At 43.5% G+C, this 72,089-nt stretch overlaps 1 protein-coding gene across 1 annotated transcript; it reads left to right on the top strand.

Moving 5' to 3' along the window:
* Positions 1–43,375: 43,375 nt before the first annotated feature.
* Positions 43,376–68,019, top strand: LOC118565366 (fibroblast growth factor 4-like). Its single transcript, XM_036145656.1, has 3 exons — positions 43,376–43,662; positions 52,792–52,895; positions 67,358–68,019. Exons 1-3 carry the CDS (start codon positions 43,617–43,619, stop codon positions 67,532–67,534), a joined length of 327 nt encoding a protein of 108 aa, XP_036001549.1. The 5' UTR covers positions 43,376–43,616; the 3' UTR covers positions 67,535–68,019.
* Positions 68,020–72,089: the final 4,070 nt, after the last annotated feature.

Raw genomic sequence — 72,089 nt, 5'->3', positions numbered from 1 at the left:
CTGCCGCTGCCACCATAAGTGCCACTACAAGCTGCCGCTGCCACCATAAGTGCCACTACTAACTGCCGCTGCCACCATAAGTGTACTCTAACAATTGTTAGTTTGCGCTACAAATTCATTTTTAAGCAATAAATCTCTGTAAATACACCTTATTGTGTGATGGCATAAAGCTTCTACACTCCAACCTATGCTGATTGTTCTCTGCTTCTATACTATTATTTATCATTGCTGTGTAGCCCCTGCATTGTTGGACCTGTTTACATATTTATTTACTCAATTATTTTATATTAGCATATTTTATGTGTGTTTGCAATTCTAGTATTATATTATATATTCTAACAATATTCTATTTATACTGTTTGTGCTATGTTCTTACCTGTGCTGTCAGACATGGATTTGCCATTAGAAAACATAAACAAAACTAATAGATCAGGATCAAAATATGGTAAATAATGATGGGACTCACTGAAATAAACCAAACAATTTGGATATTTAACATAAATTTAATGAACTGAAATTTCTGAATGAAATTTTTTCCAGAATAAACCTATTTATCAAATCTTTAATGCTGATTTGCACAATTCAACCCAGACATAATGTCTGTCAAGATGTCTTATAAAAACTTGACATTTTAAATTGCATCTCCTACATTTTATGGGGTACGGAATTCTGGGAATATCCTCAGTTACTGCCATCAACTGGTATGTTTTTTTTCCTTCAAACTGTCAACTTTGATGTGCTCAGTTGAGTTTAGTTAGTTAGTCTGAAAAAGGCTGTAGTCAAGATCCATCAGCAGCCGCAATTAAGTGTGATGTAGAGTGGGTTTCACATTAATGGTTGTAACTTTGCTTTTGAGTTAGCGAGAGCTGGCAGTCGACGCATACGTCAGCAAACCTGCTACTCCCATAACTTGCTGCAGAGGGTAGTGACAACACACAATTACACCACCACACAAAATAGTTTGACACATGGGGCTTAGAGCCTGCGTCAGTGAACGCACTTACCAATTTAGGTCAGAATTCTGTCACACACTGTAGCTGGCAGCTGTTTTGGCCACTGAGCAAATGTTCACCTCACTGAAGAACCCCCCTCACCCTACCCCCCCCCTTCCCCTATCCCCCGTAGACACACACACCAAATAAAAAAGCAACTGTAAGAAGAAATTGCTTCTAACTTAAAATGGAACAGGTCTACGCTACTAATAAGAAAAGGAAAGGATAAAAAGATTACATTTTTGCAATCACAAATCTGTTTGACCAGCTGCTGTTTGGAAATTGGGACCTATATAGAAAGATCTTGAAACTGGACGAAGTATGGTGGCTTTATTGTTCTGAACAAAAAACAACTGTCAGCAACTCACTGGGGAATGAGCACCCCTGCAAGGTCAGATTCTTTACACTGACACACACACGCCCGTGCACACACACCATCTCTTTATCCCTACATGCATACAGCATGTTTCCACATTCTAAAAATCTTATAGCAAATTAAGACAAATTTTAGAAAGCACAGAGACATACATAGAAATATTCATCTAATATCTACTTAGTTCACAGTTCCATTGTTGATATCATGTGTCACGTGGTGCGTCACCAAGCAGGTCATGCAGTTCATCGTAGGGCTCGGAAACAGAAGGCAATAAAGAGGCTTTGACAAACCACTGAGGATTAGTCACACTCTCAACACTATCAGACTACACACTAGCTTTCTCCAGTTGTACCATTATCTACAATACTTGATGAGAAGTTAGCATTTTACCAATAGATATTTATTTTCACATAGAATACTCAAAGATTTCAGCTGTTTTCTTGGCTTTCAATTAGCCTTTTGCACACTCTTTTCCTAATGTGTTCACTGAGATCATTTAATGAAATACAAATACTTAATTCCCTTACTTAAGTAGAAATTGTGATTGTCTATGCTTTACTAGAGCAATTATTTTTTAGCCAACATTTCAATTCAACTCCTTCTACTCCTCACATGTTAAAAAATACCCTTGTTACTTCTATTTAATTTCAGCTTGCTTTCGTTCGAGCTTGTCATTGACTAAAAAAGAACAACTTTGCAGTAAGGATCCTCTTATAGATGGCTAATAGTTTATGGATATGCGATTAATTCATTTGTAAACCCTTTATGCCTCATTCATAGGTGTTTATGCTGCATTAATTAAGGGCGAGCAAGAGACAAAACTGACCAGTTTGTGCTTACAAGGTAGTAACTTAGCCTGAAATGTTTAATATGACCAGTTTCTTGCCAAATAGTAAGCATAATCTGTTTGACTATATGTTTCGACAAGAGTGGCTTATTATCACACACTATCATAAATCTTACACAGTCCTGAATGACAGTTGTTGTTTGAAATGTTAACCTATTTTAAAACACATTAAAACTGAACTCAGCATGGTAGCCCTATATATTGTTCTGCACAAGAACTACATTTAGCAGCTTATTGAGGCTTTACACACCTAAAAGGTCGGCTTCTAAAATCTCCTCCAATAATAATAATACATTTTTTTTAAACAAATTAAGACACTCTTTAAACAACACTGAGTCATTCTTAGAACATTTCTACCTAATGTTTACATAGTTCACAGTTCATTTGTTGATATCATGTGACACCCGGTGCGTCACCAAGCTGTTCATGCACTTTATTGCAAGGTTCAGTAACACAAGACAACAGAGAGGTTTTGACAAACAACTGTGGATAAGTCACATTTAGGATATTATCAGCTGTTATTTACTGTAAATCCACCAAACACTGCATTTTTTTACAGGAATAAATCCCTACTGTCTGGTTGTTCTCTTTGTTTGTATGAAAGATCATAACCAAACTAAGCTCTTTTATTGTAATTGCAGTACCATGTTTTTTGGACTATAAATCACACTTTTGTTCATAGTTTGGCCAATCCTGTGACTTATCCTGGATTTATAGGTTCGGTGTTAGGGTCTGGGCGTTGGGGTTCATATATGGAACAGGTTTACCCAGGTTAAGGCAGCGCTCGGCTTTTGGCTCAGGTCAAGGCTGTGTGTAGAGCGAACATTATTGCGTATTATTAGATTGAGTGAGTGTATGGTTATGAGTGTTTTTATGTGTGGGCATTAAGGTGGGAAAGTGTGATTGTGACTGTGTGCTTGTTTCTTTGTCAGGTTGGGTTTTGGGCTGCCCCTTTTCCCAGGTTATCTCAGATCTCCACAAATTTTGGTGCCATCCCCCTCATCAGGCTCTCTGACGGTGGCTGGTGTCTTGACCCACTGGTGCTTTGGTGGTTACCGTGCCCGGGGCTAGGTGCTCGTGTGTGTGTCCTTGCCCATCCTGAAGGCTGGTTCGCTGGGCATGAGCCCCTTAGCTTTGTTGGGGCTGGAACCGCTGTGGGGTAGGTGGCTGCTGGCGCAGCCTACAGGTTTGTCACTGCAGCCTCTGGGGGCTTCTGCACTGTGGCTGCTGGGGAATTTCCTGGGGCTCTCCTCTGCTCCTCACTGGGATGGGAGATGGTCCACATTGGGCTCCCACGCTCTGGGGCCTTTTCAGATGTCTGGGGCCCTTTTCTTCCCGGTGTCTGCCTCGGCGCCCTGGTGGAGTGGGTCTTTGACTCCTCAAAACCACTAGTGAGCATTTTACTTATGGAGAAACCTTACATATGAAAGCAAACTCTCACAAACACCAGGTGAGTGGATCCAGTTGCTTGCAGGCACACTTATATACACATAAACCCTATAATTAGCTTTGGCTGTCACTAAATACATCTTGAATTAAATAATACTGTGTGGTGCACATTTAAAATAATATTTCACACCAGAATGTATATAACCTTACTGTGAAGGTTCTTGTATTTGTTCTGAGCTCAAAGTTCATTCTGAATCAAGTGAGACCTGTTACTTGTCTTCCACATGTTCAAATGAACATTTGGACATGTTTTCTAATGTTTTTCAAATGTGAAGAGTATTTTGGGACCTGAATCAGCTCCAGTTGACTCAGAGGTAGCTTTCCTCCTTCGGACAGGACAGTAACAGCATGAAACTCAAACAATTGTTTTTCTTGGTGTTACAGTCTTAATAGATTGGTGTTGCTATGTTGATTCAATTTAATGTAATGCTACAGTTGTGGCATGTGGGTTGCTGGAGTTTGACCAGCAATGGGCCAGGCAATACTAGCATTAGTAGGTGGTTGGCCAGCCTCCTGGCCTCCGTCTCAGGAGGGGGAAGCAGTGCAGTACCAACACTGTTTACAGTGGGGGTGGTGTGCTGCTGACCTCGACTCGGGACGTCGTGCGTCGGTGGGGTGAATACTTCGAAGACCTCCTTAATCCCACCAACACGTCTTCCATTGAGGAAGCAGAGCCTGAGGACTTTGGGTCGGGTTCTCCCATCTCTGGTGATGAGGTTGCCGAGGTTGTTAAAAAGCTCCTCGGTGGCAAGGCCCCGGGGGTGGATGAGATTCGCCCTGAGTACCTTAAGGCTCTGGATGTTGTGGGGCTGTGTTGGTTAATGTGGCTCTGCAACATTGCGTGGACATCGGGGGCAGTTCCCCTGGATTGGCAGACTGGGGTGGTGGTCCCCCTATTTAAAAAGGGGGACCGGAGGGTGTGTTCCAACTACAGAGGAATCACACTCTTAAGCCTCCCTGGTAAGGTCTATTCAGGGGTTCTGGAAAGGAGGGTCCGTCGGATAGTCGAATCTCGGATTCAGGAAGAGCAGTGTGGTTTTCGTCCTGGCCGTGGAACACTGGACCAGTTCTATACCCTCAGCAGGATTCTTGAGGGGGCATGGGAGTTTGCCCAACCAGTCTACATGTGCTTTGTGGATCTGGAGAAGGTATTCGACCATGTCCCCCGGGGGATCCTGTGGGGGGTACTCCGGGAGTATGGAGTACCGGACCCTTTAATAAGGGCTGTCAGGTCTCTGTACGACCGGTGTCAGAGTCTGGTCCGCATTCCTACCCTCATCTATGGTCACGAGCTTTGGGTCGTGACCGAAAGAACGAGATCCCGGATACAAGCGGCTGAAATGAGTTTTCTCCGTAGTGTCTGGGCTCTCCCTTAGAGATAGGGTGAGGAGCTCAGTCATCCGGGAGGACTCAGAGTAGAGCCGCTGCTCCTCCTCCTCCTCGTCGAGAGGAGCCAGTTGAGGTGGCTCGGGCATCTGGTCAGGATGCCTCCTGGACGCCTCCCTGGAGAAGTGTTCTGGGCATGTCCCACCGGGAGGAGGCCCAGGGGAAGACCCAGGACACGCTGGAGGGACTATGTCTCCCGGCTGGCCTGGGAACGCCTTGGGATTCCTCCTGAAGAGCTGGCCCAAGTGGCTGGGGAGAGGGACGTCTGGGTCTCCCTACTGAAGCTGCTACCCCCGCAACCCGACCCCGGATAAGCGGGAGAAGACGGACGGATGGACGGATGGCCAGCTAACACAGTTAGCATTGTTTAATGCAGCTTGGTGGGCTCGTGAGCTGCCCACCATGATCCTTGTTGATTCCAGGCATTCTGTTTTGACAAAAAAATACATTTGAAATGGATAATTGGTCTGGTGCTTAGATTTTGGGGGCAGAGAGAGGCAAGATTTGCTACACATCTTATTTTGGTCAACAGCGCACCATGTGGTGAAATTTCACTTATTTTTCCTTGAAGGAAGTTATAGTTCATTTATTATTTTGACACTAAAAAGTAGATTCTCGTCAAACTGCTTCAAGGCCAGTTGTCCAAGCTGTTCACAAAGTAAACAAGTCTGAATATCTAAATCTCCGGCTAGAAGTTACATTACAATGCATTACAATGACAAAACATCTCAGTGATACGCAAGGCTGAACCAGGGTTCAACTAAGTGATATCTTTTGAGTCAAGAATGGAACAATTACCTTTTCTTGAGCTTTCAATGAATTTTCGTTGTGAAAAAAATAATTTTTACTATTGAATTTGGTTTGAAAGTTTTATTTCTGCTTATGTATTTTGCTTTCTGTGTTGTGCATGTACGTGGGGAGTTAAAGTGTGTTTACACCGAACGCGAATCTGGGAGCCCGAGAGACAGATTTACATCTTGTCCCTATGTACTGGTGCAACACAAGAGCGATGCAACACAGGAGCGATGAAACGCAAAGCGACGCTTAGTGAGGCAACTGATGCAATTCTAGTGATGCAAAATGCGCGATTTTGCCAATTAAAGTGAAGCCAGAGCAACATGACACCTACCGTGGAGTTACCATCGCATTGCGACAAGACACAATCAGGAACTGGGTGTGGCTGTGACTTGGGGTGAAGGACTGTAGTGGAGACAAAGCTGTTTTCATTCAACATGGAAGACAAGCTGATAGTTTTGGTCTGCGGTCGGCCTCAGTTGTATGACCAATTATTACTACCAAGTCCAGAAAGCACCAAGCATCCAAAAACGGGAGTGAGGAGATTGGAGCGGCAGTTAAGTGAAAGTGTCACTAGATAATGCCATTGTACTGCTGTATTTCTGGCTTATTGCTCACTGTGCAATTGCTGTTACCTGCAGTGAGAACTGCCAGCAATATGTCAGGCGAGCGACACCACGCAAAATGCGAGACTTTTGGTGTGAATGCATCATCAGAGTCATGACTCCTGTGTATCAAACTCAAAGGCCACTATCAAGTGAGACTGCAATAAGATGGACTTTAAAGAATTACGTAAAAGGTGGTGTTATTGATCTATAGCCATTTCCATATTTTATCCGTCCGTTTTCTTCCGCTTATCCGGGGTCGGGTCGCGGGGGTAGCAGCTTCAGTAGGGAGGCCCAGACGTCCCTCTCCCCGGCCACTTGGACCAGCTCCTCTGGGGGAATCCCAAGGCGTTCCCAGGCCAGCCGGGAGACATAGTCCCTCCAGCGTGTCCTGGGTCTTCCCCTGGGCCTCCTTCCGGTGGGACGTGCCCGGAACACCTCACCAGTGAGGCGTCCAGGAGGCATCCTAACCAGATGCCCGAGCCACCTCAACTGGCTCCTCTCGACATGGAGGAGCAGCGGCTCTACTCTGAGTCCTCCTGGATGACTGAGCTCCTCACCCTATCTCTAAGATAGAGCTCAGACACACTACGGAGAAAACTCATTTCAGCTGCTTGTATCCAGGATCTTGTTCTTTCAGTCACGACCCAAAGTTCGTGACCATAGATGAGGGTAGGAACGTAGATCAACCAGTAAATCGAGAGCTTCCCCTTTTGGCTCAGCTCTCTCTTCACCACAACGGTACAGCGCGCGCTTCACAGCAGACGCCGCACCAACCCGCCTGTCGATCTCCCGCTCCATATTCCCCTAATTCGTGAACAAGACCCCAAGATACTTGAACTCCTCCACTAGGGGCAGCACATCCTCCCCAACCCGGAGGAGGCACTCTTTTCCGGTTCAAGACCATGGTCTCGGATTTGGAGGCACCGATTTTCATCCCGGCCGCTTCGCACTTGGCTGCGAACCGCTCTAGTGAGAGCTGTAGATCACACCCTGATGAAGCCAATAGGATCATGTCATCCGCGAATAGCAGAGACGCAATCCTAAGGCCACCAAAACGGATCCCCTAAACACCTTGCCTGCGCCTAGAAATTCTGTCCATAAAAGTTATGAACAGAATCGGTGACAAAGGGCAACCTTGGTGGAGTCCAACTCTCACTGGAAACGAGTCCGACTTACTGCCGGCAATGCGGACCCGACTCTGACGCCGGTCATACAGAGACCTGACAGCCCTTATTAAAGGGCCCAGTACTCCATACTCCCGGAGTACCCCCCACAGGATCCCTCGGGGAACACGGTCGAATGGCTGGTTGGGCAAACTCCCATCCACCCTCAGATCCCGCTGAGGGTGTAGAGCTGGTCCAGTGTTCCACGGCCAGGATGAAAACCACGCTGCTCTTCCTGAATCCGAGATTCGACTATCCGACGGACCCTTCTTTCCAGAACCCCCTAATAGACCTTACCAGGGAGGCTTAAGAGTGTGATTCCTCTGTAGTTGGAACACACCCTCCGGTCCCCCTTTTTAAATAGGGGGACCACCACCCCAGCCTGCCAATCCAGGGGAACTGCCCCCGATGTCCACGCAATGCTACAGAGCCACGTTAACCAACACAGCCCCACAACATCCAGAGCTTTAAGGTACTCAGGGTGAATCTCATCCACCCCTGGAGCCTTGCCACCAAGGAGCTTTTTAACAACCTCGGCAACCTGAGCACCAGAGATGGGAGAACCCGACCCAGAGTCCTCAGGCTCTGCTTCCTCAATGGAAGACGTGTTGGTGGGATTAAGGAGGTCTTCGAAGTATTGCGCCCACCGACGCACAACATCCCGAGTTGAGGTCAGCAGCACATCACCCCCACTATAAACAGTGTTGGTACCGCACTGCTTCCCCCTCCTGAGACGCCGGATAGTGGACCAGAATCGCTTCAAAGCCGTACGGAAGTCTTTCTCCATGGCCTCTCCGAACTCTTCCCACGCCTGAGTTTTTGCCTCGGCGACCAGCCGAGCCGCCTACCGCTTCGACTGCCAGTACACATCAGCTGCTTTCGGAGTCCCACAGGCCAATAAAGCCCGATAGGACTCCTTTTTCAGCTTGACGGTATGCGTCACCGCTGGTGTTCACCAGTGTGTTCGGGGATTGTCGCCGCGACATGCACCGACAACCTTGTGGCCACAGCTCCAACTAGCAGCCTCAACAATAGAGGCACGGAACATGGTCCATTCAGACTCAATGTCCCCCGCCTCCCTCTGGACTTGTTCAAACTTCTCCCGGAGGTGGGAGTTAAAGCTCCGTCTCACAGGGGACTCTGCCAGATGTTCCCGGCAAACCCTCACAATACGTTTGGGCCTGCCAGGTCTGACCGGCTTCCTTCCCCACCATCAGAGCCAACTCACCACCAGGTAGTGGTCGGTGGAGAGCTCCGCCCCTCTCTTCACCCAAGTGTCCATAACATGCCGCCGCAGATCAGATGAAAAAACAACAAAGTCAATCATTGAACTACGGCCTAGGATGTCCTGGTGCCAAGAGCACATGTGGACACCCTTAAGCCTTGTGATGGACAATCCATGATGAGCACAGAAGTCCAACAACAGCACACCACTCGACTTCAGATCAGGTGGGCCATTCCTCCCAACCACACCCCTCCAGGTCCCACTGTCATTGCCCACGTAAGCGTTGAAGTCCCCCAGCAAAACGAGGGAGTCCCCAGGAGGGGATTCTCCAGTACCCCTTCCAAGGACTCCAAAAAAGGGTGGGTAATCTAAACTGCCGTTTGGTGCATAAGCACAAACCACAGTCAGAACCCGTCCCCCCACCTGAATGCGGAGGGAGGCCACCCTCTCGTTCACCGGGGATAACCCCAACGTGCAGGCACCGAGATGAGGGGCAACAAGTATGCCCACCCCAGCCCCGCACCTCTCACCAAGGGCAACTCCAGAATGGAAGAATGTCCAGCCCCTCTTGCTTCCCAACAGCCAGCTTCTGCAGCCGAGGATTGGAACGCCAAGGTCCCCGCCCTCTACTGCCACCCATTGCACAATGCACCTGACCCCTTTGGCCCCTCCGACAGGTGGTGAGCCAATCGGAAGGGGGACCCATGTCACCTCTTCGGGTTGAGCCCGGCCGGGCTTCATGGGTAAAAGTCTGGCCACCAGACGCTCGCCAACGTGCCCCACCTCCAGGCCTGGCTCCAGAGTGGGGCCCAGGTGACCCGCGTCCGGGCGAGGGAACACGAGATCCATTAATCTTACTCATCAAAAGGGGGTTTTGGGCTGCTCTTTGTCTGGTCCCTTGCCTAGGATCTGTCTGCCTTGGGTGACCCTACTAGGGTCTTAAAGCCCCTGACAGCATAGCTCCTAGGATCATTAGGACACTCAAACCCCTCCACCACTGTAAGGTGGCAGCCCAGGGAGCTCCATATTTTATTTCTGTTAAATTCATGATCCAAAGTGCCCACATGCTTTTTTGTAATGTTCTGTTAGAGCAACAGTTCAACTGAGATACAACAAATTTTAAACCAGTTTGCTTTTGTTTATGAATGTATTTTGGTTTACGTTTTTTCCATAATAGAACCATATATGGAGATTGAAATATGACAAATAATGGTGAGTCTATCAGATCTAGACTAAAATGCCAAGATAAAGGGGAAATAATTATACAACGGTTATGTGTTTTGTTTTTTCATTTTGTTGTATTTTTAGTTTACTTTGGACTCATTGAAGCCACAATGATGTTGTGATTGACAATCCTTAATTAGAACATGCAACACCATTGTCATGGTTGGCTTTATGTATTTTGCCCACATGCAGAAGCACACTCAGGAGAGACAGGTAAAGTTTAAAGGTTTTATTTAAGACCCAGGAAACGGGAGGACTCTGCCTCAGTGGAGGCAACGTCATGCGACGGTCAGGGATCAGGAAACCGGATCGATCACTGGGAGGGAACAAGACAGTGGTTAACTCGGTAAACGTGAGGAGGTGCTGATCTGACTGAGCTGGACGTACTGCTGGACGCAAGCTTACCACTTAGCGGATGGAGAGCCAACAGGGGAGGAAGCAGTGGGGAGGAAGCAGTGGGGAGGAAGCAGTGGGGAGGAAGCAGTGGGGAGGAAGCAGTGGGGACTCAGCGCCAGCCGTGTGATGGTAGCCACAGGTGTCCGGGAGACCAGCGGGTCGAAGGTGGGGCCGTGTCCGAGCAGCACCGGGGAATCCAGATGTCCAGGACAGCGAGAGGAACTAGATGACTATCCGGAGACGGCAGGGGTCCAGGGGAAGGGAATCGACTCAGGAGGAACCAGGAGGTTAGCAGGAGAGACTAACACCAGACGAAGGATGACGATGCGTGGAACTTCTGCCACAAGAGACTTCACGGGGTCACGAGAGGAGGACTGACACGAGGAGGTACCTGGGAGACACAGAGGTGAGTGGTTAGTTCTTCTGGTAGACACAGAGAATGAGAGGCCACCCGATGCTGCTCAACTGCCCGCAGGTGTGTGGGCTCTGCCCACCAGTCAACCCCAAACACCTGTGGAAAGAGTCTGGGGCAGCAGAGCCAGCAGCAAGCTGCACGGCCCTGCTGGCTGAGTCCTGACAACCATAAGTTTTCACAAGATATTTGTCAGTATTTTCTGCTTTCTCAGGATGACACCAACAACAACAACAACAAAAAAAACTCACACACAGTGGTTATTCCACAGAACACCAATAGGACACCAAGAGCTCACTTCTCACGTTGTTAAGCATGTCTGCACATCAAAGCATTTTTCTGAGAGAGTCAGCAATGTTTTATGTTAAATGGCATTTTGTGTGTTTTAAATGCTGTAAAACCAAAAGTATTTGTGAACAAACATTGGGGACTAGTTTTATAAACATTAAAGCCTCTTCCATGGAGGTATTTAGGAAAGAAAATAAACGTGACCGTTTCTGACCTACCTTTGAAGCCTGATAAAATAGGCGTGGCTCTGGTTGAACTGAGATCTGGCCAGATGGTTTTAAAAGATTAATCATGTCTAAAATGGGGCATTGACAAAATGGACTACTTCCTTAAATAACTTAATTGGGATTGGGTCTAACATACAACTTGAAGGTTTAGAATTTTAAATTTTAGATAGCTCAGAAAGCTCTACTGCATCTTAACAGTCCAAACACGATCCGGTTCTAAAGATGCCTCCAACACTACCTCACTTAGTGAGGACAAAGTAATCATGTTGGGGAGGATGGCAATGATCAATTTTATTTATGAACAATCCCATAAAGTCATTACTGCTGACAGCTAAGGGAATGGGTGGATCAACAGAGCTCAGACTCTAAAGAGAAACCCAGGAATATTTTTGTTCTCCTCTATTAATGATGAAACATATGCTACTCTCACTCTGCAAAGGGTCTTTTTATAAAAAACTAGACTGTTTTTCCAGATTAGGTCGGATTTCTCTAGATGTGTAGCGCCCCATTTTCGCACAAATTCCCTGACGCTGTTGTTATGCCAGAAGCTGTATAAATATGCTTATTATTATTATTAGTTATAATTTGGTATTATAATTTAAGTAATAAGTCATTCAACTCAAAATTCTGCTATAACAAAATATAGTTCAAATGATGGTGATGTTAGCTAGAAGATTGTAATGATTTATACTACTAATGCATTAATTAATTAGCTGTTATGAACTAATTTATGCTGGAATAAATGATCTGGTCGGATTTTAACCGACGAGGTTTATCCGGCAGACTGTGAGAACCCCAATATAACTGCAATTAGAGCTTAAATCCTTATTCCTTATCACCAATCCAATGATAATGTCTCTCTATTAATATCAGATGTTAACTTCCAAAAAGAGGTAGCTCTGAATTCTGAATAACTTGCAACTGTGAATTGGATTGAACACAAAACAATTTCTATTCCGCAGTTGTTGTTTTTATTGAACCAAAAGCAATTCCCTGTTACAGTAATTCTCTGAGTCAACAACCTTGGAAATCTTACTCACTACTAAAACTAAACATGCAAAATATATAGGGAAATAAAAGAACAAAACAAAAAAAAACCAAATTGATTAAAATGAGCGGTTAGCGAATCTTAGTTCAACTCACAGTTGTTTAAAAACTACATTCAAAACGTCGGCACTGACGCAGCAGCATTAAAAGGCAAACAGCTTTCAGAGTTCAGCCAGACGCTTTAATGTTTTCCAATAAACTAGTTCAGCTTAGCCAAACTACACCGCACCTTCCCAAGATGGCAGCTATGACGTCACGTCACCTACGACCTTACGTGATGCGTGAGGGTAGGTCCTGATGATGCAGTCAGCGCTTACACTAACGTGGGGCGGTGCTTCGGCTCAGAGAGGGAGCGTATTGGCTAAGGAGTTTGAACAAACCGCAAACTGAGTTTCAACACAAAGGGATTGAACCCGCTGATAAGAAAAGCAAAAAGGGAACAAAGAGAGAGGAAAAGGATGAAAAAGTTGAAGAAGCGACTCACGGTGGGGTCACTTATGAACCACAAAATCAACACAGCCCAAAATACCTTCACAAATGCATGCACATACAAAGAAAAATATTCAACAATTAAAAACAAACTCCGCCTTGGAGTAACAAGCATTAACCTAAAGTCCCTAGCACCTGCCCAGGCACGCTACGGTCACCCAGTGTGTAAAAAGAAATAAAAAGAAGGAAAATCTTTCTTTATTCTGACGTTGATTCAGGAGTGAAGTCCCAGCTCCGGGTGTGCAGGAGTGTTTCGAGTCCGCGGATCTAGTTCCGCTCGGCGGTTGGTCCTTCAGTCCGCGAGGAAACAGAAGGAAAGTCCCTTCGTCCTTCTTCTGGGCTATCAGACGCTTTGTTCGGCCAAAAACAAAAGCGGGGTCCTCGTTCGATCACCTGGAGATGACGGCTCTCAGTTTTGATCCGAGGGAATTGAAAAGTACTTTTAGAGTCGACCTCCTGCTATAATTAATGCAGGGATAAGTTTGCTTCAACAACCTTCGGTCCAGCGACGTTATCGGGCACGTGGCGTGGGATTACCCCAACGAAGTGAAACAGCTGTGTGTGTCTTCTCAGGTTGGCGGTGTGCCAGAAAAGAAGACCGATTGCGAGGCGCAAATGAGTTTTATCAACTTTGCCTAGCAACATTATCGGTTGCTAGGGCGGCGGCCATGTTGGGCCGCGTTGCATGATGGGAGTTGGTGGCCATTTTGACCACATTGCATCATGGGAAACACAGTCCGTCATGTCCCGAATTACTGCAAGTCGTCACGTCTGAACGGGCATTACACTGTGCTTCAATGAATTCAGCTGGTGGGTTGCCGGTTTGATCCCCTGCTCCGACCATCTCAGTTGTTGTTTCCTTGGCTACGACACTTCACCCGCATTCCCTCCTGGCAGTTGTCAGAGAGCCCGGTGGCACCAATGTATGGCAGCCTTGCTTATGTCAGTCTTCCCCAGGGCAGCTGTGGCTACTAATATAGCCGACCACTGTCAGGTTGTGAATGTGTGGGTGAATGACTGACTGTAGTGCAAAACGCTTTAGGGTCGTCGGACTTGATAAAGCACTATACAAGTACAAGCAATTTACCATTTTAACAGTGTGTGTGTGTGTGTGTGTGTGTGTGTGTGTGTGTGTGTGTGTATTCTTGTACTTGCAGCTGAGTGAGAAAATATTTTGTTAATTTTACTAGTAAAATAAGGACTTTGATGTAAAGACCATTTTTGGTGTGAAATTTAATGTCATTTATTATGAATATTAATAATTATAATTGGATATTATGGTTGATAATATGTAATAATATTACATATTAATAAAATAATAAATAATAATAAAAAACAAAACCTTTAATTATATTATAACTAAGAATTGGGTTTATTACTTAACAACTATTAATGGTATTTACCATGAAACATAAATGTCTGGTCACTGAAGTAAACTTCCCACCAGTAAATGTCAATAATTAAGTACAGCAATATCAATCAGTCAATCATTCGATCTTTGTCAACTGAAATTTGCACTGTAATCGAAATTACAGTTTCAGTACAACCGTCCATCGTTAACGATTGACTGAGGCCTTGTGTGCCAAAAGAATGCAGCCATTAGGCGCATTCCTTCGACTGCCAAGGACCCCGCCGTGATGCGGATTTCTTAGGGCGCTGCCTTTAAATCAATAAATCTGTTCAATACTAATACTACGTGAACACGCCACCTACTATATTAGAACAACATGAGAGAAAAATAGTAAAGTAAAACAGCAAATTGATGAAATTGGGATGTAGAAACCTTTAATTTTCTAAATTAATATAAGCCTCACTTAATTGAGCATTGAATAATCATCATTAAAAACAGTATCAAGTGGATCTGGGGTGATGTGATGGTGCCCAAGACCTGCTACTAGCGTAGTAGCTACAATGAGCTAGCTTTAGCTGTTAAGCTACCAGCTCCAAATGGCTACGGCTTAATGCCTGAGCTACAGTTTGACACCACAAGCACGTGGTGTCACCTTGGGGCAGGTAAACTCAACACAAAGGCCACTAGCTGATCCAATGAATACTTCAAACACAATCCGAGCGAAAATTCAAACCAGCAGAAGAGAGAGAAAAGAGGAAACAAGAGGTAATCGGGATTCTTACAATAAAGTTCAGAGTAAACCTGCCACTGATGAATAATAATGCTAAAAATCCACAATAATAGTCAATCGTCGGCACAGTGGCTTTCACAGTAATCAAATTAAAGAAAACACAGTAAGCAGCTTGTCACCTGAATTCAGTCACAGCATGTAAAACAGTCAGAGACAGTTTATCAACTCGTTCTGGAGTAAGACATCAGCATTAAACTGTTTTCTAAATAAATTATGCCCAGGCAAAGATTGATTTCTATATAAAAAATAAAAGAGGGTCTTTCCTGGTCCAGTAGAGATAATTTGCTCTGACATGTGTGGGACGGCTTACAGCGGTCTTTGTGAACTGCTCGCCAAAATAAGACAGCCTCGTCTGTTGACGGAAAAGGGGGAAGAAACTCCTTGTTCTTCCTTTGGTTGAACGCTCAACCTGATTAAAGTCCTAGGACCTCCTTTTTCAATCCAATGACCAAAGGGGTAAAGGTTTGCCTTTGTCCAGCAAGGCAACAAACACCGTTTCCAACATGTGTTCCAATGTGAGGAATCTTCAGCTGAGGTGAGGTCTCTTCGATACAGCTGACACCATCTGAAGGAGACAAACGCTCTTTGCACCGTGTCTTTATTATCTCAGGGGCATGGTCTCACAGGTATTGGAGTTTTTATGGGTCATAAACCGTGTTCCATGCTGGGAGCCGTGCTCCAATCCGCCATTTCATGGCACAATATTGGTCCTCACTTTTTTCTGGGCTAGGGGTTAGGCTTAACACTAAGGTGTCAATTAAGGTTAGGATTAGGGTTAGGTGTATACTAGTAAAGGTAAGCGTTAGGGTCACGGTTAGGCCATAGCAAGGCTTGGAAATGAATAGAAGTCAATGCACAGTCCTCAATTTGTACTTTAGACAAGTGTGTGCGTATGTGTGTTTGGCAAAATATAGAACATAGGATCTGACATATAGAATATACCAACAATTAACAAATATATGCTGAATGCCAGGTTTGTACATCATATTAAATTGAAGACATTTGTATTATTTGCACAGGGGAAGTGTTAATGGGGACCCAGCTCTGGAACTCACACATGATTTCCTCAACAAAGACTCATTACCACATTCAATTATATATTTATTCAAATGACTTGTACTAGATAGAGGACTTTTATGTCTTAAGTTTGCACACACTTGACTCAGGACATTCATGTGTTTGCTTGGGTGGAAAGACTTGAAACTAAGTTGTGACTTGCGAAACAATGACCTGGCCCCTCCTGTGCTATTTATATTTACATATAATATATATTATTTTGAATGACCAAGAGAAGCACCTACCTTTATGTCACCAGTAGTTGATTTTCTTTTTATGTGCTTGCGTGTCTGTGTTTGTTTTCTGTCACTGCACATTTTATGTATTTTCAGTCTATGCTTCTGTGGCACCTGTGACTCACAGATAAACAAGACAGCAGGTGGTACGTGATGTAATTCAGCATGCATATAAGTCTGGACTGTTGTTCTGTGAGTTGTCTGAGGATAAAGCCTAATTAGAAAACACCATACAATGAAAAACTATATCTAGATGATGTCAGATGTTTAGAGATGTTTCAGTATGCCCTCTAAAAGTGATTTTTATCATTCAGAAGTGCAAAATTTGGAGCATACGTTTTGGATATATACTGGTTTTTGTCACTATTTTTGGCTATAAGTCAAGAATTAGATAGGTTATACCCGTGTTATTTTTTTGGTATGTAGAGTATGTCATTTTCAAGGTCCAAGCTCACTTTTTTATTGTATGGGATATTTTTGTGTAGCTTAAATGTCACTCTTACACTCAGCAAGACAAAACACAGCATACACAATGCCAGATCCCTGGTGCACAGCAGCAGCTACACTTTGCACAAAAGGGAAGATGCAGAAAGAGATGGACAGTACCTGCTGGGGATAAAAAGAATTAGAAGACTTTATTGTAACGTGGGCATCGGCTTCCATATTCAGGTTCTACCAAACGGGAAGATAACAGGAGTGCACAATGAAAACAAATACAGTAAGTATATTATACATTTTGTAATAAAAGTAAAACTGTAGAATAACAGAGATCTGGGTTAGTTTGTATTACAATAGTAGTGCCTATGTGAGCAGATAAAAAAATGCTGCTAGTATATAAACTATTTATACTAACAATTATTTAATCTGCTCAGATAGCCACTACTATTGTAATAAAATCTTAACTTATATATTTACCTTTACATTATGCAAACTTTTACTTGTGTTAAATAATTATGAATATTTGTTTGAACGTTACAATGTTACAACTAAATAAAAGAAATGGAAATCTAGGTGATAAACAAAATATTTTACTTATAAAACTGAGCAATATATCCTTTATTGCAACAAATTTTTTGCATAGGGATGATCAGAAAAATTTAAATCTGAGTAGTGGGAAAGAAGAACTTTTGATATCTAAAATGATGTTAATGTCAAAAAATCTATACTGTTGTGGAATGTTGACTGTGATGTAAGTTTTTAAAATTCATAGACTACTAGCTTCATTTAAATGAACTATTATTAAATTAATGTTTTCTATTTTTATGTTGATGGTATTTATTTAACTGTATTAATTGGTTGAAGCATTTAAAATAAAGATTTGAATAAGTTCCATAATTTATAACTATTACTACAGAAGATCTGCCTGTCTTTTATCTTACAAACATATGAGGTTATTTTTACATTAATGTGATTTTTTTACTCCATCACATTTAACTGACCCTGACTATGGTAATTTTTTCTTTATGTAGATTAAACTAACTATAAATTTCTTTATAGAAACCGGATCCGTTTTTTTAATATATAAACTGTCTTGAGACAACACTTTTTGCAAATCAATCCTATGTGGTTAAACTGAATGGATACTGATACCATATTCAGGATCAATAGAATTTTGATATTCCAGTTTTATGTGTATGTATTAAGGCTGTTAACGTTAAATATAGTATCTCTAAATCCCATAAGATTGAAAATCTTATGATATGACTGATTATTAATTGTGCAAACGAAACATATTTGCCAGTTGAAGAGCCAATTACTGGGTATGTATCAATGTATGTATTAGGACAATAGGGGAAAGAGGGCTTTGAGCTCTATCATTCAATAACAGCAAGCTCTGCAAGCATATGGAATAAATGAGCAGGTTTTCCTCAAGTATAAGAATTTATTAACAGAAATAATTAAACTTCAAGTCAAACATATTTCAATCAACAATTATTCTTTAGGCTAGTGAAACTTAAAGGTGAACTAATATGCTGCCTTTAAACATTTGGGCTAGGTCTATGGGCTCTACCAAATATGTTCATTCATTTTTCTTTTGCTCAAAATCATTCTCAGATAATGAGATTTCCCCTCCCCAGTTTCACCCATTTCTAGTTCATTTAAAATGTTTTTTTTATTTTATTTTACAGAATCAAAAAGAGCCAACCTCTAGTCCCTAATCATTACAGAACTACACACAAAAACAAAAGGACAAATAAAACAAATAATTTATTAAAAGTTCAGTGAAGATCTTTATGTTAGAAAACCAAAGTTCATCTTTAAAAAATTTAGCTAAGCTCTTAAAGAGCTAATTTAGAATAACAATTGGCAGGTGTTCTACCCAGTCACAGTATCACTCAGACTTAGATAAAATATTGTTTGAGAAAATAATACTTTAACTAATGATTATCTAAGTTAAAATCAACAACATTTTGGACATTTGATTAATGTAATTATTTCTCTACTAAAGATGATGGAGGGACGCTTTAAGGGGACAGCTCAAAAGCAGGGAAGGGAAGTTATCTCAAAAGACTTGACCAAGTCGCTAAATCACAAGGCAATTTGTCAGGTTTTCTTTTTCTATTCTGACACTGAACGGGACAGCAAACACGGAAGCAGATAGATGGTTTAAAAGATTTATTGGAAAGAGTGAGATGTAGAAACTGGGGAATATGGGAGGGTCGCTGACTGAAAACAGAAAATAAACAGAGTTAAGTACCTGTCACCAATAGCAGACAGGTAGGTGGAATTAACTGTTCTTCAGCTGGCGTACCATGTGGATTGGTCCGGGAGGGTAGAAAGCCAGAGCACAAAGAGCTGTGGCTGAAAATCTGAGTGGTGACCTGCATAATGTTTCTTGGTTGGTTGTTGCTGGTAGAGAACGAAGGGGGGTGGACAGCATGGTTCAGCAGGATGGCAAAGTGAGTCTTTGTCAGTACAGGAGCAAAGGTAGACAGGAGTTCTAGAAAGTATCTTGGACTTGGGAGGCTTATTTGGAGCCTCTTGTGAATGCAGGAATGAAGATGAAGCTGCTTAAAGACCCACCAACAGGTCATATGGTTTCTGTAAGGGAAAAGCATGGATAAGTCACAGAGATCAGGAGAGAGAGAGAGAGAGAGAGAGAGAGAGAGAGAGAGAGAGAGAGAGAGAGAGAGAGAGAGAGAGAGAGAGAGAGAGAGAGAGAGAGAGAGAGAGAGAGAGAGAGAGAGAGAGAGAGAGAGAGAGATTTTTGATTTTTAATAATTCGTTTATTTTCAATAAATAATCGACATAGTATCAAACTATGTAAACAAAAACAGAATTATATTAACACCGTTCCGAAAATAGGTTCTCCTCTTACTACACTACAGATTACTTCCCCATAACACCATATGTGACAAAAAGTATCTAAATCTGAAACTGATCTGTAAAAATTAAATTCAAGCAATAACCTTGACTTCACCAAATTAACAAATAAAGAAACCACATCAATATTCATCTCTTCCTCCACCTTCCTCCTTCTGCTTATGTACACGGCCATTTTAGCCTGTCCCAACAAAAAATTTATCAATTGACATTTACTCTTTCTTTGTCGCGTGAATTTAAAACCACAAATAAATCCATGTTTCGAGAATATTTCCCCATATCTGTTGAAAATAGTTCTCAAAAGCACAAAAAGAGCTGACAGACGAACACAGTCAGAAAAACAATGAAACACTGTTTCTCACTGTTCACAAAAAGGACATTTTTCTTCTACAGCAGGATTAATAACAGAAACAAAAGAGTTCACAGCTACAATACCATGTAGGATTCTCCATTGTAAATCTGCATGTTTTTTCATTAGAGGAGGTTTATACAACAATTTCCATTCCGGTTTGATTTCAGGTGTTGAGGAGAAATGAGTTCTCCATACTGTGTCACTGCGTCCGTTCAGTTTATTTTGATTGAGAGTTTTTACAATCATCCTATAGATACTTTTTCCAGAAACTCCTTTTAGGGAGATTCCTTTACTGTCCACCGAATCCAATAAAGGGCCAGAGCAGTTCTTTATCCCAGGAAACAGTCTGAAAGATGGAAATGGGTCCAGGTGATCTGGTAACACATTACCTCCATAATAATCAGTCAAAAGGGAACATTCATGTTCACTTAACTTATGCTTCCAATAGCACAAAAGCTGACCAACAACTGAAACAGATTTTATTCCCAAACAAGCAGCGAGTTTAACAGGATCATCCAGCCGAGGTCCAGCCAGCTCCACCACCCTCCCAAGGCAATAAACCTTTGCAGTGTGGAGAAGTCTTGACAAGGTTGTTGTTCCCCAAACAGGACAATCCAACAAACTCCCAAACAGAACCGGTTCCTGGAGCAGCCAGTGCAGAGACTCAGCCTGCTGCTGCCTCTCTTTTCTCAGTAAAGTCCACACAGAGAAAACACTCTTGTAAAAACCTGGAAGAAGAGAAGAGTTCAGTTTGCTGGAGTCCATCAGAAAGAGAGGCAAATCCAGACCCATGCCGCCAAATCTCCGGAGTATGCAGCATGATATAGTCCTCCACACCAGATCTGTGGGTCCCGTGAGCAGTCTGAATAAACTGAAAACGAAAAGCAGCACCTCTGCTGGCCAGATGGACCAGGCCTTGTCCACCTTCTTCTCTCGGCAGAAATAAAATACTTTGAGGAATCCAGTGAAGTTTATCCCAAAAAAAGTCCACCAGAACCCTTTAAACATTTGATAAAAGAGAAACTGGAGGATCAACACACATTAACCGGTGCCACATGGCGGAAGAGACTAGATTGTTAATGACAAGAACTCGTCCTCTATATGACATTTTAGGTAAAATCCACTTCCACTTCAAAAGTCTACCCTTAACATTATCCAATACATTTTCCCAATTTTTTTTCACAAAAGTTTCACTACCCAAAAACACCCCTAAATATTTGAACCCACCTTTTCTCCACACTAAGCCTCCAGGCAGACTGAGCTGATCCCCCAGTCCACTTCCAACAATTATAGCCTCACTCTTTCTCCAGTTTATTTTTGCAGAAGAGATGCAGCCAAAAAGAAATACAGTGTTAACTAAAACATCGATATCTTACTGTGTGTTTACAAAAACTATTAAATCATCAGCATAAGCTGACAACTTTAAAGAGACATTACACCCAGGAATACTAACACCACACAAATCCTTCCTCAGCTTATGAAGCAAAGGTTCAATTGCCAAGGAATAAAGCATCCCTGACACAGAACAGCCTTGCCTCACTCCTCTTAAAACATTAAATGGAGCACTTAAGCCACCATTTATTTTAAGTACACTCTCAATGTCATAGTATTAAACCTGAATCATAGCTATGAAACCAGGGCTAAAACCAAAAGCAGTCAAAGTTTGCCTCAAATATTGGTGTTCAACCCAATCAAAAGCTTTTTCTTGATCTATAGAAATCAGACCAATATCTATGCCCAATGAGTTGGAGATTTCCAAAACATCTCTGATTAAAGTGACATTATCACCTATCAGCCTGCCAGGCACACAATACGTCTGGTCTCCGTGGATGACTGAAGACATAACTTCTCTAAGTCTGATAGCCAGGACTTTGGAAAATATCTTGTAGTCTGTGCAGAGCAAAGAGACTGGTCGGCAGTTCCTTAGATCCTGTAAATCTCCTTTCTTTGGAAGCAGAGTAACGACTGCTCGTCTGCAGCTCAGAGGCAGACAACCTCTCTGCAGGCTATCTGTAATCACCTCCAACAAATCCTCGCCGATCACAGAGCAGAATGACTTGTAGAAATCAACAGGAAGACCATCCATACCACTCTTCAGGCTCATCAGGGCAGTATGCAGTTCATGCAGCGTGAGCTGAGCCTCCAGTTTTCGATTGGCTTCAGCATCCACCTGAGGAAGTCCTTGGTAGAAACCATCACTCACATCCGGATTCTCCAAATGTTCTCTCTTAAAAAGATCTTTATAGAAACTGACAGTAAACTTCCTGATCTCAGAAGAACCTGAGATAGTAGAACCACAGTCAGACTTTAGGGAGTGAACAATCTTTCTTTGTCCATTCTTTTTTTCCAGTCCGAAGAAAAAATGAGACGGGGCATCCATCTCTGTTACACTTTGAAAGCGTGATCTGACCAAGGCTCCTTTGGCTGCTGTGCCCAGCAGGTTGGCCAGAACAGCCTTTTTAGCTTTGAGGGAATCTAAAAACCCTCGGTTTCCTGTAGACGCTGCCAAACCCTGCAGCTCTACCATCTGACTCTCCAAGTCCCTCATAGATCTGGTTATATCTCTAGTGACATTGCGAGTGAACTGTTGACACAACTGCTTAATTTGACATTTACCATAATCCCACCACTGTTGGACACAAGAAAAATCTGATTTAGATTGTTTATGACTGATCCAGAAGTATTCAAAAGCTGCTCTAAAAGCTCCATCATTCAAAAGAGCTGTATTAAAATGCCAGTAGACACTCCTTATACGAACATTTTTAATTAACACAGAGCAACAAACCATACAGTGATCAGAAAAACTAACAGGCATTATTTGACAACTTTTAAATATATTCAAATGATGTTTAAATACATATATACGATCCGATCTTGCCAAGGATAAAAGATTATCTCTAGAATGACTCCATGTATACTGTCTCTGATTCTTGTTAAAAGCTCTCCATACATCTGAAAGGTCAGAGGCTATAGTCAGCTGCCTGAGCCTCCGAGAGGATTCAGCATGAGGCTCTAAGTGGTTCCTATCAAGTAACGGATTTTCAGTGCAATTAAAATCTCCACACAAAAACAAATAATCATTATGTCATGGTTTAGTTTTGATTCGGCTTTGGTTTTCTATTATTCTCAGTTTTTCCACCTTGTTTGGGTTTTAATTTGTTAAATTTTAGTTTCCTCCTTCCCTTCCACTCAGCCTTCACTCCACTCTCCTTGCAGTCAGTCACACCTGTTAGTAATTATTCAGTCAGATGCATTTCACCTGTTAGTCTTTCTATTTAAGCCTCCCTCTGCCTCACTTTAGTGCTGGTCCATCATCTTTCCACACCTCTCCATGCCAGTTCCTGTTTTGCCTTGGAAGCTTTGTTTCACTCCTGTTGTTAAGGTTAGTCCTGCCAGTCACTCTAAAGACTATTCGTTCACTGTTTGCTCCTGGAGAGGTTCTGCTCTGTGTCCTGGTGTCTCCAGAGTTCTGCTAACCTGACTAGCCGCCCTGGAGAAACTCAGCTCTGTGCCCTGGTGTCTCTCAAGTTCTGCTAACCTGACTAGCCACTCTGAGAAAGCTCTGCCCGGTGCCAAGCCTCCCAGCTTCGTTTGGACTCTCTCTCCAGGCTGTCAGCTCCTGCCTTCACCTGCACCCCCGAGCCCCTGTATTCCTGCACCTCTGGTTACTTCATCCATCAATCATTCACCTTACAATAAACCTCTCAAACTTTTGTCCTGTGTGTGTGTACTCTGAGTTCATCGATAAACAAACCTGACAGTATGGACCAGCCAAAGATGAACTCAGACACCACATGGGACTTACCTCCAGGGGCTGACACCCCGGAGGTCCGCGCTTACCTGGACATGTGCGAACGCCTGATGAAAGAGAGGTACGCCAGGATGGCTTCTGCCCAGGACCCTGCGCCGCCGATCAAGGCCGACTCCACTCCCCAGGTGTTCTACGTGGGCGTTGTTGCCGCTACCCCAGGGCACGAGAAGAGAAGCCGCAGATCCCTTCATCGCCTATGTCACCACCTCTATGACTCGCAGCTGGCTCCCCGAGTAAAGCTCAATGTCCCATCCATCAGAGCCCCACATGTCGAGGAGGACCAGCTGTGGAGCTTCTATTACGGTGACCGGGACGACCTTCTTCCCCGTGGGCCTGCAGCCACCCCTCTGACAGCCTCTGTACCCCCGTCTGGCTCCTCCCGGCTAGGACGCCGGGCACTCCGACGCTTTAAGGCCTCCGAAGACTCGCTTCCGCTCAGGTCCCGTGAGGGGGTTCAGGAGGACCCGCCCTCTGAAGCCTGTAGCCCGGCAGCGTCCGAGGTAGCTGAAGAGATGGTTCCGCCTCCACCCGAAAGCTCCGCTCCGCCGGCCACCGTAAGCTCCGCTCTGCCGGCCACCGTAAGCTCCGCTCTGCCGGCCACCGTAGGCTCCGCTCTGCCGGCCTCTGAAGGCTTCGCTCTGCCGGCCGCTGAAAGCTCCGCTCTGCCGGCCGACGTAGGCTCCGCTCTGCCGGCCACCGTAGGCTCCGCTCTGCCGGCCTCTGAAGGCTTCGCTCTGCCGGCCGCTGAAAGCTCCGCTCCGCCGGCCGACGCAGATCAGCCCGAGGCCTCCGAGGAAGCCGCCCTGCCTCAGGCCGAGGCCTCCGAGGGAGCCGCCCTGCCTCAGGCCGAGGCCTCCGAGGGAGTAGTTTCGCCTCAGGCCGAGGCCTCCGAGGGAGTAGTTTCGCCTCAGGCCGAGGCCTCCGAGGGAGTAGTTTCGCCTCAGGATGAGGCCTCCGAGGGAGTAGTTTCGCCTCAGGATGAGGCCTCCGAGGGAGTAGTTTCGCCTCAGGATGAGGCCTCCGAGGGAGTAGTTTCGCCTCAGGATGAGGCCTTAGTTGATGCTACTCCTATTTCTAGTTCGTCGTGCCGGGGTCGTCCTCCACGACGCCCGCACCAGACTTTCCTGTTCGGCCGGAGCCAAAGACTGCGGACTCCGGGCCGCTCAACCTTGCTTCGTCGGGGCCGTCCACAACGGCGCCCGCCTCTGACTTTCCTGTCCGGCCGGAGCCGCAGACTGTGGACTCCAGGCCGCTCGACTTTGCCTCGTCGGGGCCGCCCACCACGGCGACCGCCTCTGACTTTCCTGCTCGGCCGGAGCCGCAGATTGCGGACTCCGGGCCGCTCGTCTTTGCCTCGTCGGGGCCGTCCACCACGGCGCCCGCTTTTGACTTTTCTGTTCGGCCGGAGCTGCCGACCGCGGTCTCCAGGCCGCTTGACTTTGCCTCGTCGGGGCCGTCCACCACGGCGCCCGCCTTTGACTTTGCTGTTCGGCCGGAGCTGCCGACCGCGGTTTCCAGGCCGCTTGACTTTGCCTCGTCAGGGCCGCCCTCCTCAAGGGCTTAGTCGGGCGATGCTGCTCCGCCGCCTGCCTCGTCCAGGACGACCTCCACGAGAACTCTTGCGGCTTAGCAGCCGTCTTTTCCTACGCCCTTAAGGCCAGTGCTTTCTGTTTTATTTTGTTTAAGCTCGGCTTTAGTTTTGATTGATTTAGAATTCCTCAGTTTAGAATTATTTAGGGGGTTCTTTGTTTTCTTAGAGTACTTAGTCTCTGTTTTGCTTTGTTTTTTCCTGCTCTGTTTTAGGAGTCTAGAATTTGCCTTAGTTTTCTAGGTTTGCCCAGCCTTGTCATTTTAGCTTTAGCTTTCTGGTTGTCACGTTAGTGTACTTGTTCAGTCCTAGTTTTTCTTGTTTGTTCCTTCATTCGTAGTTAGCTTTAGTTTCATTTTCTGCTTTAGTGTTTTGATTTTATGTTTTGCCTTAGTTTTTCTTTTGTGGTGTTATCCCTGCTCTAGTTTTGCCTTATTTTCTAGTTCTTGGTTTGATTCTTTATTGTGTCCTGCGCTTCTAGTTTCCAGCGCTCCTTAGGTCTTAGCGCTCACTTAGATTTCTGACCCCTGGCACTGAGCTGTTTCGTGCTCCTTAGCTTTGGCTGGTTCGAGCTTCCTTGGTTTTTGTTTTGGCCTTTTAGTTCCTTAGTCCCCTGGCTTGTTAGGACGCCTTCTGTTTCTCGGTTCCCCGGCGTATTAGGACGCCCTCTGTTTCTCGGTTCTCTGGCGTGTTAAGACGCCCACTGATTCTTGGCTCTCTGGCGTGTTAGGACGCCCTCTGTTTCTCGGTTCCCCGGCGTGTTAGGGCGCCCTCTGATTCTTGGTTCCCCGGCGTGTTAGGACGCCCTCTGATTCTTGGTTCCCCGGCGTGTTGGGACGCCCTCTGATTCTTGGTTCCCCGGCATGTTAGGATGCCCTCTGATTTATGGTTCCCCAGCGTCTTAGGACGACCTCGGTTCCCCGGCGTGTTAGTACGCCCTCCGTTCTTGTTCCTTGGCATTTTAGATGTTCCTGCTTCCCCAAGCCCCGGCGTTTCCCTCACGCCCCGGCCTGTTCTTCCCTCTGGCGTTGTCGTACGCCCGTTCTTCCCTCTGGCGTTGTCGTACGCCTGTTCTTCCCTCTGGCGTTGTCGTACGCCTGTTCTTCCCTCTGGCGTTGTCGTACGCCCGTTCTTCCCTCTGGCGTTGTCGTACGCCCGTTCTTCCCTCTGGCGTTGTCGTACGCCCGTTCTTCCCTCTGGCGTTGTCGTACGCCCGTTCTTCCCTCTGGCGTTGTCGTACGCCCGTTCTTCCCTCTGGCGTTAAGTACGCCCGTTCTTCCCTTTGGCGCTGTCGTGCGCCCGTTCCTTCCCTTTGGCGCTGTCGTGCGCCCGTTCCTTCCCTTTGGCGCTGTCGTGCGCCCGTTCCTTCCCTTTGGCGTTAAGTACGCCCGTTCCTTCCCTTTGGCGTTAAGTACGCCCGTTCCTTCCCCTTGGCGCTGTCGTGCGCCCGTTCCTTCCCTTTGGCGTTAAGTACGCCCGTTCCTTCCCTTTGGCGCTGTCGTGCGCCCGTTCCTTCCCTTTGGCGCTGTCGTGCGCCCGTTCCTTCCCTTTGGCGCTGTCGTGCGCCCGTTCCTCCCTCTGGCGCTGTCGCGCGCCTGTTCTCCCTCTGGCGTTAGCACGCCTACTTCTTCCCTCTGGCGTTAGTATGTCTGGCCTTGCCTGTTTTGCCTTGTGGCAATGTTCGCCTGACTTTCCTTGTGGCGATGTTTGCTTTTCAGCATCTGCTAGACGTTCTTGTTTTGCCTACCAGGGGTTGTTAGAGACCCCTTTTAGTCCGCTTTTGTTTTCCTGTTGTTTCAGATCGCCCTGAGTGGGTAGTTTTTTTTTTGTTTGATTTTGGCCCACCATCCGTACCACCCTCCACCCACCCTGCTTTGATCTGTTTTGTTTGACCCTAGCCCGCCATCCGTACCACCCTCCACCCACCCTAGGTTGGTTGTTGTTTAGTTTGTTAGGCCGTCCGGAGACCGGCCTTGAGGGGGGGGTAATGTCATGGTTTAGTTTTGATTCGGCTTTGGTTTTCTATTATTCTCAGTTTTTCCACCTTGTTTGGGTTTTAATTTGTTAAATTTTAGTTTCCTCCTTCCCTTCCACTCAGCCTTCACTCCACTCTCCTTGCAGTCAGTCACACCTGTTAGTAATTATTCAGTCAGATGCATTTCACCTGTTAGTCTTTCTATTTAAGCCTCCCTCTGCCTCACTTTAGTGCTGGTCCATCATCTTTCCACACCTCTCCATGCCAGTTCCTGTTTTGCCTTGGAAGCTTTGTTTCACTCCTGTTGTTAAGGTTAGTCCTGCCAGTCACTCTAAAGACTATTCGTTCACTGTTTGCTCCTGGAGAGGTTCTGCTCTGTGTCCTGGTGTCTCCAGAGTTCTGCTAACCTGACTAGCCGCCCTGGAGAAACTCAGCTCTGTGCCCTGGTGTCTCTCAAGTTCTGCTAACCTGACTAGCCACTCTGAGAAAGCTCTGCCCGGTGCCAAGCCTCCCAGCTTCGTTTGGACTCTCTCTCCAGGCTGTCAGCTCCTGCCTTCACCTGCACCCCCGAGCCCCTGTATTCCTGCACCTCTGGTTACTTCATCCATCAATCATTCACCTTACAATAAACCTCTCAAACTTTTGTCCTGTGTGTGTGTACTCTGAGTTCATCGATAAACAAACCTGACACATTATGACTACAATCATTTACAGTGTCACCTAAAATATTCAATAGACACATTCTATCCACCCTCTTAGTTGGAGCATACACATTGAGAAAAACTAAATTCACATTTTCATATTTTGCTTTAACTTTCAATAAATTACCTTGGATTATTTCCTCTGCTTCACAAGAAATAGGTAAAAAATTCTTAGAAAACACAATGCCCACACCGCCACTACAACTAGACTTGTGACTAAAAAAAACCTCTCCTCCACATTCTTTCTTCCAGTCACTCTCATTGTCAGCATTGCTGTGTGTTTCTTGAATTAACATTATATCTATTTTCTTTAAAACCATGAATCTAAAAAACTCAGCCCTTTTCACTTCATCTCTGGCACCATTTAAATTTAATGTGCCTATTTTGAAATCACACATAGAAATGAATAAACAAAAGAAAAGATACAGAATAATATAAAATATATCTTTAAATATCCTCATCTTCATAAGCAGTATTTACTTGGGTTCTGACTTTCAAAATCATTTTCTTTAAGCGATAAATTTCTTGATCTGTTAACACATCATCAACAAAATGTCCAGTTTTCTTTGTTAAAACCCGAGAGGATTCAACAAATCTTTTTAAATCTGGAAAATGTTCTTCTACTTTAATCAGCCTTAGTCCTTTAGTTTTTTGTAAAAAACTCTTAATTTCAGCAGGAGGATACAGATTCTGCTGATCCTGACTCAAGGGCAGGCTACCATCAGACTCCAAACTGCCCTCTCCTGCTTTGTTCGCTCTCTTAACTCTGAGAGCTTTTGTGCTGCTGTTAGCAGCTTCAGAACTTTTCCTTTTCTGGGACATTTTCAACAATTCCTCATCAAGCATGCTGTCATCCTCACAAAAACTTTCACAAAAAACTTCATTGGCTTTTTTTCCTTTAAATCTGCATCAAAACTACTCACAGATTGATTCTTCTCACTATCAGTGATATCAATTCCATTAGAGCGATCACAATTTATAAAGGATCGCACCTCAGGCTGTTCTTCTGCAGTTACAACAGAAGAATCAACAGAAACCCCGGCATCAGCAACATCAAGACCCGCACCAACTATCGTAAAACCACCAATGGCCCCATGGCTCTCTCCGGTTGCACCACGACCCGCCTCGGCGGCACTGCGGCCAGTTTTAACAGCACCGCGATTCCCCGCAGTGGTTGCACGGTCCGCGTCGGCGGCCCAGCCGCCCGCCTGGGCGACATCGCAATCCACCGCAGCTGGCCCACGGTCCGCCCCAGCGGCACTGCCGCCCACCTTGGCGGCACCGCAGCCCACCTTGGCGGCATCGCCGCAATCGCCAGCATCAACCCTCTGTGTATTCTTGAGCTTTTCTGGGCACGATCGAATTATATGACCTTCTGTACCACAACCAAAGCATTTCATGTTCTCAGAAGAGGCATAAACCATATAATTAAATCCATCCACTTTAAAATTAAAGGACAAATTAAGCTCATTAGCTGTGTCCTTAAGGATCATAAATACCTGCCTTCTATGACACACGACATGTTTAAGAAGCACAGATTTACAACCTAAAGAAACCATCTTTATTGGTGAAACTAGCTGTCCATAGCGTGACAACTTCTTAACGAGGAGATCATTTTTAATAAACGGGGGTGCATTAGAGATAATAATCTTTTTAGCTGGACTGACCAGCGGGAGAACCGGTGTGAAAGTATCATGAATGACAATGCCCCTTTCAACCAAACCATTAACTTTAGATGTGTTGTCAAGAAAAATAACAATCGCACCATTCATACGGGAAGCAGATTTCACACTATCACAACCTACAACTCCTCCAACAGCTAAGGATGCCTCCTCCACTGAACAATTCACTGTCGGTATGAGTTTGACAGCATGCCGACGTGTCAACTTTTCAAACTCCGCACCGCTCTCCAAAACGGGCATGATTCCAAAAGCCAAACCGAACCGGTAGAAAAAAAACTACCGGATCAGCCTGAAGCAACCAAAACTCAACTTCAGAACAAGTAACAGTGTGAAGAAAAAAGTATTTAAAACACCTTACAGAAAGAGAAGAGATAGAATGAAGACTCAAAAAAGCACTCGCTCTGACACTCCCGTCCCCAGCTCCATTCACTCAGAGAGAGAGAGAGAGAGAGAGAGAGAGAGAGAGAGAGAGAGAGAGAGACTGCCTTCACCAATGATGGTGTTGGGTTCTTGTGGTTCTTCTTCCAAAGAGAACTGTCTGGAGAGGGCGTTGGCTTGATGTTATTAGAACTTGATCGGTAAGTGATGGTGGAGTAAAAATGGGAGAACAATGACCACTGAGATTTGAGTTTGATGTTTGGCTGCTTTGAGATAGGCCATGTTTTTGTGGTCTGTTCAGAGAATGATGGATTGTGGTAAGCCCCCACCCCCAACCAATGTCTCCAATCTTCGAGGGCCAATTTAATGGCCAGAATTCCCTGGTTGTCAACATCATAATTGGGAGGCATAAAACTGGTGAAGAAAGCACAGCGATGTAAGTTGTCATTTGGGGAGGAACACTGGGAAAGGACAGCGCCTACTGTTTTGTCTTTAACATCCTGCTCCAAAGTTAACTAGTTTTTGGGATCTGGATGGATGAGAAAGGGAATTGTGAAGAATCTTTTCTTGAATTCCTGAAAGGCCTTATCTGCTTTCAAAGACCAAGTGAAAACTGTGGAAGTGAGGGCAGTGAAATGAGAAGAGACCAAACTGAAGTCCTTGGTAAAAATCCTTTGACAAACAGGTGGTCCTCTGGAAGCCTTTGCAACACTAGTCTAACATGCTGCCGGGGTTCGTTGAGGTTTTTGGAAAAAATGAGAATGTCATCAACATAACAGAAAACAAAAGTGTTAATGAAATCCCTAAGGACATCATTGACCAGAGCCTGAAAAACTGTGGGGCATAACTAGGTATTCAAAATGGTCTATGGGTGTTTTGAATGCTGTTTTCCACTTGTCCCCCTCCTTGATCCCAACGAAATAGTAGGTATTACAGAGATCTACATTGGAAAAGATGGAACACGTTCAAATCTTGGAAAGATTCAAACAAGTGTTAAGAATTTGACCACATCCAGTTGTGGTTCACACAGGTTCTTTGCCTGAAAGATGTGGTGTTTCAATTGTGGACTTCTGTAGCAATAAAAAGACTCTTGAAGCAGAAACTATATTTTAATATATTTAATCTAAAAGGCAGAGGGACAGCTTCAGGACTTTACTCTCATACAAAAACAATTTGAGACGGGCAGATTTGGTCCCACTTAAAGAAATGTTGGTCCATTTTGACTACTAAATGGACAAACAGAGGCTCTCCAATACTGCTGGTTGCGGCAGGAAAGAGATCAATTTGAATCTGGGGGAAAGCTTTGTAGGAGCCAGGAGGCGTCCTGCTGTGAGGGCCGTCCTAGGAAGGTCCTACAGTCACATATTACTCATGGCTGTTACATAATTCAATTCAATTTTATTTATATAGCGCCAATTCATGAAACATGTCATCTCAAGGCACTTTACAAAGTCAAATTCAATTATATTATACAGATTGGGTCAGATTATACAGATTGGTCAAAAATGTCCTATATATTACTCAGTTGATTGCATCAAAGTCCCTACAAGCGGCATTCACTCCTGGAGAAGCATAGAGCCACAGGGAGAGTCGTCTGCATTGTACATGGCTTTGCTGCAATCCCTCATACTGAGCAAGCATGAAGCGAAAAAGAAAAACTCCCCATTAACGGGAAGGAAAACCTCCAGCAGAACCGGGCTCAGTATGAACGGTCATCTGCCTCGACCGACTGGGGTTACAGAAGACAGAGCAGAGACACAACAAGACAGACAAAAAGGCACAGAAGCACACATTGATCTAGTAATCTGTTCTACATTAGATGGTAGTAGCGGGTGAGCCGTCTTCTCTGGATGATGTCACAGTTAACAGAACGCCAGACCAGGTGTACCTACTATGAAGAAAAAGAGAGAGAGAACAAAAAGTTAAAAGCTGAAATGACGACAAGCAATGCAAAACTGAAGAACAGTAGAACTCAGAGTGAGAAAAATAGATCCTGATGTCCTTCAGTAGCCTAAGCCTATAGCAGTAAAACTATAAAAGGTAGCTCAGAGTAACATGAGCCACTCTAGTTATAAGTTTTGTCAAAAAGGAAAGTTTTAAGATTAGTCTTAAAAGTAGACGGGGTGTCTGCCTTACAGACCAAAACTGGGAGTTGGTTCCACAGGAGAGGAGCCTGATAGCTAAAGGATCTGCCTCCCATTCTACTTTTAGAGACTCTAGGAACCACCAGCAGACCTGCAGTCTGAGAGCGAAGTGCTCTGTTAGGAACATACGGGGTAATCAGAGCTCTGATTTATGATGGAACTTGATTATTAAGGGCTTGATATGTTAGAAGAATAATTTTAAATTATATTCTTGATTTAACAGGAAGCCAATGAAGGGAAGCTAAAATAGGAGAAATATGATCCCTCTTGTTGATTTTCATCAGAACTCTTGCTGCAGCATTTTGGATCAGCTGAAGGCTTTGAACTGAATTTTGTGGACTTCCTGATAGTAAAGAATTACAATAGTCCAGCCTTGAAGTAACAAATGCATGGACTAGTTTTTCAGCATCACTCCTGGACAGAATGTTTCTAATTGTGGCGATATTCCTGAGGTGAAAAAGGGAAACTCTGGAAACCTGTTTAATATGGAATTTAAATAACTTGTCTTGATCAAAAATAACACCAAGATTTTTTTACTTTATTACCAGAGGCCAAGTTAATGCCACCCAGATTAAGTGATTTGTTAAGAAGTTTTTTTTTTTTTTTTTTTTTTTTTTGAGGACTCTGGTCCAAAGATTACTTCAATCTGAAAAACTCAGAAAGAAATGGCAATTAGAAGGATTTTATTGACACAATATTTTAAGTCTTTGGCGCTCAGACCTCGGCAGGAACATTAATGCTGAATTATACTTTAATATGCATAAGTAGATGTATGAGAACAGGGATGTTCCCCCTCAGGTCTGAAACTGGTGGTGGAGTGGAGATAGAAGAAGTTTGTTCAGTCCATATGGTGATCTGTTTAAGATAGATGTCCAACTTGATAAACGCAGGTTTGCATGAACTGTCCATGATGAGCAAGCTTGAAGCGACTGTGGAGAGGAAAAACTCCCCTTTGGGAAGAAACCTCTGGCAGAACCGGGCCCAACATGGTGGTCTTCTGCCGGACCAATAACGGGGTGATAGGGAGTGCTGAAGACTGAAGGGAGAAAACACTCTGATGGGTTGAGGATGGAGGAACGTCTTGGAAGCTAGATGAACTCAGCTACGATGGTGGAGAGGGGGTTTGGGGGTGGGTTGAATCGGACATCTGATTCGAAATCCAACATGCAATCCGTTTGCGCTTGCTGGTTAGCAGGCTGAGACATGGATTTGAAGTTGCTTTTAAGATGAGCGCGGGATGCTGATTGGCTTCATGGAGGTGCGGTTCGTAGCTGGTTGGCTCACATCAGAGGCGGATCGGACTCTGATTGAATGGAGGCAGGTGATGAGTTTCTTCAATTGAACTTGTGCTTTAGCTTCATTTCAATCTGAAAAACTCACAGAGAAAGAAATGGCAATAGAAGGATTTTATTGACACAATATTTTAAGTCTTTGCCGCTCAGACCTCGGCAGGAACATTAATGCTGAATTATACTTTAATATGCATAAGTAGATGTATAAGAACAGGGATGTTCCCCCCAAAAAATGCCGAGGTCAGAGCGTCTGTATGCTCATAAGGCAGTGTGACAGGATAGTGATTTGAATGGGAGATGATTAGGTGAATGAAATGAAAGAAATTAACAAGGAGAAGTGAGCAGAGATGCTTTCTTGCGGAAGATGTCTTGCTTATGCTTTCTTGCGGAAGATGTCTTGCGTATGCTTTCTTGCGGAAGATGTCTTGCGTATGCTTTCTTGCGGAAGATGTCTTGCTTATGCTTTCTTGCGGAAGATGTCTTGCTTATGCTTTCTTGCGGAAGATGTCTTGCGTATGCTTTCTTGCGGAAGATGTCTTGCTTATGCTTTCTTGCGGAAGATGTCTTGCAGATGATGCACATAGAGAAATGAGTGATCATGACAAGATGCAACACAGGTGACAGGATGCATGACAGGATGCATAACAGAATGCTTGACGCATGCATGATAGAACACATGACAAGACGCAGGACCAGATACGACGAGACGCACGAGAGAGTGCATTGCAGGATACATAAAGAATGCATGACAGATGCATGAAAGGATACATAACAGAATGAGTGACAGGATAAACTGTCAATATGAGTTGCAATATGAATGAAAGTATACATGTGATGAATGATGATATGAAAGAAGCATGAAAGATCAACTATATGATAGGAGACTTACGGACTGTGATGATTATGAATGATAAACTCAATTTGAAAGAGTGAAACATGAAGCGTCTGGCGAGACATGTGAAAAGTTTCAATCCACCACCAGTATTTGCAGTTAGATTACCTTAAAGCCGAAAGGGCATTGAGCAGCTAAAATGAATGGATGCTCAGAACGATGTGTGAGGCATGATGATGACCATGGCCCATTGTTTGAGTGATCAGGAACCTGTGAAACAATTATTAAGAACCCCCCCAAAACCTACGGATGGCAGCATCCGTAAATTTTTAAACACATCCACGACAGAAAGGCATTATAGAAATATATTTCGATCCAGGTGAGAAGCAGACCAGACGGTCAAAACGGCAGCTCTCAACCAGAGTATCCTGTTCAAGAAGGAAAGAACAAATTTAGCGAACTCGAGCTGCCTGGAAATAAAGCGTGACTCTGGCAATGATGCATTTGTGAGATTGAGGTGACCAAGCAAGGAGGGCAGCTGACGGTTGAAAATAACTGATATGGAATGAGACTGATATCTTGTGAATTAGAAAGCTGAACTGAGGGCAGGAAGCCATGCTGGCTTGAACCTGAAAAGAAATATGTCAATCCCTAAAATACATGAGCAATTGCTGTTAAAAGATCGCCAATACTCAAATCATTCCCCACAGCCATCCTGACGTCAGCTCCCAGCTGACATTCATCAGACAATACCTACAAACAAGAACATTTAAACAACTTTAACATGTATAATGTTGCACACTCGAACAAAGTGATGTCGAGACATGCAGTGGTTGTAAAGTTTCTTTACTTTGTTTTCTTTCCGAAAATGCCAACAACCTCTACACATAAGACGTGCGTCACACCATGGCTGTCCGTTAATAATAAAGTTCACGTCCTCCAACACATAAACTTAGGACCCAGGGCTGCCCTAAGCGCCTGTTCAAAACTGATCTCTTTTGAACTCATTTCGCTCTCAGCCAGAATTGTTACCTATATGTAATGAATATTCAGCTTAACATAACCACAGTGCTTTTTAATAACAAAACAAAATATTTCTCCGACAGGTAAAAAGGAATGGAATTGAATTTAATGAAAGGCGGGGGGGGGGTTCCTTGATCTAAAGTCCCCAGCAACTGGTCCCCCACACTCTCCCCCTCAAACTGAATGTCGTCCCGACATAATGACATCTCCCGAGGAACTGAGTCTTCAGCTGGTATGGGGGCAGGTTTGGAAGACAGTCTCTTGGTACACCTCTCTGTCTGACACAGTTCTTCACATGGCGTCTATCCCCCTCTTCCTGCCATGTTGAAACAATTGACATTACTGGCCAGGTAATATCTGTATGGTCACTCTGCCATTTCTGCAGGTTGTGTATCTCAGACTGTAAAGTTTGTCTTTAAGTTCCTACCCCATAACCTTTTATTTGGACCCACTTGTCCTACTCTATGCCCAACATATATACATACATATATATCAGTCTAAATCAACCTAATAGCGGGCCAAACTCCAGATGTGCACTTATCAGCTATCAATATACTTTCAGCTTACAGTTCTAATCCCCTCTGTTCTGTACAGGTACCTAACTCGTGTACCACAACCCGAACATATAATGGAACAATGTAACCTAACCCCAATATGAACTGAACATTACTTGTGCCTAACCATAAGTGTTGGTTGGCCTAGCTTGCTGTATGTGAGTGTTTTGGGTGGATTGCGTTGTCTGAAAGGATACTGTCTCGGAGCAGGTTCCGGCCCTCTCTCGTCTGCTTCATCAGATGACACCGCCTCGCCAGAATCTCGTTCGTCTGCTTCATCAAATGGCGCTGTTTCCGCAGGATCCTGTCCATCTGCTTTATCAGATGCCGAGTGCTCCTCTGCCGCCCATTCGTCTTCCTCTCCGTCCACCTCTCCTTCCCGCTCCGGCTCTGGTTCTGCAGCCACTTGAGTATCCTCAGCATCCTTCCTCAGCTGACCTTCAACTTGTTCAGGTTGCACTCTTGGATGGGTGATGAACCTCCAGTTGTCTTCGTCATCGGAGCTGCTGTCATCCTTCTTGTCAACACAATCTCCTTGTTTCCTTTCGTTTCTACTCCGTTGCTGCCTTTCCTTGCCCATCATGTGTTTCACATCTTTCTCTGTTTCAGCAGTCAGAAAATCACACGGCAATAATAAGTTTCTGTGCAAAATTCTCGTCTTCCCCGTGCCTTTTTCTGGATGTACCGCATAAACAGGACTGTCCTTGTGTTTTCTTTCAGTGACTATATAGACCTTGTCCTCCCAGTATGACCTGAGTTTTCCAGGTCCTCCTTTCTCCTTGAAATTTCGCACCAAGACCCTAGATCCTGGCTGCAGTTCCACTCCATGAATTCTCCGGTCGTACACCATCTTCGCCCTGTTCCGCTCCTTCTGTGCTGTCTCGGATGCCAACTTGTAAGCTTCTTGCATCCTTTGTCTCCACTTGCTGGCATAATCACTGTGGGAGGTGCTCTGCTCAGTTGTAGGTAACCCAAACATCATGTCCACTGGCAGCCGAGGACTCCTGCCATAAAGGAGGTAGTAAGGTGCATATCCGGTTGCTTCACTGCGCGTACAATTATACGCATGCACCACTTTGGGCAGGGAGCTCTTCCAATCTGACTTTTCTTTTTCTGTCAGGTTTCTGAGCATTGAAAGAAGAGTTCGATTAAATCTTTCTGCTTGACCATTTCCAGCTGCATGGTAGGGAGTTGTACAGGAGCCTTGGATGCCACAATACTTTTCCAGCTGAGCAAACAGCTTGTTTTCGAATTCTTTACCCTGATCGTGGTGAAGTTTAGCTGGAAATCCAAACTTTAGGGCAAAGTCTCCGAAGATCTTTTCTGCAGCAGTTTTCGCCGATTTGTTTGTGCATGCATAGGCTTGAGCAAAGCGTGTAAAGTGGTCTATGACAACCAGAATGTATTCATATCCTCCTTTACAACGCTCCAAATGAAGGAAGTCAATGGAGACCATCTCGAACGGGTGAGTGGTAACAATATTGACCAGCGGTGCTCTTGTTATCCTATTTGGATGTTTCCGCTTTAGGCAACTACAAACTTTTGTTACATAGTGTTCCACATCCCTCTTCATATATGGCCAGTAAAATCGGTCACGGATTAAGTTCAATGTTCTTTCCACGCCAAGGTGTCCCATTTCCTCATGCAGTTCTTTATATATTAGCTGGTGGAAAACCTTAGGCAGTACAAGCTGAACTCGAGTGGAGGACTTCCTAAAAAGGATGCCATCTTCATCGACACAAAGTTTGTTTCTTTCTCTAGCAAATACAGAGATTTCATCACGCCAATTTCTTTTGGCATGCTGGGGCCACTGTTTTCTCATCACAAACTCACGCACCTTTCCAATCAATGGATCTTCTTCCTGTGCTTTTCTGAGTTCCTCTGCTGATATTTTGGCCACTGATGGTGTTACGTGTTCTTGTCCTTCATCATCGCAGGCCGCCATTATGACTGCAGGACACAACCACGGCCCCTGATCATGAGATGTTAGTTGAACTGATTGTGTGACAGACGAAATTACCTCTGGCTCCATCTCCTGGACACATGTCCGCATGTACTCCTCCATGTCCAGGGGCATCCTAGACAGCCCGTCTGCGTCCCCATTAACTTTCCCCGGTCGATACTTAATGGAGAAGTTAAAGTCTGCTAATTCGGCTATCCAGCGGTGTGTGGTGGCGTTTAGCTTGGCTGACGTTAAAACGTAGGTTAGGGGGTTATTGTCTGTATAGACAACAAAAGAGGGTGCATAATAAAGGTACTCTCTGAATCGTTCACAGATTGCCCACTTCATTGCTAAGAACTCTAACTTCCCAGAATGGAGGTGGTAATTCTTTTCTGGGGCAGTTAGTGTTCTTGACCCATAACCTATTACCACAAGTTTGCCTTCCTGTCTCTGGTACAATACTGCACCGAGGCCTTCTTGGGAAGCATCGCAGTGCAATATGAATGGTTTCTCAAAGTCAGGGTAACCTAATAGAGGAGGAGACAGCAAATACTGTAACAGCTGGCAGAGAACATCCCTATGCTGTTTCGTCCATTCGATTGGATGGCTTGAGGGCAGCTGGTCTGAGCTTTTGTGTTTCCCCTTGTTTGTTTTTGACCCTCCCCCTTTCACTACCTTTACAGGTTTCTTTTCTATGGACAACAGGCTGTACAGGGGCTTAGCCGTGCGTGAGAAGTTAGGAATATATGGACGATAATATGATAGAAAGCCCAACATTTTCCTCAAGTCACCCACTGTTTTTGGTATGCGGTCTTTGAGTGCTTGTACAGGTGCGATCTCAGCAGGATCCATACAGTAGCCATCCTTGGATACAATCTTCCCCAGAAACTTCACCTTGTCTTTGAAGATTTCACATTTTCTTGGAGTTAACTTCACTCCATGAGTCTGATAACGACGCAGCACCTCTCTCATGTCGTGTAGGTGGTTCTCAAATGACTGGCTGTGGACTAGATTGTCATCCAAATATGGCTGAGATATTTCATCCCTAAGACCTGCGAGGCACTCCTCCATACTTCGCTGGAACTCTGCTGGAGCAGAGGACAGGCCAAAGGGAATCCTGATCCACTCATATAAACCCCAAGGTGTTATGAATGCGGTCAGTGGTCTGCTACTCTCCTCCAGGAAACCCTGATGGTATGCCTTGCCTTGGTCCAAGACAGAGAACCATGCACTACCACTCAGGTTATTAAGCATATCCTGCACACGAGGGATGGGATGACGATCCGGAATGGATTTCCGGTTCAGCTCACGATAATCCACACACAATCGGAGGCTCCCATCTTTCTTCCGCACACAAACTACGGGTGATGAATATGGAGATCGGGACTTTTGAATCCAACCTCTGTTCAGCAGGTCTTCCAGATATTCCTTTACCTCCTTAAGAAGTGGTTTGGGGACAGATGTATAAGTGCGCCTTACTGGGGTTGTGTCACTCAGCCTGATTTTTAGCTGCAGGGATGGGATGCACCCCACATCATGCTCATCCTTAGAGAATGCATGACATTCCTCACGGAGCATCCTACTTACATCATCTTGCTGCTCAGGAGTCAGGTGGTCAATGGGCACTGGGGGGTCCCACAGATCCTGGTTGGATGCATCAGACTCTCCGTATTCTCTATGTGGTACGTCAGAAGCTCGACAGTTGTGGTCGCTGGCAGGTGAGATTATCTCAGTTTTCTTTTCTCTTTCACTGACAGGTCTGGCTTCAACAGGATAAACGGCTTTAATCTGCTGCAAGTATCCCAGTACAGTGCGGGGTATCAAGGTAATGTCTGAATGGCTGTCATTTGTGACTGGGATCGACACTGCCGACCGGTTTCCCTTTTTTAGGCAGACAACTGTTTTTAACATGTTCAAGCCCTCCGGCCATTTTGGGACCACCTCAGGCTCAAACAGTACTTCCTGTCTTTTTGCGAGAGGACCAATCCTCACACTACACTTCACCTCTTTAGTCTGACCGGCAGGGATCACTGTTTTTAGACGTCCTATTTTCACCATAGCTTCTTCATTCTTTTGGTGAGCTGTTTTTACTAAGTGAATTAACACATCTGCCTTTTTGCAGTCGAATGAGAAAGCCTCTTTTACTGCTATGGATGTGACATCAGGATGGTGCTCCATGCCATTCTTTACTAAATGTTCAATGACATTGTAGCCAATTATTGGTGGCTCAGCCACTCCAGGCTCATTAGAGACGAGCACTGGCACAAGCAGTTCTGGATTCAGGCCTCCCTTTGATCCTAGTTTGAATTTTACTTCAACCCAACCTGCAAAGGGGATGGGAGTCTGGTTTGCTGCTCTCCCAACCAAAGTCTCTCCCTCCTCTAAGAGCTCACCTGTGTCGCGTAACTTGATGTGGGGAAGTTGGGATCTCCTCAGGCTTTCATTTATGATGGTGACCTGTGAGCCGGTGTCCCACAATGCCTTGGTTGGCACATCCTCGAAGAAGCAGTCCACCATGCACTTATTTCCTATTAGAGCCCTCAGCTTGGTGTGATGATGTATGGAGAGATGACTAGCATAAGTGGAACCTATAATTTTTTTCTCTTTCTCGTCCCTTTCCACTTGCGCCTCCAGCTGTCTAATCCGTTCGCAGAGTCGGTCATACACCTTTTCCTCAGCTTCTCCTTGGAGTCCAGTGTGTTGTTGTGAACATGTGGAGGTTTGCATATTCACATTCATGCCGTCAGGTGCCATAGTCAACCTTTTTGGTCCCCTGCAGCCCCTCGAAAAGTGTCCCAACTGTCCACACTTAAAACAATGCTCACATTGATCACTTATGTTGTGCTCTTCACATCCTTTACATCCCCTTTTAACATTCCTTCTTGCTTGGTGGGTAGACTGGGAGCTGGTCATGCTTTTTTTCATTTCAGCAATCTCCTCTCTGAGCAGCCTTACTGTTTCACACAGCTCTGACTCCCTGGAACTGATGGGTGCAGGTGTCTTCCGAGTTTTTGGCTTCACCACTTCAGCTGCCTGTTCCTGGATTGCCAAACTGGTGTTAGGTGCAGCCTGGTTTTGCTGCCTGATCTGCATTTCTGTTTGTAGCTCGTTAATTTTTGGAATTTTAGCGTTGTAGCTTTTCCTCTGTTTGGACTGTCGTTCTGAATCCACACTTGCAGCCTCATTCATCTTTTCAATAAGAGTCTCATCTGTCACAGTTTGATCATCAAGGCAAGGCTTTAGCTGAAACTTTATGTTGTCACTCACCAGTCCAGTACTGACTGACCTCAGGAATTTCCTCTGAATGAACTCGGTGCTGTACTGCTCATCAGCATCAACTTCTCTTGAAGCAAGCAGCAGCCTCTCCTTCAGTTCAATTGCTCTAAAGAGGAAATTTTGGGGGGATTCGCGACTGTCCTGTGTGATATTTATCAGTCTTTGATAAATATCAGTGGAGCTATCCTCTTTGAAATGTCCCTTTAAAATTGCTTTGAGCTGGGACAGGGTCAGATCTCGTTTAATTTCCAGCATGTCACGAATGCTTAACCCAGGGCTGATTGATTTTATTACAGCTTCTATTACTTCAGCCTCACAATGTCCTTTACTCAGGCCTCTCTCAATCTGATGCATTAAATTTGTGTATGAGAGTCTGTCTTTCTGACCCTTCTCCCCTATCTGACCACATATTTTAAATTCCCTCCGTATGGTCACTTCTGGGAGCCTATTTGCTGTGGTTGGCATCACATTTTCAGCCACTGTTATCTGAGGCTTGCCATTTATGTGTTCATTTAGCCTCCGTACCTCCTCTTGCAAAGCTTGGTTGTTAAGGTGGAGCTGTGAGTATTTTTCTGCTAAATCTATTTGTTCAGTTACAGCCTGGGTACTCTGTGACGTGTTACACGTTTCTTCCTCTTCACCAGTAACTTCAGAATGTTGTGATATCAGTTCAATTGATTTTAACATTCTCTGAAGATAGCACCTCGCCACCTCCTCTTCTTCATCGTTAATCACAGCATCAATGGACTCTGTTATTAATCGTATTAACGCTCGCCTTGTTACAGAATGTCCGCTTTGGATTTTAGTTTCTGTACACACCTCTTTGAGCTGATCCAACTGTAAGAGCCATAGCCGCTGAGAGACGGTCTCCGCCAACTCCTCCGTGTCGGTCGCGCGCCGTGCATGCGTGCTCCCGCCGCTGCTCGCTCCGGTCAGCATCACTCAAAGAAAGTCCCGCGACGAAGCGTTGATAAATCTCGGTGGAACCTCCAATATTTTGTTGCACACTCGAACAAAGTGATGTCGAGACATGCAGTGGTTGTAAAGTTTCTTTACTTTGTTTTCTTTCCGAAAATGCCAACAACCTCTACACATAAGACGTGCGTCACACCATGGCTGTCCGTTAATAATAAAGTTCACGTCCTCCAACACATAAACTTAGGACCCAGGGCTGCCCTAAGCGCCTGTTCAAAACTGATCTCTTTTGAACTCATTTCGCTCTCAGCCAGAATTGTTACCTATATGTAATGAATATTCAGCTTAACATAACCACAGTGCTTTTTAATAACAAAACAAAATATTTCTCCGACAGGTAAAAAGGAATGGAATTGAATTTAATGAAAGGCGGGGGGGGGGGTTCCTTGATCTAAAGTCCCCAGCAACTGGTCCCCCACAATAATTTCACAACACCTGAAGTAATTGATTAGCAAAACATTAAACTGACCGATGAAATGACAAGAGTGACAAAGTGGCCGGGTCAGCATGAATAAGAGGTCTGAACCAGTACAGACCGTTCCAAACGAACGCCGAATTGCACCAGAGTTGCAGCGGTTTTAACAACAATTGGTATAAATCGCTGGATTTAAAATGCACTTCTGAAATAAAATGGGTTAAGTAACAACTCAACCCTACTGTCCGGTTAAACTGAACGTGAATGACATTGAAGGTACTTAATGCGGAAGGATTGCCAATAGTAAGTCTTTGAATGACAAAATCAGAGATTTAAAATGCTGAGACATTTGCTAATACAGCTTGCAGGATGATGATAAAGGGGAGAAGTGAAGAACGTTACCATATCAAAGATAGTAAGAGAACACAGAAATGGGAAAAAACAAAAGAGGAAAATGATAAGGTTAACATTTCAGCTTACAAACTTAATTAACACTTAAAATCAAGCATACTATGGACAAGAAATGACTGTAGAAAATATGAACAATGAGTTAAATTAGAATGACATAATTATGAAATAAGAGAAGATAAATGGAGTCCATCACGAACCATACTGCAACCAGTAGGTGGCAGTAATGCTACTACAAGCCTGTTGCCAACCGCCAAAACCAGAAGAAGAAGAAAACGAAAACAAACAGAATGGATGGGATACTTCTGCCTAACAGACGGACAGTTCAGAAGCATGATGAGCGAAATGCATGTAATATGAATGAAAACATGAGTGGATACATGTTACCTTGAGCTGCTAGGAGCGGGCATGAGAGGAGATCAGACTGAAAGTTGCGCAGGACGATAGCCGCTCTCAGCTACGAAGCAGAGCGGGACCGGAGCTGAGTCAGAGTTGTGACGGCGTCTACGTCGCTTGTGAAAAGCGGGGATTTGCAAGTTCATAGCGCCAGGAATCGGAGCTGATGAAAACAGAGGTTGGGAAACGGAATGAGACGCTACGGCGGAAGAAGGCTCGCTAAGAGAGCGAATCCAGGTCAGTGCTGGTTAAGATATGCTGGAGCGAATACAGAGATTGCAGAGGATGGATGCGCGGCTAGATGGCGTTCCTAAGAGCAGCAGGATTTGAGGATGAGTTGTTATCGTTTTGAATCGGACATCTGATTCGAAATCCAACATGCAATCCGTTTGCGCTTGCTGGTTAGCAGGCTGAGACGTGGATTTGAAGTTGCAGTTAAGATGAGCGCGGGATGCTGATTGGCTTCATGGAGGTGCGGTTCGTAGCTGATTGGCTCACATCAGAGGCGGATCGGACTCTGATTGAATGGAGGCAGGCGATGAGTTTCTTCGATTGAACTTGCGCTTCAGCTTCATAACTTCTGTCTTGTTAGAATTTAAATGCAGGAAATTTAAAGTCATCCAGCTTTTGATGTCATCAAGACATGACTGCAGTCGAAGTAATTGATTGGATTCATCAGGATTTATGGATAAATATAGCTGAGTGTCATCAGCATAACACTGGAAATAAATCCCATGCTGTCTGATAATTTTTCCAATCGGAAGTATATATATATATATATATATATATATATATATATATATATATATATATATATATATATATATATATATTAGTGCTGTCAGTTAAAGGCGTTATTAACGACGTTAACGTAAACCCATTTTAACGCCGACAATTTTTTTGTCGCCGTTAATCGCGCGTCAAAACACACACACCGTTCCCTAATGTTTTTCCCCCCGCCGCGCTCTCCGGACTGTGTTTCTTTTACCCTCGGCGCTTTCCGTAGTTTCAAGAGTGCTAGAAAACTGTAGCAAAACAGACCAGCGCTGCGCTCAATGTTGGCAACAGTGAGCGCGGAGTTTCTTTTACCCTCGGACACATGCGACTTTGGCTTCTTTTTTCGAAAAGCGCTTCTAAATTTTATAAGTCATGGGTTGCGGTTTTTTTGGCCAGGTTTCTGAAAGTGAAATCGCCTATTTGGGCTCTAAAATAAGTGACGAAATAGGTGTTATTATGAGACCTGCCTGCACTACATTTGAGTGTATCCAGCTGAAATATCCCTCCGCCATAGGAGCCGTCGGTAGTAGAGGCAGACAGAGCAACTCTGCACGTATTTTCTGCAGTTCACGGTGCAATAACCGGTGATAACTGCTGAAAGTAGAGTACATGGTGCAGATCACCATTTTGAGCAGAGATTGGTTCTGAAGATGAGCTTTTACACGTTGATAACATTGCAGAAACCCAACCCATACACCGTACTTTAATGCTTATTGATTTGTTGTCTCTGTATTTGACGAACCAAGGATGAATCACGTTGCCAAACGAAGGACCTGGAGTTGCTAAACAGTTGCTAAACAGTCTCATTCAGGGTATTAAGCTCCTGCCCAGTTGCAAGCAATTCAATTCAATTCAATTCAATTCAATTTTATTTATATAGCGCCAAATCATGAAACATGTCATCTCAAGGCACTTTACAAAGTCAAGTTCAATCATATTATACAGATTGGGTCAGATTATACAGATTGGTCAAAAATGTCCTATATAAGGGAACCAGTTGATTGCTTCAAAGTCCAGACAAGCAGCATTCACTCCTGGGGAACCGTAGAGCCACAGGGAGAGTCGTCTGCATTGTACATGGCTTTGCTGCAATCCCTCATACTGAGCAAGCATGAAGCAACAGTGGGAAGAAAAACCACCCATTAACGGGAAGGAAAAACCTCCGGCAGAACCGGGCTCAGTATGAACGGTCATCTGCCTCGACCGACTGGGGTTACAGAAGACAGAACAGAGACACAACAAGACAGACAAACAAGCAAAGAAGCACACATTGATCTAGTAATCTGTTCTACATTAGATGGTAGTAGCGGGTGAGCCGTCTTCTCTGGATGATGTCACAGTTAACAGAACGCCAGACCAGGTGTACCTACTATGAAGAAAAAGAGAGAGAGCAAAAAGTTAAAAGCTGAAATGACGACAGTCATTTCAATGTAATACAATGCAAAACTGGAGAACAGTAGACTGAAGAACAGTAGAAATCAGTAGAGTGAGAAAATTAGACCCTGATGTCCTCCAGCAGCCTAGGCCTATCACAGCACAACTATAGAGATAGCTCAGGGTATGAGCCACTCTAACTATAAGCTTTGTCAAAAAGGAAAGTTTTAACATTAGTCTTAAAAATAGATAGGGTGTCTGCCTCACGGACCAAAACTGGGAGTTGGTTCCACAGGAGAGGAGCCTGATAGCTAAAGGATCTGCCTCCCATTCTACTTTTAGAGACTCTAGGAACCAGCAGCAGACCTGCAGTCTGAGAGCGAAGTGTAAGACTGGAATGACCTGGAGATTTAAAACCTTTTTCCAGGCTTAAACTGTATGAATATGGATATAAACAGCAAGCAAAATTATTCAAAGAATATTGTTGTTGGTGTGAAAGCTCAGAATTAGATGTGTGTGTGTGTGAGAGAGAGAGAGAGAGAGAGTGAAGAAATGAACAAAACTTATGACTTTATTGAAATGTACAATTTTTATTAATTTATATGTTTATGCATAATACCATGTCTATCTTTGTTTAAGAGGCAAAAAAAATATATCGGCATGAAAACAGGTATTCATTTGTCTACACACTGTGTAAACATCAGGGCGTCATGATTAGTCATATAGCCATTATAGTCCAGAGTTTAACATTTGGCACCAGGATGTTTTCAATTCTGAAAAGTGCTTGAAAAATAACAAAATAAAAATATTTTTTGTACAAGCATGTATTTTATTTGTGTCATATTAAAATGCCCAAACCGGCTATTACACTTTCAGAAATAAAAGGATAAAATATGCGATTAATTTGGGATTAATCTCAAGTTAACTATCGACATTATACGATTAATCGCGATTAAAATTTTTAATCATTTGACAGCACTAATATATATATATATAGTAAAGAGAATTGGTCAAAGGACTGAACCCTGTGGTACTCCACATGTGACCCTAGAGTTTGAAGAAGATTTAATATTAACATAAACAAACGGGAATCTGTCCGATAGATAAGATATAAACCAGCCTAATGCTTTCCCCTTAATCCCTACAGTATGCTAAAGTCTTTGTAGGAGAATATTGTGATCAACTGTGTCAAATGCAGCACTGAGATCTAACAGGACAAGTACAGACACAAGTCCATTATCTGAGGCCATGAGAATATCATTAGTGACCTTCACCAGAGCTGTTTCAGTGCTATGATGAGCTCTGAAGCCTGACTGAAACTCCTCTAGGTCATTACTTAGTAAATGTTCACAAAGTTGATTAGCAACTACTTTCTCAAGAATTTTAGATAAGAAAAGAAGATTAGATATAGGTCTATAATTTACTAACTCATCTTGATCAAGAGATGGTTTCTTAACTAAAGGTTTAATAACAGCTACTTTAAAAGCCTGTGGTCCATTTAATAAGGATAAATTAATCATGTCTCAAATAGTGCCACTGATCAAAGGGAATATCTCGTTAAACAGCTTGGTTGGGATTGGGTCTAACATACAGGTAGAAGGTTTAGATGAAGCTAAAATTTTAGATAGCTCAGAAAGCTCTACAGTTCAAACACCGCGCAGGTTCTAAAGATTCCTCCAATGCTGCCTGAGGACGAGGTAATGATGTTTGGGAGGATACCAATTATTTTATTTTTAATGGAATCAATTTTATTTATGAAAAATCCCATAAAGTCCGTCCGTCCATCCGTCTTCTTCCACTTATCCGGGGTCGGGTCGCGGGGGTAGCAGCTTCAGTAGGGAGGCCCAGACGTCCCTCTCCCCAGCCACTTGGGCCAGCTCCTCAGGAGGAATCCCAAGGCGTTCCCAGGCCAGCCGGGAGACATAGTCCCTCCAGCGTGTCCTGGGTCTTCCCCTGGGCCTCCTCCCGGTGTGACGTGCCCGGAACACCTCTCCAGGGAGGCGTCCAGGAGGCATCCTAACCAGATGCCCGAGCCACCTCAACTGGCTCCTCTCGACGTGGAGGAGCAGCGGCTCTACTCTGAGTCCTCCCCGGATGACTGAGCTCCTCACCCTATCTCTAAGGGAGAGCCCAGACACACTACGGAGAAAACTCATTTCAGCCGCTTGTATCCGGGATCTCGTTCTTTCGGTCACGACCCAAAGCTCGTGACCATAGATGAGGGTAGGAACGTAGATCGACCGGTAAATCGAGAGCTTCGCCTTTTGGCTCAGCTCTCTCTTCACCACAACGGATCGGTACAGCGCCCGCTTCACAGCAGACGCTGCACCAACCCGCCTGTCGATCTCCTGCTCCATCTTCCCCTCATTCGCGAACAAGACCCCAAGATACTTGAACTCCTCCACTAGGGGTAGCACATCCTCCCCAACCCGGAGAAGGCACTCTACCCTTTTCCGGTTCAAGACCATGGTCTCGGATTTGGAGGCACTGATTTTCATCCCGGCCGCTTCGCACTCGGCTGCGAACCGCTCCAGTGAGAGCTGTAGATCACGCCCTGATGAAGCCCATAAAGTCATTACTACTAAGAGCTAAGGGAATGGATGGATCAACGGAGCTGTGACTGAGTAAGTTTGTCAACTGTACTGAAGAGAAATCTAGGATTAGTTTTATTCTCCTCAATTAATGATGAAAAACATGCTGCTCTAACTCTGCAAAGGGTCTTTTTATACAACAATATACTTTTTTCAGATTAGGTAGGATTCCTCTTGGTGTGTAGAGTGCCATTTTCTCTCCAATTTCCTAACATTGTGCTTCAAGGAACGCAGCTCTGAATTAAACCAGGGAGCCAGCTTCCTGTGAATTATCACCTTCTTTTTCAAGGGAGCTACATTGTCTAATGCAGAACGCAATGACAAAGTCACACCGTTAACAAAGACATCCATTTGTGAATGGGAAGAAACAACATTGCTGCTATCTGCAGGGTATTTCTGCAATACTGAAGATATTAAAAGGGGGACAGACTCTTTAAAATTTGATGCTGCATATCCGATAAAGATTCAGATAACAGTCTTATAGTTATTTTGGCTGAGGAACAACAAATATGTTGTTTGAATATTTTTGCAAACAACTGCTTAAAGCTTGGAGTCTGAAAATGAAATCAGCTTGTTTCTTATTTCCCAGACATTTTTACTTGTGCTTAATTGCAAAGTAGTAAAAGTTTATTGTTGTTTAATATTTTACTGTATTTGAACTGTATAAGTCTACATCTCTGCATCAAGTACTCAGTTTATTCTTCTCAAAGGCCTATCATTTTGTTTGAATAAATTATTTAAACATTAGGCTCGTCATATAGCTTTATCTATGACATTGCATTGTCAAAAAGTCTAAAATTTGGTGTCCGTCATCTTTGCAAGACACCCTCTCTAGCATACAACTATATACTTACCTTAAACGTATTTGCCAAAGCAAATGCAGCTTCATTCAAGGTAAAACCAATAATTCTCTCAAAATTGTCATGTTAGTTAACAGATTTTTTTATAACAAAATAATTTTGACTGAAAGACCACATTTAAACCACTTGCAATCATATTACATACTAAAGAACAGTGTAAACTGCCTCATTCCATAGTTCTTAGATATCACATTCCAACACTGAACTCCAGCTTCTGAAACTAACCATCATAATGTTATTATTCAACAAGACTGAAACTCCGGTTTTATGTGCAATGGTGTTGTGGCCAGATTGTTCACACAACATCAGGTAAGCCCAGCCCACACATCTAAACATAAGCTGGCCCAATGCTTTAAATCAACAACAGCCAGTTCCTTTTTTTCCTCCCCCTTTTCTTGAATTCCTTCTCTTTCTTCCAACTCTTTCTCCTTTTGTTTTACCAGGTCCCTTCTCTTTGGCTTTATCATTCTTTAGCCCCTTTACCACTATTTTGCCCCACTTCCACATGCAACCAGACACAACACAAGTCCCTCACCCAAAACAAGCCCATGCACACCATGACATTATCCAAGACCCAGAATGCATAGATGACAAGGAAAAAAATGTTGGTTTCATGCCCAGATGGACCAATTTCAAATAACCAGAATTCACACCCCACCACTAAATTCCTGGAAAGAGTGCAAAAATCCATCAGGACCACAATTGAAAATCGAAAACCAGCAGAGTTAATCAGATAAGCTCTGAGCAAATTGTCATGTCTAGATGATCAAAGAGAGCACATACAGCTAATTGCAGGAACAGCTCAGCCAATAGCTACATCTAGGAAAGAGACATGGTTAAACACTGTAAGACAGGGCATCATCTATCGAGGGAGAACATAAAGTTGTTGGTAGCAGGGACCCCTTCCAAGGCAGTTTCACAGAGAATGTTTGAAATAGTTTTTAAGCCAATTCAAACGTTCATGTCTAAAAACAACAAAATGACTTGGTTTTAAACCGTAAAACTGGTAAGGACAAACAGACGGACTCAGCGAGGAAACATGAGAACCGGTGGGCATGCATACTGTGGAGAATGGCATTAAATACAGGTAAGTAAATCAGGAGATAATCTGAAACAGCTGGGGCAAAACAGGTAAAGGGAGAGTGAGGAAGGGAAACTATTTAAAACGAATGGAGCTGATTAGAGAATTACAGAAACCCAGGGGAGCAGTCAGATTTAGCAGAAAATAATATAAATGAATTATTCTGAATGGACAAAGAACTTTAAAACAAAACACAGATTAACTACAAAAGCAACACCTAGAGAACATAAAGATAAAATAGAAATCCAAACCCTAACGCCTAGGGATCATGACAGAAAATATTCCAAGAATCCAGAGCAATAATAAGTTCCGTCCGTCCGTTTTCTTCCGGGTCGGGTCGCGGGGGTAGCAGCTTCAGTAGGGAGGCCCAGACGTCCCTCTCCCCGGCCACTTGGCCCAGCTCCTCCGGGGGAATCCCAAAGCGTTCCCAGGCCAGCCGGGAGACATAGTCCCTCCAGCGTGTCCTGGGTCTTCCCCTGGGCCTCCTCCCGGTGGGACGTGCCCGGAACACCTCACCAGGGAGGCGTCCAGGAGGCATCCTGACCAGATGCCCGAGCCACCTCAACTGGCTCCTCTGGACGTGGAGGAGCAGCGGCTCTACTCTGAGTCCTCCCCGGATGACTGAGCTCCTCACCCTATCTCTAAGGAAGAGCCCAGACACACTACGGAGAAAACTCATTTCAGCCGCTTGTATCCGGGATCTCGTTCTTTCGGTCACGACCCAAAGCTCGTGACCATAGATGAGGGTAGGAACGTAGATCGACCGGTAAATCGAGAGCTTGGCCTTTTGGCTCAGCTCTCTCTTTACCACAACAGATCGGTACAGCGCCCGCTTCACAGCAGACGCCACACCAATCCGCCTGTTGATCTCCTGCTCCATCTTTCCCTCATTCGTGAACAAGACCCCAAGATACTTGAACTCCTCCACCAGGGGCTGCACATCCTCCCCAACCCGGAGAAGGCACTCTACCCTTTTCCGGTTCAAGACCATGGTCTCGGATTTGGAGGCACTGATCCTCATCTCGGCCGCTTCGCACTCGGCTGCGAACCGCTCTAGTGAGAGCTGTAGATCACGCCCTGATGAAGCCAATAGGACCACGTCATACGCGAATAGCAGAGACGCAATCCTAAGGCCACCAAAACGGATCCCCTCAACACCTTGGCTGCGCCTAGAAATTCTGTCCATAAAAGTTATGAACAGAATCGGTGACAAAGGTGTTTGTCACCGATTGTGACAAACATGGTGTTTGTGATGGACAATCCATGACGAGCACAGAAGTCCAACAACAAAACATCACTCGACTTCAGATCAACCACACCCTTCCAGGTCCCACTGTCATTGCCCACATGAGCGTTGAAGTCCCCCAGCAAAACGAGGGAGTCCCCAGGAGGGGCACTCTCCAGTACCCCTTCCAAGGACTCCAAAAAGGGTGGGTAATCTGAACTGCTGTTTGGTGCATAAGCGCAAACAACAGTCAGAACCCATCCCCCCACACGAATGCGGAGGGAGGCCACCCTCTCATTCACCGGAGAGAGCCCCAACGTGCAGGCACCGAGATGAGGGGCAACAAGTATGCCCACCCCAGCTCGGCGCCTTTCACCAGGGGCAACTCCAGAGTGGGAGAATGTCCAGCCCCTCTCGAGGAGACTGGTTCCAGAGCCAGAGTGCAGGTGTAATCAGATCTGTGATAAGCGACAGGTGAGAACAATGAGAGTAGAGAACTGAGGGAGAATAATAGACAGGGGTAGAATGGGAAGGAAACACAGGAAGAGATCTAACAGAGCATTACACAAAAAATGATATACAATGAACTAAGAACAGAATTCACAAGCTAATTTACAGAAGTGAAAATAAACGCTTGAGGAATAAAGTAAAGAAAGCACAATCCAAGAAACTTTTCATTTTCTTTTCTAAAGGAAAATTAAAACACAAATACCAAATGATCATGATAAATAGAAATCTTTAAGAGCTAAAAAGACTTGAAAATAAAATGTTTTGTTTTCTGAAGACATTGTTGTCATTTACAGTATAGCATTTGCTTTGCTTGGAGCAAATTGACAATAAAGCAGGACTGGTACAGGAAACAGTATTTAAAATTCGGCCTTTTCGCAGGGCAATGAAATCTGGTTAATATCTATGTTGTGATTTACACCACATATTAAAGCAAAACACTTTAAAAAAGATACATTTACAGATGAAGCAGAGAAGTTTGTGTAGGTTGTTGTTCAATTGCTTTCTGTCTCGTAGCTTGCTGAATTAGACTTAGGTTAAAAATACTAAAACTTAATGCATATCCATGCCATCAAATACAATGCCATTACAGGTGTCATCACCATGCAACATTGATTTCATCTGAATGTTATCTGACACAATTAGGGTTAAGGTCAAGTTTTTTCAGTTTATTATGATTTAGTTTGACTTTGTAAAATGTCTTGAGATTACATATGTTGTGAACACATTACATGTGTTGTGAATTAATATAGAAATTAAATTGAATTATAATAATGATAATTTGATTAAACAAGCATTTAGTGTTCAAAAGAATATATAAATGGTCTATAGCCTTTTTTTCACAAACAACAGTTCTTTCATCCTTATCCCAACTTGGGAGTAATAACTATTTGTGCTAACTTTTGATTTGTCCCAAATTTTTACGTTTTGAAATATGTTATTTCACCCTAGGTCTTATAGAAATTTCTACCGTGGAAAGGGGTGTTGTGACATTGTATGGGGTGAGAAGTGGTCTGTTCATCGCCATGAATGACAAGGGGAAACTCTATGGTTCGGTAAGAATTGATCTAGCTTTTAACTGTTTGCCTTTCTGTTTTTGCCGTATTCTGTGTAAAACATCACTCTTGTCTGATAAAACAAAAATTGTCTGAACATCAAAAATACGGCGGAATTTGTGATAATGCTTCCACTGATTTTTTTATTGATTTAAAATGGAAGTTGTTGTTACTTCTGATTGGAAGGAACATTTTGGAGTGGCCTAGTCGGGGCATTTATTTGAATCTGATGGATAATCTGTGAAGAGAAATAAAGATTAGGTTGCTGGCAAATAGGGCTTCCAACCTTCAAACTTGGAGTTCATCACCAAAAGTAAATAATCAAAATACCAGTGAAAACATGCAAAAAGCTGATCAGCAATAAGCACCTGATTGCTGTAATGAAAAAAAATACTTTATTGTTGATTAATGAGAAATATGTGATTCATGATTTGATTAATTAGACGTATCATTTCCCATAAAATCTAAGTATTTTTTTTAAATTGATTCAATTCAATTCAATTCAATTTTATTTATATAGCGCCAAATCATGAAACATGTCATCTCAAGGCACTTTACAAAGTCAAGTTCAATCATATTATACAGATTGGGTCAGATTATACAGATTGGTCAAAAATGTCCTATATAAGGAAACCAGTTGATTGCATCAAAGTCCCGACAAGCAGCATTCACTCCTGGGGAACCATAGAGCCACAGGGAGAGTCATCTGCATTGTACATGGCTTTGCTGCAATCCCTCATACTGAGCAAGCATGAAGCGACAGTGGGAAGAAAAACTCCCCATTAACGGGAAAAAAAAACCTCCGGCAGAACCGGGCTCAGTATGAACGGTCATCTGCCTCGACCGACTGGGGTTACAGAAGACAGAACAGAGACACAACAAGAGAGACAAAAAGCACAGAAGCACACATTGATCTAGTAATCTGTTGATACCACCTTAACATTGGGAGAGACCTAATTTCCTAAGGAGTTAATCTTGCAGTGGGAGAAAAACATCACAGTGCCTTTCTATGCTTTTAACGCTGTGGCATCCACTGTCTGATCACCACGTAATGTTGCATTCAGACTGAAGATGCTTTGAGCATAAAAAAGGTGTCCAATGCCTCAACTTGGATGCTTGCTCAGAACATTTTTGATGCTCTGAACAAAGTGTGGACACACTTGTCTGACGTGCTTTGGGAGGAGCAACCTTGTCCTTTTCTTCGAATGTGGGGAAAGTTTTCACTTATCCACTTGAGATCCCTACTTCCTCGCTAACCCTCCTCCATGGAAGGTCCTTACTATTACTGTCTCTGTAATGATAGCTCGACTGATCATAGAAAATAGGATGGGCACAAACAGTGATGCTGAGACTGTTCTCTATTGTCGAGTTCCCAGCTGCATCGGAAAATGTCTTTTGGGTAAGAATTCTTTATCCAAAGCGGAAGTGCGTCAGCAGTCGCCATGATAAGTGCTGTTCAAATAGTCAGTAAGGAAGGAGGTACAAAAAGGAGCCTGTATGCTTCCTTTTGTTGCTATTTTAGGAACAACAAGCGGTCCCTTAGTGGTGCCAAGGAGCTATAAGGAATCCCAAGACGTATAAGCACAGCCCACCTCAGGGAAATTAATTAAAAATGGCCCAAGAGTGCACACTTGTAAGTAGCACCATTTACCCTTTCAGATATTACATGACTTGATATTACATGAAGGGAGAGCCCAGACACACTACGGAGTAAACAAATTTCAGCCGCTTGTAGCCGGTATCTCCTTCTTTCGGTCATGACCCAAAGCTCATGACCATAGATAAGGGTAGGAACGTAGATCGACCGGTAAATCGAGAGCTTCGCCTTTTGGCTCAGCTCTCTCTTCACCACAACGGATCGGTACAGCGCCCGCTTCACAGCCGACGCCGCACCAATTCGCCTGTCGATCGCCGCTCCATCTTCCCCCCATTCGTGAACAAGACCCCAAGATACTTAAACTCCTCCACTAGGGGCAGCACATCCTCCCCAACCCAGAGAAGGCACTCTACCCTTTTCCAGCTCAAGACCATGGTCTCGGATTTGGAGGCACTGATTTTCATCCCGGCCGCTTCGCACTCGGCTGCGAACCGCTCCAGTGAGAGCTGTAGATCACGCCCTGATGAAGCCAATAGGACCAAGTCATCCGCGAATAGCAGAGACGCAATCCTAAGGCCACCCAAACGAATCTCCTTAACACCTTGGCTGTGCCTAGAAATTCTGTCCATAAAAGTTATGAACAGAATCGGTGACAAAGGGCAACCTTGGTGGAGTCCAACTCTCACTGGAAATTAGTCCGACTTACTGCCGGCAATGCGGACCAAGCTCTGACACCAGTCATACAGAGATCTAACAGCTCTTATTAGAGGGCCTGGTACTCCATACTCCCGGAGTACCCCCCACAGGATCCCCTGAGGGACACGGTCAAATGCCTTCTCCTGATCCACAAAACACATGTAGATTGGTTGGGCAAACTCCCATGACCCCTCCAGGATCCTGCTGAGGGTGTAGAGCTGATCCAGTGTTCCACACCCAGAACGAAAACCACACTGCTCTTCCTGAATTCGAGATTCGACTATCCGACGGACCCTCCTTTCCAGAACCCCCGAATAGACCTTACCAGGGAGGCTTAAGAGTGTAACTCCTCTGTAGTTGGAACACACCCTCCGGTCCCCCTTTTTAAATAGGGGGACCACCACCCAAGTCTGCCAAATCAGGGGAACTGCCCCCCATGTCCACGCAATGTTGCAGAGTCACATTAACCAACACAGCCCCACAACATCCAGAGCCTTAAGGTACTCAGGGCGAATCTCATCCACCCCCGGGGCCTTGCCACCAAGGAGCTTTTTAACAACCTCGGCAACCTCATCACCAGAGATGGGAGAACCCGACCCAGAGTCCCCTGGCTCTGCCTTCTCAATGGAAGACGTGTTGTTGGGTACTTTCTCAACACACTCAATATTTACTCCGGTCGAGTTGAAGATCTCAATAGCACTCCTTTGAATCCACGCACGCATCTCCCAGATGAAAGGGCACTCAGACTTGAGACAGCTGATGTGCAGATAATGCTTAGAAGACTCAATGCATTGAAAGCAGATCCTGAATGTCAACAAGAGATTATTGTTGACTTCAGTAAAAATCAGCCACATTACACATGCCTTCTCATCAATGACACTGCAGTGGAGTGTGTCTACAGCATTATATTCCTGAGTGTGCAGATCACAGACACTCTGGGCTGGTCCTTCCACTTGCTTCCATCCATGACACTGCTCCTAGACGCTGCTGGACCAGGACTCAGACAACCATAGAAGACCCCACTCCCACCATGGACTGCGTTCACCCCGCTGCCCTCTGGCAAGATAGCCAGCAGCTTCAGATGTAGAACAACCAGCTTCATTCCACAGACCATAGACTGCTTAAACCCTAATAATACTAGTCACTTTACATGATCACTGTGACCTCTATTGCACAACTGTGCTATCTGCAATACATCCTGCAGCTACAAATTATTACACTATTCATAATGTGTTACACAACTTTTCTGTACATATATATAAAAAAAATGGTTCGCTCGCACATTCCTGACAATTGATAAATACTTACATTTGATAATATTTGTCTCTTTTGTCTTCTGTTTTTACTTGGAGCGTTAAGTATGAAATTTCACTCATTGGGACATTGGGAATGTGCAGTTGAATTACAAAAAAAGTCAAATTTATTGGAAGCTATTTGTTCAAGAATTTATGACAAGGGTCTGGTGGTAACACATGGGTAGTGCATGCAACCCAAGTACAGAGGCATCATTCCTCAGCAGAAACGTGCTGGGTTCAACTCCCAGTCAGTGGACCTTTGCCGCATGTCTTCCCCTTCTCTCTCAACCCTATTTCCTGTCAGTCTACTTTCAAATAAAGGCCACTAGTGCCGCAAAAATTAAATAAGAATCTTGGACAGTCTATTATCTTCATGAGATGAGAGAAAATGAAAACTTTTCATCACCAAAGAAACAGTTGCATAGTCTTTCTAGTTTTAACCTGGCTGTCATTATTCATGGCTGGAGTATGCAGATATTTCATGGATTTCCTCTGGCACTGGTCTTTCTTTCCTTCCACTTCTCCTTCCACCAGCTTTCAACCTTTCACTCGATTAGAAAGATATATCATGCACATGCCCCTCACAGTAACTACTCCTGTAGAAAGAAAGTGGAATCTTACTATTGCCACTTTCAAAGGGATTGCTGAGCAAACACACTGTCAGACTTGAAATCCATCTCTTTCATTATACACAACTGAGAAATTCTCTCCCATGTTCATTGGCCCTTAGGAAGCTGAGGCATTCAGTAATCCCACAGCCGCACACCTGAATAATTTGTGGGTCAGATTGATTATGTCCACAATGGGTTTGTCTACAGCAGTGACGTGTGGTAGGGTTCATAGCTGGTGAGGCACTGACGTCATCAGAGTCAGATTTACTAATATATACACTCTACCGAGTAGACTCATTGCAAAGTGATGAAGGAGACTGATTGAGCCAAATCAATTCACCAAGAGACATGGAAAAAATATTGATTCTCTGATGAAAAAAAATAAAACTAAATTATTTGTCATTTGATTGGTAACAGTTTATGAGTTACGATGGATTTCTGCATTTGTAACACATTTAAAAACTATAACCCACATTGTCAGAATGCAGCTTGTAGGCTGCATGCTGAGCCTCCCTTCCTCTCTCTCTTCTCTGCGCAGCCTGATTGGTTCCACCTCAGGCTGCAATTATCACTGATCTGTTGCCACCTGTGTTCACCTCTATATATACTCAGCTCATTCTGTTCTCCTTGCCGGTCTGTAGTGTTCAACTCCTGCTCTGTTTCAGCCAGAACCCTATGTCAGCTCAGTTTTTGTTTCAGTCAGCCAGAAGACTTACTTCAGCTTTGTGTTTTTTGTTCAGTCAGCCAGGAGACTTTTTCTTCAGCTTTATTTTTGTTCAGTCACTGTCAGAGACTCTTCTTCAGCTCTGTTCCAACCCAGCCTCAACCCAAGACACTGTTCCTTCCTGGTCTCAAGTTCTCGACTCCTGTGTTCCGTCCTGGCCTCAAGTTCTCAACTCCTGTTCACGGCTCCTGGGTTCCGTCCTGATCTCAAGTCCTCAGCTCTGGTGTTCTGGTGTCCTGGTCTCAAGTTCTGAACTCCTGGTTTCCGTCCTGATCTCAAGTTCTCGGCTCCTGTGTTTCGTTCTGGTCTCAAGTGCTCCGCCCTGGTCTCAAGTCTTCAGCTCCGGTGTTCCCTACTGGTCAGTCTCTCCGCACTCCTCCTGTCGGCCAGCTTCTGCACCCTACATCTCCGTCAGTTAAAAGACTCTGGTTCCTCTTATCATCATCATCCACAATGTTCAATAAACTCACTTTAAAGAACTTGCTCTGTGTGTGCGTGCTGTGTCCGAGTTCATTCTAAAACAAATCATGACATTACAGACCGGCCAAAAGGATGAACCCGAGCATGCACAGAGCTCGGTGCAGAAACTGGCAGGATCTGCTCCGACTCAGCTCAGGGACTTCATGGATGCCGTCCGCCTCTGGATCAATACCGCCTGGATCGCAGTCCACGATGCCCCGCCTCTGGTTCCGTCTCGCCTGGGTCGCTGTGTTGCGACGCCTCGCCTCTGGTTCCGTCTCGCCTGGGTCGCTGTGGTGCGACGCCTCGCCTCTGGTTCCGTCTCGCCGGGGTCGCATCTGCGATGCCCTGCCTCTGACTTTGTTCTCTGGGATCGCTCTCTGCGAGGCCCACCTCTGCCGCTGCCCAGCTTATTAAGACTTTGCTGCCCAGCGCCTTCTAGTTTCTGTTTTTGTTTTTGTCATGGTTTAAGTTTTGTCTGGCTTCTTTGTTATTTTGTAGTTCACTTTGCTCTCCCTCGCTCAGCTTTAGTCACTCCTCTGGACACTAATTAGTTTTCATTTCCGTCACCTGTCAGGCAGCAATTACCCCTGATCTGTTGCCACCTGTGTTCACCTCTTTATAAGACTCACCTCATCCTGTTCTCGTCGCCGGTCCATAGCGTTCACTCCCGCTCACAGTCTCTGCCAGAATCCTTGTCAGCTCAGTTTTTTGTTACAGTCAGCCTGAAGACTTCCTTCAACTTTGTTTTTTGTTACAGTCAGCCAATAGACTTTCCGTCAGCTTTGTTTTGTTCCAGTCTCAGCCTAGGGGTCCGTTCTTCGTACGTCGCTAACTCAGTTAGCTGGATTTAATTGTTGACGATTTGGCATGATCTTGGATCGTTTGGTTCTTCGAAAGACTTCCTGCACTTGTTGTCATAGCAACATGTGCGCCAGCTTGAGCCTGCTCCAGAGCAGGCTTATTTCATGTAAACAAGATTAGATCACGGCTGTATAAGCGGAGGAGATGGGAAGTCTGCCGTAGCTATGTCAATTTTTACGACTGCAACCTGTTGCGGAAGGTGCAAGAATGATTTGCAGAGCTTTTTGAATTAATCGCGTATTGCGCAATAGACAGGATCCTTTAGCGCAGCGCGACAGTGTAGAGATTTTTCTTGGTGGCTGTTATAAACAGACAAACACATCATTTAACAGTGGCTTTTAAAGAGGAAAAAGTGGTGTTGGAGCCATAAATCTAAAATTTTAAGTTATTTGTATGGTGGTTTGCTTTTTATTTTTATCCTATTCAGTAAGAAGATTTGTTCAGGCCATTTTATTGTGAAGTTTAGTTTACTTTGAAAGGCTTGCTTCCTGTCGAGCCGTATATTGTATTAGAAAAAAACTATGGATGGATTATCTAGACACGGAGCAATACAGTTTTACCGTGTAAACTGTGGATGACTTGGAAAAGGAAGAACTTCATTTTTTATGGATAAAGATTGTTTTTTTTTTTGTTAAAATTCCCTGTTTGCATGTGTCCTTTACTTCCAGTGTCTAAGGAATGACACTGAAATTTGGATCTCTTGACATAACAAGTGCCTTTTTAAAATAAAGTGTAATAATTAAAGGCTACCATTTTGTAGAATATTCTTGTATTTCATTTTTATTTGTTCCCATGTTCTAGTGGGTCCCGTGGAGGCTCTGACATAAAAGAACATAGTACTTATTATTAAAATGCAAAAATTCATACTGTAGAAAGTGATAGAAACATCTACCAAGGACATATTTACGCATTAATTTGTCTGTTGCTTTTTGCCAGCCCTCTCTCCTGGCTTTAGCAGATTTTTAGGTGTTTTAATTAATGACTCAAATTCGGCATAACCTTTCATTAAAAGCTCTTGTTCTGTTTGGGAGAAAAAACTGTGGGCGTTCTTTGCTGAACAGCCAATAGCAGCGCTGCTGATCATTGTTTCTACTATCGATACATTTCCCCTTTTAAACAAACGCATGAACGCGCAGTTGTCTCAGATAACTCAATCCAGCCATACTAGTCGTAAACAACAGGTGTGTTCGAAGAACCCAATTAGCCGGATCATGATTAGCCGGATGAAGTCATCTTGGATGTCTCATTTGATCTTGGATGTTTTAAGCAACGTACGAAGAATGGACCCTAGATCCAACTCAGCTCTGTTCCCACTCCTGTTCTTATCTCCTGGTGAGCTGTTCCGGTCTCCAGTCCTTGGCTCAGATGTTCTGGTCTCCAGCTCCTCAGCTCAGATGCTCCGTTCTGGTCTCAAGTCTACGGCTCCAGAGTTCCTCCCGGTCAGTCTCTCTACACGCCTCCTGCCGGCCAGCTTCTGCACCCTACACTTCTGTCTGTTGAAAGACTCTGGGTTCATCATCATCCATCTTCCACACCCCTGTTCAATAAACTCTCTTCTACGGGTTAGTTGTGTTCCAGCGTTTCTGTACGCTGTTGAGCCCTAGCGTTATGGTCCGTCTGTTCTTCCCCTGGCGCCTCCATATGCTAGTTGTGCTCCAGCGTTTCCGTATGCTGTTGAGCCCTAGCGTTATAGTCCGCCTTCTCTTCCCTCAGCCGTTTCCATACGGCCGTTCCTTTCCTCTGGCGTTTCCGTACGCCCATTCCTTTCCCCTGGTGTTTCCGTACGCTCGTTCCTTTCCCTTGGCGTTTCCGTACGCTCGTTCCTTTCCCTTGGCGTTTCCGTACGCTCGTTCCTTTCCCTTTGCGTTTCCGTATGCCCGGTCCTTTCCCCTGGCGCTGTCGAGTGCCTGTTCCTTTCCTAGGTGTGCTGCACTCTGGTTGTGCTCCGGTGTGTGCCTGTCTTGGTTCTCCGAGTTCTCTAGCCCCTTTGGTTCCTCCGTGTTCTCTAGCCCCTTTGGTCCTTCTGTGTACTCTAGCCCCTTATGCACATTTTATTACAAAAAAAACAAACATGAAATATTATCGCTGTCTTACCTCTACGTATAAATTAAGTTCATGCGGCGCTCTTTCTGCACAAAAATATCGGTAAAAGTCCTCTTTATCTTCTTCAGATTTAAAACTCTCTCAGTCTCAATGGAGCTCACTGCCAGGGAGGAAAGCCTTCCTTGACCAGTCCTGTTCCGCTGTATATTTGAGTCTTTTTAGTGCTTTACTTGTTTAGCATAACTCGCTAATAATACATCCATAACTTTCTGTCACTCTACAGTTTTGGGATCACGAGCGGTGCCCCTTGAGCGCCCCGGCCTAAAGGCCAAGGAACTGCCGCCTCACCTACAACCAGTTCTTTGCCGTTTATGATCGCGCAGCAGCACGAAAACATCTTACCTGCACACAGTATGATGACCAAAAAACAATTCGTAATCCACATACATTAAATTGTGGAAAATCTGTTCATAACTGTTTGAACAATTGGATTTATGATCTAGAGACAGGAAGATGCATTCACAGAATGGAAGACAGCGCAGTTAACATGGGATTGTAGTACCCGGTTCGATCCCCAGTGCCTGCACTCTGGGTCCCTGAGCAAGACCCTTACCCCGAACGCTCCCCGAGCGCCGCACATAGCAGCCCACTGCTCCCCTAGGCGATGGGTCTAAAGCAGAGAAACCACATTTTGTTGCTTTGTACTTGTGACAGTGCAATGACAATAAAGTTGAATTCTATTCTATTCTATTCTTTATCTATGCGAGTCAAGAGCAAAACTCAGTGGTACTAGTTGCGTTAAGACAGGGTCTTCCATGCTACCTAACCCTCCTGTCTAATCTGGCACATAAATCCCAAAGATAAACATTTTCTCTTTTATGAACAAGAACTAGACCTCAAAGAAGAGCTAAATCTCCTGCATTTCCATTCTCATCCTTTAATGGGTATGCATTGAAAGGTTGAATTTTTGATGCAACTTTTGGTGCAGCAGATCTGCTATCTTTTAACTCATTTATTTGTTGTAGCCACGACATTCATCTTGTTACAAAACCAGACTGACCAAATGGGGATGAAAATCATTTTGGAAATACTTTGATGTTTTATTGTTCTACTCCTGTACATAATTAGATACACATTCTCACGTCCTTGCACTGAAGATCTTTGGAATTGGTAAACTTGTAAATTGAATGTTAATATGCAAATATAGGGTAGTTCACGCGTGACGTCAGCGCTACATCCGGGTCCCGCTGGTAGGCAAAAACAGTACTGTTCTCGTCTACTACATGACAAAACGGGTGATTTAGAGCGTACTTTTAGTTAGTTTATTTTTGGAATCAAAACAATGCCTACGACTTGTTGTGCTCCCGGTTGCACAGAGAGACATTCCAAATCGTTGGATGTACGTTTCTGTCGTTTACCGAAGGAGGAAGGACGAAGAAAGAAATGGATATTTTCAATGAAAAGAGCACAGGCAGACAGTCCCAATGGACTGGGGGAGCCATCATACCACGACAGAATTTACAGTCTACACTTCATCTCCGGTAAATACAACTTAATTCTGCTCTAGTCATTGTTCTACTTAAATAGCGGCGGAGGGGAGGTGGCGATCGCTACACGGGCCGGAGAAGCGGTAGCAGCAGCAGCAGCAGCCGCTGCTGCTTCAGACAATGGCGGCGGAGCAGGCAGCGGCTGCTATTACGCCCCCGTTCACGGGCGCTAGTACTTCTGTGTTTACGCTGCAATGTCGCCGACACCCCCACCCATTTTAACAAGACAAAAACACTTAAATAATCCGTAGTGAAAAAATTTTTTTTTTTAACCTACCGGGCCTCTGCTGAGACGCGGTCTGTGTCCAACGCCGCTTTCTGCTGTTACACAAACATGTGTGAACAACATCCATCCATCCATCCATTTCTGACCGCTTAATCCCTCATGGAGTCGCGGGTGTTGCTGGAGCCTTTTTCCTGATATAAAATAATTGTAGCCGTCCAGTGGTTTCATGGCTTTCATGCTCTCTCGTCTGTACTGGCCTGGCGTGTTTATAAGGCAGCTGTATGTCGCGGTACGGAGCACTTGGCCAGCATTTCACAGACTCGCTCCGTCCCTTCAGGCTTTTGCTGTGTGGATCTGGCAATCTGATACCATCAACCATCAACTTACTCTTAAAACGATCTTGTGATACGTTATCTAAAGAAGAAAAATACGCGGAGAACTCGTCAGTTTCTCTGTTTGCGTCCGCCATTGTGTTCGCCTTTTGCCTACCAGTCCGGCGCACATGCGCGAAAAACCCGCATCAAAACAATAACAATGAACTGGGGCCTGTTTCAGAAAGGAGGTTAAGTGAAAACTCTGAGTATGTTAACTCTGAAATTAGGGAAACTCTTGGTTTTCTGTTTCAGAAAGGGAGGTAAGTTAAACCTGAGAAAACAGAGTAAGTCAAGCCCATTTCTGAAAGAAGGGTAACTTATACTCAGAGTCAGTTACCATGGCAGTTTACTCTGTGAACCTAACCTGGTGGGGAGCAGGGTTTCTTCAGAAAACCCAGAGTTTATTTTGGTCTTCTCCCCTTTTTTAAAGAGGAAGTGGTGTTTAAACACCTCATTGATTCTTTGGGGATATATTCATTGCGCACATTTCAGCAGAGCGCATCAAAGGGAATGAAATGGCGTGTCCTTTTATGGATGATCCTGTTGACGAAGAGGCTGAATTACTTCGTAGGGAGTTGCATTTACGTCGGGAAAGGATTTTGAGGCCCAGAGTGGATTTTTTGTCATATCCCTATCCTGTCACAGCAATTTATATGGTTTTCTTCATTTGCTAAAAAAAAAGAAAACAGAAAAAAGATTTTAAAATAGTTTCAATACTTCCTAGAATTCACCTGTGACCATACACTTACCTCTAGCTTTAGTTTCAGAATGTCGATTTCCAGATCTGCCTTTTGGATCTGGCGGTCCAAGTATACAAGTTCTTTGCTGTTTTTTTCTATCTTTTTAATAAGAAGAAGTCTATATAACTCCTTAACTGGCAACTGAAAATACATTAGATTAGAGTTACATCATGAATGTAGTCTAAAATTCAGAATGAAATTGTGGCATTTACTGTAAATCACTGAACTGTGTCCATCTGTGCACCAAAAGTTGATGGACCTTCCTCCTGCTGTTCTTCTACACTCTGGGGGGTAGAGATAAGAATGACCATTTATAGATATAAACTTCAATTCTATAGGCTACTCCACATATAAATGTGAATGTGTAGATTGTTTGATGTGTAGACATATAATATTAAATTTACCTCTGTAGGCCTGTCTGTGGCAGCAGAAACGGTTTCTTCATCCCCATCATCCTGTGAAGATGAGCATTTCATAGAGTACACTTTATAATACCATTTGTCATAATTGATGGTGTATGGAGTAGGCTACTGACAACTGTATGGGGTACTGTTGGGACAGGAGGCTCCAAGAGGCAGATATTACCATCCGAATCTATTGGGACCAACAAAAAACCCAACCCAAAGTAATATAAATGGAAATATCACATTTAGTCTATATAAAGAAAATAACACTGTAGGTAGACCTCTTACATTTTATAAAGGCACTTAAATCTTCTGGAGTGACTGGCTCTGATGAAGTCTCTCCAGGAATTCCCTCAGCCATTGGCCTTCCAGCATTTAGGCTCAGGCCATCTCTTCTGCATTTGTCAGGGGTGGTGGTGCAGGTCCTCCTCCTGTTTTACGAGCCTCTGCCTTCTTTCTGTTGGCTGAGTAGAAGTCAAATGAGAATGAACATTTGGACATATGTCAAAAATGCTGCTGCACTACTAGACACTGAATGCCATTTAGTCATTTAATATGTCAAATGTTTGTAAAGCCAGGTAGCTACTCTACTCCTATGATGTGCTCAAGGCTTGCCTGCTTGAAGTATGTTTTTATATTTCATTTTCAGCTGCTGCCATGTTCTTTTGATGCCTGCAGGATTGCACCTATCCATGAAAATTAAATTAGGTTTAATAAAATACTGTTCTTCCAGTTTCACCTCTGATATTATAACAGTTGGGTAAGTTACTCTAAAATAGTTCTTAATTACTAACTACAAATTTTATCTTCAACAAGTCTAATTAGATTAATGTAATAATTACTGTCTCTAGAAAGTATTGGTCTACTTACTAATTTGTTTTACTTACTTATTAATTACTTTCTAAATCCCAAATCAACCTCAACCACTTGAACAATACAAGGAGAGACAAGAAACTGCACTTCTAATGCTTTCAAATAAACAATATTCAATTGCATGAATTAATCTTAAATTGACCAAAGTGTCGAACTAGAGGGAGAAAGTTAAATTAAAAATATACCTTTTAAAATTTGATATTAAATCCACTATTGTTTTATAGTCTTTAATTTAATTACAGTATTTAGATGACTTAGTAACTTAATTCATTACACCCAACACTGTATAAAAGTAAGTAAAATGTAAACTTACGCATTGACTTGAGCAGCTATTTTCACCCAAGCTAACTCTCTCTCCTTCGCCACTGCAGCCGTGTTGCTTTTTTTTTTTTTAAATACATGTTCAAATTCTGCATTTGCTTGCATAAGCACATCCAGTTCTGCTGGTGAGAAATATGCACACCTTTTTTGTCTGATACTGTTGCCATGGTGACTCGTAATATCTGCGCTCCATTGATAATGGCTTTTTATAGTTGTGGTGCACGCGCTTAACTCAGAGTCAGTGAACTCAGAGTTGATTGAACTAACTCATTTCAGCTGTTCTGAAACCCAAAACTCAAGAGTTTCCCATTTCAGGCTAAGTCAACTCAAAGTTCAAGTTTTAACTTAGAGTTGGTTGAACCTCCTTATTGAAACAGGCCCCTGGTCTATTGGTTATAAAGTATAGCCGCACAAATTTTATTCATTGTTGCCGTACTATAAGAAAGTTATTCTGTGATAGCTAGAGACTAATAAGCCTTTAATTTCACACTTCTGGTAGTTTTCAGGCAACAGGCATTAGACAGGGCTGGATTATCCATAAGGACCAGTGGGCCAGTGCCCAGGGGCACCAACCATGGGGGGCACCACATGACACATGCTTTAAAAATATATTTTTCATTAATTGTTATATTATTTACTTGAAATTGTTGAAAGACCATGCATTGTTCGCTTTGTGAACACTGATGTCACAATAATAATAAATGATAAATAAATCAAGATTTTTTTGATTTCAACATTTTAAAATGAGATATTTGAATATTGCTCACTGCTCATATGCCTACATGTAGTTGTGTAAGTTAGTAAATAGTAAATTACATTACAGAAATCCCCTTGATTATGTCTGATGTTTTTGACCGGAAGACAGCACGGGTAAGGGGGGGGGGGGGGGGGCTTTGAGGTATAGTGCCCAGGGGCACCACATTGTCTTAATACGGGCCTGGCATTAGAGGCTGCTACAATTATTGTTACTCATTGGTTCTTGGTTTCCAGTTGGTGCCCCGATAAAAGGTAAACTTTGTTCAAATTAACAGTCTTTAAATAATTACTCATATTTGCTGATGATTAGACCATTGACACAAGCTGAAGACTAACTGCTATATCAGAACTGAAAATGTGCCTTCAGGAACAGATCGCCTTGATCTGGACCTACAATGTGAGGAATTCATTATCTAGAAGATTGTAGTCTGTCATCTGTGTGCAAGAACAATGTGTTTGTACTACATTCACTGATGTCAAAACAATGTGTATATTAGCGTCTCTGGAATTCCAGCTGTCTTTTGAGCAATTCTTAGCACCCACTCTGCCCCTGATACATTATTCTTTTCAAAATACCTAAACTACAGAGGAAAATTTTAGTTTTATAAAGAACCATAACTGCTGCACGAAGTTAGGAGCATTCATAGTTGAATTGCCATTCATGGAAGATAATTTGTTATTCAGGGTGGGCCATTAATTAACAGATGTCTAGCAGCTAAAACAGATGGCAATGCAACCTTCATGACAGGGTATTTGAGTTTGATAATTAAAATACCTTGATGCGATATTCTTTTCAAATTTGTCTCCCCTTCATACAACCAAATGTTTACATCAAGACTTAAATATTTATTATATTTCTTTAAATAAAAAAGGAGAATACATGCTGAAGGTAGGGAAGGTTTATTGTTTTTTCTGTCCTGTCTTTTTCTTAGGGGAGCTACAAAGATGAATGCAAATTCAAGGAGAACCTCCTGGCCAACAACTACAATGTCTACGAATCAGCTGCCCATCCTGGAATGTACATTGCTCTCAGCAAGATTGGGAAAACCAAAAGAGGCAACCGTGTCACACCAACAATGACTATGACACACTTTCTTCCCAGGACATAATCTATTTTAAACAAGCCTCACAGAACTTCCAAGAGAACTGTGTGGTTAGAGCAGGAGATTCTCTTCAAACTATAATATATAAGGACATAAAGATATTGCACACTGTGAACAATTAAAGATATTCATTAACAAATTCCAAATTCATGTTGCCAAACTAATAAGGATTTACATTACATCAGAAATACTCCAGGTACCAAGAAATCTTACGCTCTGATTTGCCTTTGACCCTCCAGGATCACCTACTGGACTAATAAAATGTCTGGGCTATGCCTTTGGAAAATATCCTTTCATTATGAACCTAGTCAGGGAACTGGTGTAATTTCAGATCACCTGTCATTGTGATTCAATGCGCTCCACACATCAGCAGAACATGCTTCTGGGACAGACTAACAAAGAAGCAGAAGAGGGCTACGGAAGAAAGTGTCAAATCTTTGTCCCAGTTGAGTGGGATTCAAAGAATGCTCTGAGGAAACTCAGAATTCCTGGTTCTGTTTTCAGGGAGTGAAATGTGTTGCCACTTGGAATGGAACCCGTTTCACAATAAATATCCAAAATTTTGAACAAATGTTCTGTCTATGTTGCACAATGATTTATAAGCTATTCCTGCACAACATCCACCAGGTTTTCACATGTGCCCTGCTGATGGGCAATGCTGATTCTATCTGTTCATTTCATTGATGTAGCAGTTTGTCAGTTCACATCAGTTTAAAACATCTGGCCAGTTCACAGTGCAACTGGGTGGGTCTTGATACACAAAGTGGCACAAAAATGGGATAGGAACATTTCTGGATTATGTATGACTATCTTTACTTATTCTTTTTTTTTTTGAACATTCTTTATTTAAGATTATTATGAATTCAACACACATACATATGTATATTTATGCATGCACTTACATAAAGAAAAACAAAAACCAAACAAACAAACAAAAAAAAGGGGGGGGGGGGGTCTCAGCAAATATTTAAGTCCATTTTGGCAATTGACATTTCTTTGAGAAGTTCTCATGGGCTCACATGAAAGAGAAATGTACATATCCAGTGTCTTTCAATAAAAGAGAGAGACATATCAAGGGGACTAGCAGCTTTTTATAACACCTAGCATCTTTATCAGAGTGGCCATCCAAAGTGGGAAATAGCTGGGGTCCAAACACTCAGAAAAATGTCAATTTTTAAGTGAAGTTTTGCTGTTATCTTTTCCATTATGTACACATTCTTCAATCTTTCTTGCCATTGTTGAAGAGTGGGAGGCAAAAGCTTGAGCCAAGACAAAGTTATCATTTTTCTTGCTACTAGTAGCAGAATCTGTAGTAACTGGACTTCCTTTTTCCCAATATAGTCTCCTGGGGTCAAACCCAGTATATAATGCAGTGGGTTCAGTGGTAACGTGAACTTGAGTATTTTTTGAATTTCTGTCTGAACCCCCTGCCAGAATGGAATCAGTATTGGGCAGTCCCAAAAAATGTGAGTGTGATCCCCAATCTGATTACAATTCCTCCAACACACATTCGTAGCATTTCTGTTGTATTTTGAGATACTAAAAGGTGTTCTGAAAAATCTCATTCTTAATTTCCAATCACAATCCCTTCCAATTTGGACTGTGGGTGATCTTAAAACCTTTTTCACAAATCTCCTCCCACTCCTCATCTTCAATAATAATGTTCATTTCTAGTTCCCACTTTTGCTTTATATCTATAGAACTGTCAGAGAAATGCATCTGTAAATGTTTATATAGATTAGATATGATCTTCCTCTTATTATTTTCCTCCACACATTTTATTAAAAATATTTCTAAAGGTGATGTATTTTGTTTCAAGGTAGGCCATTCTTTGTGTGACAAAAGATAATCCCTTAATTGTAAGTACTTATAGAATTTTTTTTAACATAATCCATATTTATCTTGTAATTGCTTAAATGACTTAATATTTTCTCCACTGAATAACTGATTAATTCTTATTAATCCTTTCTGAGCCCATCTCTGATAACCAGTATCTAGTTTGTTTGGGAAAAAGTCGGTAATCTTGGTTATTTTTATCATGCGTGATATAGTTAAAGGTGCTCCTATTTTCTTCCTCACTAGAGACCAGACTCTGTATGTACAATTAATCCACTTGTTTTCAATTTTTAAATCCTTCCAGTTTTTTCCCTCCATAAATGGCATCGCTTCAAGAGGTACCAGTGGGCAAGCATTGTTCTCCAGACAGATCCAGGTCGTCTCCTCATCCTGTACAAGCCACTCGACCACAACGCGAAGCTGTGTTGCCCAGTAGTACAGTTTCAAATTAGGCAGACCAAGGCCACCTTTTCTTCTTGGGTTTAACAATAATTTCTGTCTGATTCTTGGTTTCCTCCTTTGCCAAATAAAGTTATTAATAATTTTATCTAAAGTTTTAAAAGTGGAGGCAGGTATCCAAATAGGAAGTGCCTGAAATAGATACATTAGTCGTGGAAGTACATTCATTCTCACTGTTTCTATTCTGCCCAAAAAGGACAGAGGGAGAATCTCCCATCTAGACAGGTCTGATTTTATTTGTGCGATCAATCTACTAAAATTTTCATTAAATAGTTGTGAAGTTTGTGGTGTAATCATCACACCTAAATATTTGAATCCCCTCTTGGACCAATTGAAAGTGACCTCTTTATCTAAATCTGTAGGCCATTTCCCACTAACATCATAGCTTCTGACTTGGTTTCATTAACTTTATAGCCTGAAATTTCTCCAAAATCTTTTAAACTAGTCATAAGTCTAGGGATTGAGCTCAGAGGATCAGAAACATACAAAATAATGTCATCCGCATATAATGATATTTTATGAGTGACTCCACCTGCTGTTACTCCATGAATTCCAGGGTCTGTCCGTATTCTTTATGCCAGGGGCTCAATGCTGATGGCAAATAGTAAAGGCGAAAGAGGACATCCCTGCCTAGTTCCTCTTTTTAAACCAAATTTCCTTGAGGAGTATCCATTCACCCGTACTATGGATGTGGGTCCAGAATATAGCACACTAATCCATTTAATAAAGTCTCTATGAAATCCCATTTTTGCCAGTGTGTGTTTTAGGTACTGCCAGTCCACCCTATCAAATGCCTTCTAAGCATCAAGGCTGAGAAGCATTGAAGGATCCTGTTTCTGCTTCGCCACAGAGATCACATTTAAGGTTCTCCTAATATTATTTATCCCTAAACGTCCCGTTATAAACCCTGTTTGGTCTGGCTTAATTATTGTGTGGATACATTTTTGAATTCGGTTTGCCAGTATTGTGGTTAAAATTTTCAAATCACAGCAGAGCAAACTTATTGGCCTGTAGGACGAGCAATTTATGGGGTCCTTGCCCTCTTTGGGAATTATAGATATTATTGCTTCTGACCAAGACTTTGGGGGGTCTTTATTTGTGAGGGCATAATTAAATACTCTTTGTAATAGGGGGGTGACCTCAGTTTTAAAATGCTTATAAAATTCCGCCGGGAATCCATCGACTCCTGGCACTTTGTTGTTCTTTAAATTTTTTATGACCTCCTCAATTTCCTGTTTTGTGATTGGATCTCTCATCGCTTTACCATCATTTTCAGTTAATTTTGGTAACTGAATTTCACCCAACACATTCTTAATCTTCTCTATTTTACTGTCTGTTTCCTCTAAATCATAAAGTGTCTCATAGTAAGCTGAGAAGGCTTCTGCAACGTCTTTAGGATGCGACAGCATTTTCTTTGTGAGAGGATTCATTATCTTTTCCACTGTGCGATCTGCCTGTTTCTTGCGCAGCTGAAATGCTAGTAGCCTACTGGCCCTATTCCCTGATTCATAATACTTTTGATTAGCAAACCGTAATGCCCCCTCTGCCTTGTGCATCAACAAAGTATCTAGTGTTTGTCTGTATTCGTCAAGAGATTTTAAAGTTGTTTCATCATTAGTCTTTTTATGTTCCTCCTCCAATTGTCGTATACGATTTTCTAACTCTACTTGTTTTTTGTCGCGTTCTCTTTTTATTTTGGATGACAAAGAGATTAATTTACCCCTCAGCACAGCTTTTCCAGCTTCCCAAAGAGTTGACACTGATACTTCCCCATTGTCGTTATGTTCCATATACTCAGTCCAGTCTCTTTTAATTCTTTGAACTATTTCTGGATCATTTAGAATTGAGACATTCATTCTCCACTGTTTAGGTTGTTTATTGTTCTCTAAATTTATTGTCATAACAACTGGACTGTGGTCTGATATTGTTATTGGTTCAATATGGCAATTTGTAACTTTATCTGCATCCCTCTTTGAAACGAAAAAGAGATCTATTCTGGAGTAGCTTCCGTGGACCTTTGAATAAAAGGTGTAATCACGCCCCTTGGGGTGGCTTTGACGCCATATATCTATTAGCCCCATTTCTTCAATCAAACTGGGCAAAATTTTAGCCTTCTGGGACACCGGTCTCTGTTCATATGGGTATTTGTCCAATTTGTGATTCATCACACAATTAAAATCCCCTCCAATTAGTATAAATCCATCAGCTTTTGCTGTCAGAAGAGCTGAAATATCCTTAAAGAAGCTAGGATCATCTTCATTAGGCG

Source organism: Fundulus heteroclitus, chromosome 13 (assembly GCF_011125445.2).
Source record: "Fundulus heteroclitus isolate FHET01 chromosome 13, MU-UCD_Fhet_4.1, whole genome shotgun sequence".
Classification (NCBI taxonomy): domain Eukaryota; kingdom Metazoa; phylum Chordata; class Actinopteri; order Cyprinodontiformes; family Fundulidae; genus Fundulus; species Fundulus heteroclitus.
Note: the sequence above shows the minus strand (reverse complement) of the source record. Positions and strands in the feature narration are given on the sequence as shown.

Bases quoted from the DNA above. Each gene is read 5' to 3' on its own strand.
- LOC118565366 (XM_036145656.1), top strand. From the start codon at position 43,617: ATGAGACGCTACGGCGGAAGAAGGCTCGCTAAGAGAGCGAATCCAG. The intron at 43,663-52,791 runs GTCAGTGCTGGT...ATTTCACCCTAG, and splicing joins CGCTAAGAGAGCGAATCCAG to GTCTTATAGAAATTTCTACC. The intron at 52,896-67,357 runs GTAAGAATTGAT...TCTTTTTCTTAG, and splicing joins AGGGGAAACTCTATGGTTCG to GGGAGCTACAAAGATGAATG.